The 70960-nt window shown below is 47.2% G+C and overlaps 1 protein-coding gene across 1 annotated transcript; it reads left to right on the top strand.

Annotated features, from left to right (window-relative positions):
* Positions 1-17514: 17514 nt before the first annotated feature.
* Positions 17515-61942, top strand: MAPKAPK2 (MAPK activated protein kinase 2). Its single transcript, XM_080918571.1, has 10 exons — positions 17515-18065; positions 56787-56926; positions 57121-57185; positions 57455-57534; positions 57882-58008; positions 58490-58565; positions 58937-59061; positions 59676-59761; positions 59878-59958; positions 60462-61942. Exons 1-10 carry the CDS (start codon positions 17829-17831, stop codon positions 60603-60605), a joined length of 1161 nt encoding a protein of 386 aa, XP_080774697.1. The 5' UTR covers positions 17515-17828; the 3' UTR covers positions 60606-61942.
* The last annotated feature ends 9018 nt before the right edge of the window (positions 61943-70960 follow it).

The raw sequence follows: 70960 nt of genomic DNA, 5'->3' as shown, positions 1-70960 counted from the left end.
TGGGCTGGGGGATTCTGGAAGCAAAATCCAGAACCAATAGGCAAGGGAGGTGAGAGTTCTGAGAGAGAAGGGTTGCTGTCAAGTGTGAGACCAGGCAGCTGCAAACCCACAAGGTGAACGGAGCTGAGGAGAGCAAGACAGGCAGAAGCATGGACCCAGGCGGGCCAGTGAGATGTAGGGGGAGCATGAATGGGTAGCTTAAAAAATATGTTTCTTTCACTAATAGCCTGGGGTTGGGAATCTAAAAGAAGGTTTCGCTGTCAGTTTTAATAGTAATGGGATGTGGTGGCACATACCTTTAATCCCAGGCCTGGGAGAAAAGAAAATCAGACGTTCATAGGCCAACCTGGGCTATCTGAGGTTCGTGGACTAACCTGGGCTATATGAGAACCTGTCTAACTTCTCACAAACAGATTCCCCCCCCCCCCATTTCACCCCAGCTTCCTTTCTTTCTTTACTGATCTAGGTCTCAAAAATACAAAGCTTGGAGCTGCTGGGGTCCCCTTAAAGATGAGACAATGACTGAGTGGACACGGAGATCAAGTCCATTGTGGATCTTAAGCTCTAGATTCCAGAAGGTTCTTGAGGACTTGGTTGGGCTGCTGCCAATCTGAGACTACTCTCCTTCAGTTTGTGTTTGCTTCTTAGCAGCATGCATCCTGAGGCAGGGAGGTCAGCAAAGCCTGGACCCAAAGTTGCTCAGGTTTCTTTTTTCTTTTGTTTGTTTCCTTTTCTTTCTTTCTTTCTTCCTTCCTTCCTTCCTTCCTTTCTTTCTTTCTTTCTTTTTCTTCTTCTTCTTCTTCTTTTTCTTCTTCTTCTTCTTCTTCTTCTTCTTCTTCTTCTTCTTCTTCTTCTTCTTCTTCTTCTTCTTCTTTTTTCTTTTTGTGGAGACACCATTTCTCTGTGTAGCCCTGGTATATATAGACCAGGCTGGCTTCGAACTTACAGAGATCCACCTGCCTCTATCTCCCCATGGGGATGCTGGGGTTAAAGGCCTGCACCACTGCTGCATGGCTTTACTCAGGTTATTTTTAAAGCAAGTTCAGGGTGCCAGTAACCTTTTCAGAACGCTGAAGCAAGTGCTATTGGGAAATTGTTTCTTCTCACTCCAGGCCTAATCAGTTGGCAACAGATTCTATCCCAGCCTCTGGTATCCTGTCCTCTTTTCTACCTGGTTGCCAATTCCTTCCTTTTCCTGCCTTTCAATTATTACATTAACTAGATAATTAGACTTCTTGCTTTTACACCCTCCCCCCACACACCCCATTTTCCAGTCTGATCATGAAACTCATTGTATTTGAGCTTTTCTTGGTTACATTACCTGTCTCTTCCCTCCTAAGTAACCATTTCTGCAGACCAGGTACTTCCTTAGCAGTCACCAGCAGTTACCTTCAGACACCCCCTGTGCCCCTGCTGGGGACTTATGCAATAGCTCCCTTGCAAATCCCTTTCCCATTAGTACTTCCGGAACTACAGCTTGCCAAATTCCAGAGGAAAGTATGTGTAAGTTCCAGGGGAAAGAATGTCATCTGGAGTCTTGTTCATGCTAATGTCAAAATAGGCAAACTGGAAATACCAGGGAGCAAAGCTAGTAGATCAGTAAGTGTGGTAACATTGCCAAAAAAACTGTTTGGAGAGTCAATGGGTGTTTCTTGGTTAGGAGGTTTGCTTTGCCTAAGAGAGAGAGAGAGAGAGAGAGAGACAGAGAGAGACAGAGAGACAGAGAGATGCAGAGAGAAAGAAGACTTCTCTAGTCTTTACCACCATTGAAAGTCACTAGTTTATTTAAATAGTCATAGTCATGATTAGTCTTTTGTTTATTTTTGCAATACTGGAGATTAAACCTAGAGCTTCACACGTCGGGCAAGCACTGCGCTTCGGAGACAGACCCCATCCCTTTTACTTGTCAGTTTAGGAAAGGGTATCACTAAGTTGTCTAGATTGGCCTTGAACTCTCTCTCTAGCTCAGGCAGGTCTTGAACTTCCAATACCCCCGTTTTAGTCAGACTAACTGGGACTAAAGGCCCTTACTACTAGGACCAGCTTTAAGATTATTTGAATGAGTGATGGTCATAGAATTCAAGGTTAGCCTAGAAACCTGAACTAAACAGCAGCACACACACAGACACACTCAGACACACAGACACACAGAGAGAGACAGACACTCACACACACACACACACACACACACACACACACACACACACACAGAGAGAGAGAGAGACACGCTCCAGTGGCCCTGACTACTTTTTCAGAAAACAACCACCATCAGGGTGCATTTTCATTTTGCAGTGGTAACTGCTTCTAAGCAAAAGGAGGGACTAAGGAACCCAGTCTTTGCACACACTCAGAGATGCTAAGACAATAAGGCATGAGCGTACAAAGGACCGGATCGGACCAACACTATCACTTTAGCATAGTCTATCTCAGTGCTGCCCAGTGAATTAATGCCCAGGAAGTACTTAAAACCGTATCTGGTGTGTAGTGAATACAACAAGAGAATTCAGTGTCACAGCCATGATTCCCTCCTTGCACTGATCCAACCCTGACAATACGAGGCCAAATTCATGGGTTATAGCAAACTTTTCTACTTTCAGATTTTCCACCAGCCACCCACCAACCAGCCTCAGGCTTTTGACTATCCTTTGAAGCAAAAAAAAAAAAAAAAAAAAAAAAAAAAAAAAAAACTAACAATAATAATTACACAATAAATAAATGTGTAATTATCACATCCTCCCCGCTTCCTTTGTGCAACTGGAGAACGCTTCAAAGTATCTGTGTGGTTGCATCTTTAAGTGTGAGGAATGTTTATTTGGCTTTTGTTTCTCAACTCAATTAGAAGCTCTCTTTGTTGGTTCTACTTTTTTTTTTTTTCTTAAAAAAAAAAAAAACATCTGTACACGCTTATTTTTATTCATTTCAAAGGACCCTTAAGCCACTTGGTTCCGTCCTTCCACATCGCCTCAGATCCCTCAGAGGTGGGCAGGAAGGGAAACCGTCTTTTGGTGGATAGCTCGTCACTAACGATCACATTTTTTTTCTTGACAGAAATAGATGTGGTTTTCCCTTACAACACTGTAAGTTCCCCCACAGAGCTGGAAACTCCCTTCTTGTTTGTAGCTCTCCTTTCTGAGCCGGTGTGCCACTTTGGGAAGTTAGCTGGAGCTTCTGCACCTTCAGTCACAAAAACCACCTTGGTCAGGGGCCAACAGGAGGATGAAAAGGTTTAGGGAAGGATTTCTTTTCAGAGGTGCTTAGGAGGGATTTACAAATGCCTCTGGTGGGAATAGTCATTCCGGGAGCTACCATCTCCTTTAGAGGATTGCTTTTGAAGAAGTGAGTTTAAGCATTTACATTGCTAAGCTGCTGCCTTCAGCTTGGATTAACTCCCTTCTTCTTCCATGGAGTATACTTCTGAAAGGCCTCAGGTAAACACAAGGCAGGGGTTATGATGACTATGCTTTCAGTTTGAGAAAACAGGAAATGAAACTGCCCACTGATAAATGCCTGCTCCTGTCTCCCCAACTGAACCTAAAGGCAAAAAAACCAGCCAAAGAAAATTGTAGTCCAACCATGGGCTGCAGCAACTTTCAGTGTTGGGGTGTGAGGTGTCATGGGATTATCTTTAATCACACAGTTTTCAGAACATTCTGTGTTCATCCACTATTATCCTAATACCCTTCCTTCCTCCTTCATGTGATAGCTTTGGGGCACTTTGCTACCTCCTGTCGCATTTCCTAGAGAGCTTCTTGTGGCTATCAAGAGAAGTCCATGATTAATCACATGACTGATTGGTATCCAGGCACATACCTTTCCTACCTAGGTCAGGACTGAACCACCTACTATTCTTGTATTCCCACAGCAGACCTATTCCTTAGGCCTACCTGGGCCTTTTTCCCTCTCCCTTCAGGGGGCTGTGCTTTCTCCGGGCCTGACACTCCATCTGCTTAAGTGATTGTTCTTATCTTTTATCTTTTTTAGGAATAGATTTCAGATAAATGATAGTCAGAAAATAGAACATCTGAGCCAGTGTAATCACCCAGCATCCGTGGTTTATAATCACAGTCTTGTGTCTATGACAGCAGCATTAATGATAGCCTAGGTGTTGCAACAACCAAAATGTACGTGATCTAATAAACAACATTTAAAGAAAGCGGTTTGTACATAGGATAGTGTCTTAGTTAGGATTTCGATTGCTTTGATAAAATACCATGACCAAAAGCAATTTGGGAAAGAAGTTTATTTAGCTTTAAACATTGATATCACAGACCATCATTGAGGGGAGCCAGGGAAGGCACTTAAGGCAGGAACCTGGAGGCAGGAACTGAAGCAGAGGCTGTGGATGAGTGCTGCTTGCTGACTTGCTCTCCATGGCTTGCTCAGCCTGCTTTCTTATAGTACCCAGGACCAAGGGGCCAGGAATGGCATCACCACACTGGGCAGGGCCCTCTCACATCAATCTTAGTCAAGAAAATGCTTCAGGAAGCCTGACTACAGGCTGATCCTATGGAGACATTTTCTCAGTTGAGATTCCTTCCTTTCTGATGACTGTAGCTTGACAAAAATAAACACACAAGACAGGGAAACTGGCCAGTACAGCTAAGGACTATACATCAGTTCTTTTCTTAAAAGGGGAATTTGCAACTCATACCAGCATAGGTAGAGCTTGAGGGCATCAAGTATAACAAAAAAAAAAAAAAAAACAAAAAACAAAAAAAACAAACAAAAAACAAACAAACAAACAAACAAAAAAACAAACCAAAAGACCAAAAACCAAAACAAAAAAGAAAAGAGGGGCTGAGGTGGGGCTGGGGGAAGATAAATTCTGCAGCTTTCACTTATGGGAGGTATCTGAGAGAGTCAAATTCCAAGGGCAAGAGATTTTGATGGTGATTTCCAGGGATTGATGGTGGGAGAAAAGAAAAAGAAGTTAGACCAGAGTGGGCATAAAGTTTCAGGAGACCAATATAAACACATTGTAGGGATCTTCTGTACAGTGGAGTCTGTAGTCAACAATTAGGTACTGTAGTAAACTTCAAAGTGTGTTAAGAGAGTAGATCTCATGTTAAGTGTTCTTACTACAATGACACGAGGAAGCATGGCAGGGCAAAACAATCCTAGAATGGAAGGTGACAGCCCACGTGGGGCAGGTGACTTGGTACAGTGGGACACCCGAGGAAAATGGCAGTCTTATTCTTTCTACTATATTTTTTTCTGAGCCTAGACCAGGAGTCCAGAGAAGCCATCTGTAGAGATTCACTGGGCCCACGTTTCTTCATCTGGGCCACTGGAAAGCTATAGGTGACACCTACTTTGTGACTGTTTCTGGGGCATTGGACTGAGTCAGTGCTCGGAAACACAGTCATGACAGATCACAGGAATTACTCACTAAACAGGATCTATTATCCTGACCTTCTAAATCTGTGTCTTTTTTTTTTTTTTTCTGTCTGCCATCAATCATCCTCCGAACCATCCATTCAGTAAAAGTACAAGAGCCCTATTTTGTGGCATGATACAAAGTTGCCATAGCACGAATCTCAGGTTGATTCTACTTCCCCAGGCTTCTGCTTGTGTCGGGAATGAGATCTAGGGCCTTGTTCTTTCTGCCTGATTATTCCACCAGTGGCCTGTGTTTTTTAATACCCAGTCATTTCTTGACAGAAAACAGAGCATAAGATAGGTAGTGTGTCATCCAATCCCCCCACCCCATCCCCAAATTCTGAGGATTTGGGCTTCAGGTATCTTGGTCTCAAGGAAGGCCAGGGAAACCTAAGATCTCCCCAGACTCTCCATCTTGGTGAAGGAGGCCTTGGCTGGGCTGGAGCTGAGGAGCTCACTGCGTGTAGTCAGCAGTTCTCCTGTGCAGGTTTCCCTTCCCAGGCCCCAGGCTCTCCCATAAGCTCCGGGAAGCTGGAGGAACGCTGTTGTGTTAAGTAAACAAGACGCAGATTCCTGAGCAGTGATGTGAGTGGGCACACTGGTCCAGGCGGCGGTGACCACACGGGGAAATGAAGAAACACCTCTGTGTACTCCCGACCTACCTCGGGAGGGCCCAAGGGAGAGGCTGCCCACGGGCCTGGTCCCCCTCCCCACGCTCTACCCCCACCCCCAGGTTTTCTTGGCTGAGTTAGAGGGCCTGTCTAGCAATAGGATCTTCAGATGCAAATGAACAGCCAGACTGATGGTCCTCTGTACCTCTTTGTTACTCCCAGTTCACGAGACCCCCCAAGAGACCACCAGGGACCCCCAAATCCAATGCAAGAGCATGAGAGTCTTTATTGAAGCTCGAGCTTGGGCCACCAACCTTCCTGATGGAAGAGGAAGGAGAGTGACCCCCAGCTCTAGATGAAAGGGGTTTATAAAGGAGAAAAACCCGCAAGCGGGGGTTTCTAAGCCTTGGCATTACATGAGAGGGTAAAAGAATGTTGGTCTCTTTTTCAGAGCCCAAGGGTGGGGCTGTATCACTTCAAGGACAGAAGATTTCTAGACCGTAGCTTTCTCCAAGGACAACAGCTTAAAATAGAGTTTGGAGGACAAGATGGAATCTGTCCTGTTTTTTTTTTTCCTTTTCTCTCTCTCTCTCTCTCTCTCTCTCTCTCTCTCTCTCTCTCTCTCTCTCTCTCTTTCTTTCTTTCTTTCTGTCTTATTGACTCTTCATTGGCCATGTCTCTCTAAGGGCAAGTTAACTTAGAATGGAGTCTTAAACAAAATGGAGTTTATTCTGCTACTTCAGTCCCTTAATTGCCTCTTCTAGAGTCTGCTTTCTTACCTTCCTCCCCGCTCACACATTCACTTCCTACCCTGGGTTGCTCCTTCTGTTCTTGTTCCTGCATGAGGGAGAATTCTGAGGAACACCTTTCTCGCTGAGACTGGGAGGGCTTCATGGTCCCAGGAGCTCACCCTGAGTCATGGTCCTGGAAGGACAACCTGCCCTTAGGCCCATAGGTAGCCAATGCTGGCTGATTCAAGAGGCTGGGTTTTCTTCTGAAATAGGTGACTTATAAGTATAGTTTCAGCTCCCCTGAGATTAAGGTAGATCCTTTTGGACTTTTGAACCATAAGAATCTATCAAAGAGTTGAGAGAGAGAGAGAGAGAGGGAAGAAGGAGGAGGAGGAGAAGGAGGAGGAAGAGGAGGAAGAGCAGGAGAGTTCTGTGGTTTCCTATACTTGAAGTTCTACTGTGAGACACCACACTAGAGAGATGACCAGTCTTTAGCTTTGGCAAGGACTGCTGAAGGCTGATTTGGTTTGAGAATTTCCCAGTGTCTGTAATCAGTACTGTAAAGAGGGGCATGCTGTGTGGAGCGGTCCAGGAAGGAGGAAGGTGAGCCCGTGGTCTTTGCAGCCTAGGAAGAGGCTATGACTTTGTCATGTAATGGCTAGAAGGGGCTTCTGTAGACCTTAAGGGTCACAGGAGCAGCTTATCTGTGCCTTCTGTTACCTTTATACTTGGAGTGCATAGGCCAGTGTCAGCACCTTGGAGACTCCGTGTCCTCTTTGTTACCACTGTGTTCCATGCATGTGGAGGGGTGAGAGGGAGCTACTGTTTAACAGGTATAAAACTTCAGTTCTGAAACAAAAGCAAAAACATAGGAACACATGGAGGGCAAGAATAGTGTCACAGCAGCGTGGGCACACTGAATGTCACAGCACTGTGCACTCTAAAACAGCTAAAACAGCAAATCTTAAAGGCTAGGGACATAGCTCAGCTGGCAAAGAACTTGCCACAAAACCATGAAGCCCCGAGTTCAGATCCCCAGTACCTGCCTTAGAAAAAAGATGAGTCAGTCAGCCTAAATACATTGGTAAGCTCTGGTTTCACTGAGAGGCCTTGTGTCCTGGTTGGTTTTTGTTGTGGTGGTTGTCAACTTGACGCAAGCTAGATGAATCAGATGACAGATTGCCCATCTGAGAGTGGCCTGCGGGTCATGTTTTGGGGAAATGCTTGACTGATGAGATGGGAGGGCCCAGCCCACTTTTCCCAGTCACCTCTGGGAAAGGGGTCCTGGGTTGTGTGGGAGAGTGGCTGAGCACAGCCAGAGACAGCAAGCCAGTCAGCAGCATTCTCTGATTCCTGCTTCCAGGTTCCTGCCTTGAGCTCCTGCCCTGACTTCCCTCTATGACAGACACTGTAACATGATTTGCATCGGAGCAACTGGCTAGAAAAGTCCTGGCTAGAATACTGGTCTCAAAAAGCAAGGTGGAGAACAACTGAGGTGATGACCTCAAAACATCAAAAACAACATTTGATGACCTTTGACCTCCACACACATGTACACATGTGCATGCACACCCGCACACACATGAACACTTACATACTAAACATATTAAACACACATTGAATTTTACATTGTGTTTTATTCTCCCTCTCCCTTCTGCTAGTGTGTGTGTGTGTGTATGTGTGTGTATGTATGTATGTGTATGTGTGTGTATGTGTGTATACGTGTGTGTATGTGTGTGTATGTGTGTATATGTGTGTGTATGTGTGTAAGTGCACACACTCATGCATGTGCACATACACACCCTCTTAGGGTATTGAGAGTCTTCTGGCTTCTCTATTTCATGACAAGTGCACAGGTCTTGGGTACTCTGGTGATCAGCACAACACTTGGTCCTAACTGGTGCTCAGTCAACATTGGTTGCTTTGAAAGGGATCATGGAGTCTAGGGGACAAAGATGTAACTATCAGGCTAAAACTATGTGCCCTTTCATGACCATCTGCTGTTCCTTGCATCTGTGACATATCCCAATGGCAGGAGGCTGCACGAATCACTGAATGTCTTTATAGGAATGCTGGACTTGTCTGTGACAAGAGCTACCACAAAGAAGAGTCCCTTCATGAAGCAATAAAGCAATAAAGCACCAGGTGGGCTGAGAACTTGGTTTGTTAAGTCATTCGCTTGTGTGGATGTGCAGATGTGGTCTTGGGATGAGGGGCTGGATCAGACCCTCAGATGTCGATTTCATTGGGGAATGTTTGTGGGAGAGGACCCTGGCTCTGTTTGTCACAGATGTCAAAACCAAAATAACACACAGTATAGATCCAATAGCCCTAATCTGGAAACCCAAGACTTTTTGAATATTCTGAGATTTTAGAGTTTGGAACATTTGGATCTTGGAATTAGGCATGCTCAACTAGTGAGCCCCAAGCATTTCAGATAAAGATATGTGATCTGTCTGTCTGTCTGTCTGTCTGTCTGTCTGTCTGTCTCATATGTGCCTCTTATAGTAGGTCCTTTCTAACAAGCTCAAAAACTCTTTAAGTTCATATTCATTATTGCTTCCTGACTCTCTTCTTTACCTTTAACACTGTCATAGATGGCCTCTGGGAACTGAGTTTCCAGCTCCAGACTGTGTTTCCCTTCCTTGAGTCACCAAGAGGTTTGCAGATGTTAAGGAGACTGCACCACCTTCTTGAGCATTTAGGATCATGGGTTCTGACACAGGCTGACACAGAGAGGATTGGGATTTTGGTCCTTGGTTGGTTGGTTGATGATTTTATGATGGTATATTAGTTACTGTCCCTCCACTGTAACAAAATACCCAAGATGGTGTAAAAAGGGGAAAAATTTACTTTGGCTCATAGTTTTGTGGTTTTAAGCCTTCGTAGTTGGGTCTGTTGCTTTGGGGTCTCTTGATAAGGCAGGAGCACATACACAGCAAAGGCCCATTCACTTCCAGAAGGAAAGAGGAAGGAAGACCAGCAGCTCACAATCCCTCTGAAAGCAACACCTCCAATGACCCAACTCTTCCCATTAGGCTCCGCCTCCTCAAGGCCCAACTCCTCCCACAATTCTCTAACACAGGAGGGACAGTTCAAGAGCCAAGCTGGTTGCCAGTTTATTGAGTGACAGTGTTTTCAGCAGTGAGTGTAACATAAATAGGTATTGTTTTAGAGTGTAGCTGAGAAGGTAGACTAAAATGTTTTTTTTTTTTTTTTCATTGTTGAGACAGGGTCTTACGTTGTAGCCAATGCTTTCCTGGAACTCATGTAGCCCAGGATAGCCTCAAATATGTAGCAATCTTCCTGCCATGTCCTCCTAAGGGCTAAAATTACAGGTGGTGTGTGTGTGTATGTGTGTGTGTGTGTGTGTGTGTGTGTGCATGTTCTGTCACTGAGCTACATCCCCAGCAGAATGAGAGGATTCTTACGAAAGTATCTGTCATATAACAGTTCAGACAGAAGCCAACCACTACATGCCAAGAACAGTTCAAGATGTCGCTCTTGTACTGAATCAAGGGGATAACATCTCTTCACCATACAAGGCAACATCGAGGTGTGACTGGAATCTGAGCTCCTGGATTTAACTCCTCCTCCATATTTGGCCGCTTCAAACTTATGTCCTTTAGTGTGGCTGTTCACCATTCTTTCCTTAAGGAACCCTTTCACACGCACCCTCACCTTCCCTTCATGCCTGTCTGCTTACCAGGCACCACCCAGTCACCAGGAAAGGACCCACCAACCCTTCTCATTGACTGCCCTAGTTCTATTCCTGGATGGCAAGTTCCTTCTTCTTTGCCCTCCCCCACTCCCCCCCCCCTGCATTCTTCACACTGTATAGTCACTGAGCAGCAAGCGGTATGCAGGCTACGAGATAAACAGGGGGCAGAACCCTTCATACGGGAACCTGGGCTGGGTCTTCTGGAATGTAAGTGGATATTCCCCTCTCTTCCTGACACTTGGCAGCCCAGTGGTGGGATTTGGACTTAAGGGCCATTAGGCTGGCCTGGTGTGTCTGTTGACTTGCAGAGGTGAGGTTTCTATTCCTCTTTGGCAGGTTCCTCTTTCTCTTTCCATTCCCACTCCTCACAGCTGCTCCAGCTGTTCCTCACTGCGGCTTCAAGAATGGGGTGCAGACAAGGGTTCCTGTGGGGGAGCACAGCATTTCCTTCCCTAGGAGGGTCTCTGGAAGTCGGAAGTCATTGCCAGCAGCACTTGTTTTAGGGAGTTTCTTTCTGTAAAATGGAAGGGAGGATGGGAACCACAGAAACTACTATTTTGAAGTCGCTTTCTGGGTCAGACGTTTCTGTTCCGAACGATTCTCATCTATGTCATTGATCTGCTTAGGACATTTTCTCAGTTTATCTATGAAATTTAGTCCTAGGGCCTGAAGACAGCTTGGTTCCTTTGGGCATCGAGTCATGGTCCTTTGCAAGCATGAGTCTCTGGAGCACTGATCTGTCAGCCATGACAGACACAGACACAGAGCCACTTCTTCATCTGTGTGCACCTGTCTTTCAGCCAGTCTTGCCCGGAGAAGCTCTCTCAAGATTCTGAGAAACGGACCTCCATAGCAGTCCACCGTGCATCATCCACCACACCACACCACGTCAGACAACTCGGGAAACGTTTGCTCCTTGGCGGTTTGAATTGAGGGTTAGGGACGTTTGGAGAAAAGATACCAGGCTGGCCTCGAACTCAGAGATTGAGTGTTGGGATTAAAGGTGTTTGCCACTGCTGCCTGGCTACATTGACCTATGCTATAAAAACATAACAGGCCAAGATGGGAAGAAGTCCATGAGATTTAAAGTGGATAAAGAATGAGGTGCTAGCCAATACTTCTTTAGAATATTCTTGCTTAGGAATGGGAGGACCTTAGACTTACAAACTGACAATTTGTGTAGGGACATGAGGGCCATCTGCCTATGACATCTTGGTATTTATCACCAGAGCTGAGTCTCTCTAAGGCTGTATTTTCTATCAAAAAGTGCACTGTGCCTCTCTAGGGGAAGGTGCTCTTTGGATAGTGATACACAGTAGTGCTTTCTTGCTGGAAGCTCCAAAAAGCTCTCAAGAGGGACATGTGGGAATATGTCTACTCAGGATTTCTATAGGAGTCATAAGCTTGGGCTGTGGGTCAGAAAGCCTTGGCTCTGCCCTTGGCTGGAAGAGCAACCCCAACAAAGTCATTTCCCTAGAGCTCACTTTTCTCATTTATGTAATAGATATTTGTGAATAACAACACATATTACATAGGGCTGGGTTATAGGGTAACGCTTGCTGTAACAGAAAACCTAGAACACTAGGTGCTCAAGAAGAAGAGCATTGTGCTCAACATCCTTAGCCATCAGGAAAATGCAAATCAAAACAACCCTGAGATTCCACCTCACACCAGTCAGATTGGCCAAAACTCAGATGACAGCAGATGCTGGCGAGGATGTGGAGAAAGAGGAACACTTCCCCACTGCTGGTGGGGTTGTAAACTGATACAACCACTCTGGAAATCAGTCTGGCAGTTCCTCAGAAAAATGCACATAGTACTACCTGAAGACCCAGTTATTCCACTTCTGGGCATTTACCCCAGAGACGCTCCAACATACAACAAAGATACATGCACCACAATGTTCATTGCAGCTCTATTTATAATAGCCAGAAGCTGGAAAGAACCCAGATGTCCTTCAGTAGATGAATGGATACAAAAATTGTGGTACATTTACACAATGGAGTACTACTCAGCCATCAGAAACAATGACTTAACGAAATTCTTAAGAAAATGGATGCATCTAGAGAATATCATCCTGAGTGAGATAACCCAGTCACAAAAGAACAGACATAATATGCAGTCACTGATAATGGGATACTAACCCCAGAAAGCTCTGAACACCCCAGAAACAACTCACAGACTGTGTGAAGTTCAACAACAACAAAAAAGAATATATTTTAATTAAAATAGAACTGTATCACATCCTCCTTTCCTCCCTACAGCCCCTCCTAGTCTCTCTCCTATCCCCTCAAATTAATAGCCTCTTTTCCTATATTATTGTTACATATATACATATGTGTATGTATATGTACCCACAAATACTTAATTACAACCTTAAAAAATGTATTTGAAAAAAAAAGAAATAAAAAAAAAGAAATAGCAACAAAATTAAAAAAAGAAGAGCATTTATTTGTTGTCTATATACAGATCTATGTAAGTATTTTAAAACTCAAATTATTGATCTATGTTCATTAGGACACAGAGTTCTTTGTCATTTTATCTGTCACCCTCAAACTAAGCCTTTATTTCCATGATCCAAGAGGGCTGCCCAACTTCTAGAGACTTTCATTTTAGTCAACAGGAAAAAGAGGAGTGGGGTTTCATGACACTGTTCTTGGGGCGACACACAAACCTCTGTTCACTGCGAACAGGGAACCAATGACAGACCAAAGTAAGGGTACCACCAAAGCACAAGTTGGATAATCAATGAGTTTCAGTGGTGTTACAGAAATATGGGCAAGGGATTACCTCAGGGACAGAAATGACTCAGAGAAAGCCGCATCACCAAAGATCATCCCAGAATGGGTGGTACCTCATGAAAACTGGAAACACAGAGTTCAGTTATTAACTTGCAAGTAGCCCAGTATACTGGAGAGCATCCTTTTCTGGCAGTTCAGCTGGGCCAGTCCCTTCCAGGCATCTGGGCTGGTCTCTGTTTCTTCCAAATAGCTTGGCTGTTCTGAGCCTGTTTTAGGCAACTTAGCTTCTCTGATAGTGTCTCTCTACAGTCTTTACACCTATGCATGTTTGGGGAAGGGGGGGATCTAGTGTATTGGAGTTTCAGGGACTTCTTGAAGCCTTTAACTTGTTTACTGCTGGTGTTAAAGAGCTTCTCTGTGACAGAATGTCTCACTTCCCCTTAAAACATCCTCTGGTTTCACGCTCATTTTAACATCCCACATCTTATGGAGTGCTCCTCCAAGATGGGATGTTCTAACCCCAGAGGAAACACATTTCCCTTTATATCACTTTCATTTGTAGGTCACAGTGTAGAACTTAAACCTTGCATAGCAACCGGCTGTAACAGACTCAGAGAAATTAGGAGGTCAAGTTTGTATTTAGACAGGTATATACTTAGCTAAATATGGCATCTCGGCCACTGTCAAAGAGTGGGAGACTAAAATGGTGTTGGCTGGCCAAAACAACGAGCCGTTTCAGCTACAGACATCTGTAAGACTCAAACAAGACAATCCAAGTTGTGAGAAACCTGAACAATGGCTGGGTATAGAGCTGTCACCCACCTGTCATTGCCTGCGCTGGTGTTGGCTCCATGAGATGGTGGCAGATCCCCTGTAACCACATCTTGCTGATAAAGTAATCCCAGCTGCTTCTCTTCCTTTAAAAGATCCTTGGAGCTTCATCCATTACATCATTTCTTTAAGATTTTAGTTTGTTTGAGACAGTCATGCCATGCAGCCCAGGCTTCCCTTAAACTCACCATGTAGCCTAGAGTGGCCTCGAGCTTGCATCATCCCCCAAAGCACAGAGATTACGGGTTCAAACCATTCTATCTGGCTTTACGTGTGCCTTCATAAACTAAAGCTGTAAAAAGGAAAGCACAGGAAAGGCGAACAGAGCTTGCAGGGATGGTTGTCTTGGGTAACACACAGGGACGGGCTGGAGGGTAGTCTGAGGATTCAGCTCTTGAGATCCGCGCTGTTGTCCATATCTGAGTTCATGTTTCGGGTAGTGGTTCCACAGGTGCCTATGGTATTACTAAAGAACTATAACCTAATAAAAACAGAAGTGCAGAGACCAACGCTCTAATAACCAACATGTGCCACGAATCTGGGATGGCAACTGATGCAATTCTCTATACTGTGGTTCTTGAATTGTCTTCATGTAGTCTATATTGATTTGCATGTCAATATAAATCCTAATTCTTTTGTAAATAAATCCCTTACGTCTTTGTAATGCTTTTCTGGGGCTCATACCCCAGCTTTGCACGTGATAAGTGTAAACTCTATTTCTGAGCTACAGCCCCAACTTTTGCACATCCTTAACAGCTTAAGTAGCTCTTACAGATGGCCGAGAGCTTGGTGTGAGACAAGCAGGACTCTGGGTTTTATTTTGTCCTTATAATATCTTTATAATGTGGGCAGAACAGATGTCATCTCTACTATTTTTTAGACTGGAAAGAAGGAAATGTGGGGGCCAAGGGACTTTTGTAAGGTCACATGGCTAGCCAGTGTTAAAATGGAAGGTTTTGGGTCTCTTGCAGTGTCTTCCTGTGGTTCATCTTACTGGCCAGCTATCCATTGGTTACTCATTTATACTGTTCCATGTCAGATGCCGTGTCCTTTGGAGCTGTGCTCACATGAGTGTTATTTTTTGGTGTGTGTGTGTGTGTGTGTGTGTGTGCGTGTGTGTGTGTATGTGTGTGTGTGTGTGCATGTGTGTGTGTGTGCGTGTGTGTGTGTGTGTGTGTGTGTGTGTGTATGTGTGTGTAATATGTGTTTTGGCTGTCCTGTGTGCTCTTTAGCTTCATCTGGCCTTTGTAACTGCAGGAGAAATGCTCCACTGGGTCTCTGTGATCCATTATTGCTAAAGACCGCAGATCTAGGCATCTTCCCAGAATTCCCCTTACATAGGAAGGCTGCTCAGTGTCAGGAACGGGTCGCTAGGCAATGGGAACAGAAGGAACAGAGAAGCAATGCTTGAGGAATGGTGGCATTTAATATTTCATGAGAACTGATGCTGTATGAAGAGTTCTCATGGATGCCATCACATTTAATTTTTCCTCAGTCATAAACTGAAATGTTAGGGTTTTTCTCACTTTCCCAGAGAGAACTGCTAAGAGTGGTTTGCTTAAGGCATGTGTCAGGGTCCAAGAATTGCGGAAGGAAGACCCCAGACTCAAATAGTATGCAAAGGCAAAGAGTGTTTAGTCTGCAGACATTACCAGCACGCAGGGGTCAACTATTCATCAAAACGGTGAGAACCTGAGGGTCTTGCAGGCCCCCTTTCATCGAGGGATAGGGGAATTTTCCAGAAGGATTATAGGATTGGGAAGTGCAAAGCAGTGGCGTTAGTATGCTTTTGATTGGCTGCTATGTTAGTCTCATTATATTAGGTGAGACCTTGAATTCCAGAGACCAGCTGAGCTTTGGCCCCATTGTCTTCTCTGGCTAGGATATCTCAGCTCTGGAGATATCCCTCCCTCCTTCAGGGTGCTCACTGACTAAAGGCCCCTTGTTAGCGGCTCCTCCTGGGGAGCCCAGTATGCTACCTGGGGAATTGGAAGATTTTATGTCTGGCACTGGTTTATATACCTTTCCCATCTTATTAGGACAACTGTTTTTTGTTCATTTCTATTTTGTGGTTTCCCACTGTGCCTTGCTGCCTCTGAATAATAACTCATTCTCTTTCCAGCTCCTGGAAAGAAACAGGTGATTGACACATGCCAAAGAGAAGTCCTGAAGATCCTCTGTGGGTACATGGGGCAACACTGAGCTGAGCCACTCAGTATGGGACCCCCTTCCACCTCCTCACCCCCATGTTCCTTTCTCTGTCCCTAAGGGTCCAGAGCCTCATGCAGGGCCTTTGAAACCGGGAACTGTCTAGCCCGTCTTCCATGTGGAAGGAATCTATCCAGCTGCAGAATGAAATGGGCTGATTTGCTTTCAATTCCCAGGTCTGTGTCTGCCACACTGCTGACCCTACTACTGCTTTTATCCTGCTAGTTTAGGATTATCACCATAGGGATGAGGGGGAGCATTGCGCATAGTAGGGGGCAGGGGGAGTGCTTCTTGAAAGGGGACCAGTTGTCTCCTTAGTCCATAGTGAGTTTTGCTGGATCTCAAGAGGGGGGACTATAGTCCTTTGCCTGTTCATCTCTGTCTTCCTTGGGACAAGTATCTTCTGGAAATCTAAACAGAGAATGGCAAATGAGCCTTATCCTGGGCTACGTGTCCAGTGTCCTTTTCTTAGGACGTTGTCTCATCTCCAGAATTTTGTTGGGACATTTTAAAAGACTATGTGAAGCAATGAATTCCGAACGCAAAGGCATAGGTGTACCTCCCAGAAAGACACGAAGTTTATGGGCATTTTCAGGCAGAGTCTGCCTTTGTTGCTCAGGCTGGTCCTCTGACATGTCAAGCTCCTGCCTCAGCCTACCGCAGACAGCCAGGATTACAGGCGGCCTTTCCTATCTTGGGTCATTTTGGGTTTACAGAAAAATATATTCAAATGCATAATAACTAAATTGTTCACGATAACACAGCAATATATTTCTCTCACAGAAAACCAGTAAGTCCATGAGAAAAAAAAATGTAAAACTCACAAGTATGTTCAGGAAATCCTTACTATTACACGACACCGGATCCTAGGAGGAATAGTTTCTGTAACGCCCCCCCTCCGCCCCCGGATCCCCGCACTGTCCGGGTATCCCCCCACCTCCAGGCTCCACGTTGGAAGATTCTTTTCAATTATTCGTTTCTTTCAAAATACACCTCCTCAAATTCTCCGATGACCTGTCTTCTCGATCCAAGCAGCTGGAGAAGTGTGGATTTTGTTTGAATTACCCAGCTGCTTTTCTTTTGCCCTCCTCGCCTTTCCCTCTGCCTGGCCCCGGTTAAGAACTGGGATTTCTCGGTGCTCTCTTTCTGACTGCTAACTAGCAGTCCCTGCGCTCTCCCGCCACTGGACTTCCTCCCCTTTAAGGCCCACCCCTCCCCCATGCCCACGCCTCCCCCTCCCCAGGCCCCACCCTCGATCCTCCCCTTTAAGGACTAGCCCAGGACGCCGAGCAGCCTGTGACGCGGCCGCCGCCCCCGGGCTGGTACTTCTCGGCGCGGCGATTCCCCGGGCCGGGCCCCGCCGTCCCGCGTTCCCCGGAGACGTGCGCTCCGGGGGGGAGGGAGCAGGGCTGGTGGGCGCCCGTGGCGCACAGCGGGACCCACGGGGCCCCGCGACCCGCCGAGCCTGGAGCCGGGCCGGGGCGGGGCAGCCGGCTCCAGCCCGGAGCAAACTTCGCCGCCGGGCGGGGCGTGGCGGGGACCTGGGCCCGAGCGGGAGGAGGGGGCGGCCGCGGCCCCTGCCTCTGCGCGCGAGTCGCCGGGCACCATGCTGTCGGGCTCTCCCGGCCAGACTCCGCCGGCGCCGTTCCCAAGCCCGCCGCCGCCCGCCCCGGCCCAGCCGCCGCCGCCGTTCCCCCAGTTCCACGTCAAGTCGGGCCTGCAGATCCGAAAGAACGCCATCACCGACGACTACAAGGTCACCAGCCAAGTGCTTGGCCTGGGCATCAACGGGAAGGTGCTGCGGATCTTCGACAAGAGAACCCAGCAGAAATTCGCCCTGAAGGTAAGTCTGGGCCGCCCGGGATCGCGCTGGGATCCGGTTCAGCTTCCGGTCACCCCGCGAGTGGCCGGCACTCGAGGGGACTAATGGGGACTGCCATGTTGGGGTGTGAGTGGGACCCAGCCCTGAGGCCACGCTTGGGTCCAGGACGGCCTCTGATCGCTTCACCCGGCGCCGAGGACACCGTGGTCTTATCCTCCCTCCCTCCTTCCTTTCTGTGGGCACAAAAGGCCCTTCACTCATTGAGCTGGTTGGTCGGTCGGTTTGGAGAAGTTCGCTCTCTGAGGTTTCCCTTAACCCTACTCCTTATTTGGGAGCCGGAATGTGACTTCGCTCTCCCCGGCCTCGCGAGGTCGGCGCGCCGCGCTGGGGCGCGTCGGCGCGGCGCTGGAGACTGGGGACCCCGCCTCCGTGCCCCGCGATTGTCTGGAACCGCCAGCGCCTGGCCTGCGCTACCCCTTAGGCTGCGCCGCTCTGTTTCCATTGCTTCCCTCCACCACTGGAAACCTTGTCTGTAAGCCAGGCTTGGCCCAGTGCTGGTAAACTGGTCCCTGGTTGTTGCGGACTCAAAGGCAGGAAACACTATTCCTGCATTTGTGAAACCCACTCTTATTTTCTCTAGGTCTGCCTGCCTCTGCTTCTGTCTGTGGTAGCGGAGAATGTGGATTTCAAAAGGTCCCAGTGAACCACGGGAGTCTGTCATTCCGGGTCACTGCAAAGTTTTCTTCTCTCAAGGGTTTCAGGTTACACCATATCTCTAAAGGTCACTTGTCAGGTTTCTTTCTCCTGGGGTGTCTCAATGATTGGAGGAGCAAACTACTTCCTGTGTTATATTTTTCTCTTCCCCTTCAGCCCACACAACTGGCTTTGTTCCAGCTATTCTGTAGTACGGATAGATGAGTTATGGGTGAGACTGTTGTCAAACATGGTCAATGGGACCAAAACCTGGTACTTTGTAAGGGGAAAGTAAGTTCAGTTTTTAGGATGTTTTTGCTGTTTTCATCCTCAACATGTGGTTTATAAAAACAAAACAAAACTAATATAAGCTCTTGGGGTTGTTGCTTGGTATGAATGCTGGGAAGGGGCTCTCTTTTAGCACTGCCTTGAATACTGAAGTGTTAGTACTTCTGCTTCCCTTTCCCCATTGGTAGCTAAGTGGGCAAGGGAGTTGATGGAGCTGAACCTCGGTTCTGACCTTGGGGACGGGAGGCGAGGGAACAGTTTGACCACAGTTAACTGTATTGTTGAGGAAGTGACAGATGTTCTTTCCCAGAAAGATTTCTCTCCCCTCTGCGATGCCATCTGCCTTTACCCATCAGCAGACTGGGGATACTAGCTGTTCATTCTCTTGCATGGTTGGAACCCAGTATAAAGACTTCACCCTTTCCTATTCTGTTTGAACACACACACCGTCCTCTGAAGTGCTCTAAGCTGTCAATTGAGATTTCTGGTATAGTTAACCGAAGTTCGTGTACTTTTCTCCTTTGACTAGTTTTGAAAGGAAGGAAGCTAGCAGCGTATTAAAAGCCTTCATGCTTATCCTTCTCAAGTCTGAAGTGGGTGAAGCCTGGAGTCGGTCTGTTTTGACAGGCAGCCTGCTCCTAGGTCTTCAAGGCTCACTCAGCTGACAAATTGCAGATTTCTGGTACATCTTTGTGTTGAGATTTAGTTAGGAGAGGAAGAAAGGAGAGCCAAGATGTTTGGAGAGTGGCAGCCGTGTCCACAGCATTTTCATACCCAAATATTGGCTAAGACATAATCACAGCCTCGAGGGAATCTGGTTGAAAGAAATCCTGTTTCAGGGACACACACCACCGAGATTCCTGTGAGATTCTGACACTTTAAAAACTTGAGGTGCTGAGGAGTGAGACGATTTCAAAACAAGGAGGCTGTTTATAGGGCAGCACAGGGCGAGGAACAGTAGCACAGGCTAGGTTCATGATCCCTTTGCATGCTGAGAAGAGACCTGTGCTCTGTAGAGTGTACCCAGTACATGCCTAGGGATATAGTGCCCAGAAGTTTGGCTCTCATGGGACTTTAGGAGGCTGTCAGTGATGAGGAATGAAGGCTGCTCATGGGTTTTGCTCTTTGTTCTATTGAGTGAAACCAGAGCTTAAAAAAAAAAAAAAAAACAAAAACAAAGCAAAACACAAAACCAATCCAAGGATGGCTCAGCAGTGAGGAGCATTTGCTGCTTTTGTAGAGGACTCGGGTGGGTAACACCTACCTGTGATTCCGGTGCACTTGGTACGCACACACACACACACACACACACACACAAAACACCCATGCACATAAAATAAGAATAAACAAATAAAGGAACCAGCCGGTCCCACTACTTTTTTCAAATCCTCTTCGGAAAGCCGATGTTTAGGTGCTTGGTGGACGCTTTCACCTTGCTTTCTCATCCCTGCTTGCTAGCCTTGAGGCACGCACACACTTCCAGTCAGTTATTCACCAGTTGAGAGGTCATCACCATCCAACACATTCATGTAGTTGATGGGAAAACCAAGGCCCAGAATGAAGACACAGCGGTAATTCTTGCCATTCACTTGACCGAGGTGCGAACTGAACTCAGTTCTTCTGTTTCCTATCAGTCCCCTCTTCACTTGTAACTGCAGTGGTACTGACAGGCAAGTATTTGGTTGCTGTTCCAGAGTTCCTGGTGTCTGTCTGACCCATTGGCTGTATTTGTTGGCCTAAGGACAGTGGTGGGTATATACCACCTTCCAGCTGTATTTACTAAAGTTGGGAAAGGCAGCTTCTAAGCCAGCAGCTCCTGGAATTTTGGGTATATAACAAGTCCTGATCTCCTCCATCCCCAATTAGGGAGTTTGTGATAGATATACTGTTTAATACTCTTTGGGGATTCTGTGATTTCTTTGGTAGGGACACCCAATCTCAATCCATCTGTGTATGAGCTGTCTGTCTTCCCCATGGGTTACATGGCTTCCTTCTGCCTCCCTGTGTCATGGTGACGCTTAGGTATTAGCTGAGTAAATTTAATTAAAGCTTGAATTATTGTCTCACTCTGCTGTTCAATGCTGATTAGGTGAAGCGTGTTATTGCTTTACAAAATACGGAATGTTGTCATAACTTATCTCTGTTTATCTTTCCATTGCGTAGACTAGGGGAAGCAAGGTCCTGTAATTTCTTCCCTTCCTCCAGCGTGCCTCCCTCAGCTGGTCAGTGACATAGCTGCTTTCTGTAACCTGATGGAGAGATTAGAGCCTCCCACCATTTGTCCTGGACTTTGTTGAAGGGCAACTCCAGTACTCTCTCACTGCTCCCCCTCCCCCTCTCCAGTAATGCCCTCATTTTGTATCCTCGCTGCAGAGATGACCCGATAGTGTGGCTGGCAGGGGGCAGTCTCAGTTTGACGTTTGCTGGATAGAAACGTGGGGTGAGGAAGTCCCATGATCATGCTATGATCATGCCATCCAGTTTGGGTCCAGGGAGCTGACAGTTGGTGGAGTATTTACCATATATTTATTAGGCCAGAGGATGGTGGCATTGCCCTATAAAATGTTGGGGGGGTCAAGGGAACGATTTGGAGAAGGCAAGATCAGTAAATGTAGTCTAGGCAGCATTGTCAAATATGGTGGTCATTCTTTGTATATAGCTGTTTATAGAAAAGTAGCCAACATGCAGGCATAGAACCAAATGAAAGATGCAGTTGCCGGCCATGATTTGAACACTCAGAAGACTGTTGGTCGTCTCAGGAAAGACTGCTGGACGTTGCTGGCTTGGGGGCTAAGTTGTGCCCTGGAATGGAGGGGTTCTGGAAGACGGACATCTGCTAGGGAGGATGACTGATGCCAAGGCAAGCCTTGGCAGTGGAACTTGTCGGGCCCCTGAGGAATGAATGGGCCTGCCAGAAGTCTTGAGACTGGCTGTGGCTGGAGCTGAGGGGAAGAGCGGGAGACCAAGTAGGTCAGGAGCAGTGGGGCTGGAAGCTCAGGGCGGGATTTACTTGTCAGTCAGCTTTAAAGTGTTTTTTTTTGTTGTTTTGTTTTTTGGGGGTCAGGGTGTGTGAATTTTCTAAAGAAAGGCTAAGTGGCATTGAAGTTGGGATTTGTAGACTTGGACAGAAAGGTCACATTTCTGCCTTCAGAGAATATTTCCCTTTTGGAAGATGACAGCAGGCATGTCATCCTGGCGTGGTCCTGACCTCCCTACTAAAGCAGGGCTCCGGGTCTCTCTTGATACAGGGTTAGAAGTGGGTTAGTTAATGTTCCAATGCCCTCCCCCCCTTTTTATTTGTGAATTTTGGACTTTCACTGACTCTGAAATCTCTCCAGTTAAAGTTAATGTTGGGTGGCTAAAAATGGGGGAGTAGTGAGAAAAGCCATCAAAGGGCCTCAGGGCCACACATTGGTGGGGGGGGGGGGTTTGGGAAACAAAGTGCTCTTTTTTAGGAAAGGATGAAAGGATGAAGGCATGGGTATCCATGGTTAGAAAGACAGGAATTGGGGTGTCCGTAGAGCAGGAGCCAAATCCTGGGGCTGGAGGCGGAGTCGCACTCCTGCTCTCTCTGGGAACTGGGGATGTGAGTGGGTCTGTACCAGAGGGCATGGCATCTAAGGTGGGCAGGTCTCAGCACCTTGGTCTGAGTTCTGAGGTACCAGAGCAAACCTGCTTTGCTTGGAACCATGCTCTCCCTGGTTGTTTTTGTGGTACAGCGGTGTTCACTGTCCTGCCTCCTGTTTCACACCCTCCCAAGGGTCAGGTTGAGGTCTCTGTGCCCCCCATATGCCAACTTTTGTGCGGTTCCATGCCTTGGATGGAAGTGAGTGGGCAGGGGAGAGTTATTTGTAGGGACCGCAACATCTCTTGATAGTTGAGTAATAATGGACACTCCTTGGTCATCTTTGTCACCTCCTCAATCCCCTTGAGGAAGGGGCTGGGCTGCTGCAGAAAGCCTCAGTAGTGTGTCCCAGCGTCTCGCTTGTGGGCAATGGAGCCATGTGCTGTGGAACCTGCTCTTGTGTGGGTTTCTTAGGCTGTTTGGTTGCCAGCAGGAAGACCCATCAGCCTCCAACTCAGCTCGCTGGTCTTCTCAAAAGCAGCTTTTCACATATTTCCCCTTCTAAGTGGGGGCATTGATAGGGGAAAGGGTCATTCCAGAACAGCTAGATAATGTTATACCAGTAAAACTGAAGTGTTTTTCTAATCACTGATACCCCTTAGGATCTTCAACACTAATATATTTTGAGGTATATGAGTTCATGCATAAGTTCAAATATAGAGACGGACCGGTTTTTAGGGGTTACTGTGCTAGATTAAAAAAAAAAAAAAGGAAAAAAATCAAACCTGAAAAGTAATGCAACCAAAACCAGCAGGAAACTATCAAATAGTCTAGGTTTTATGCCCTGCTAAATAGTTGTGTGTGGCTTTGCCTGAGAGTCAGCCCATAGCTGTCACCAGGCAAGTCCTGGCAGTGTGCAGTGGTAGAAGTGTCTACGCAGGGGTCCGGATGTCAGGGCAGGAGAGATACTTGCTGACTCGCTCTGTATTGCGTGGTCAGCTGTACCTGCGCCGGTGTGGATGCCCTCTGATAGGTGTAATCAGCCAGCTAATAATCTTTACTGCCCCGCTGATCTCTCTCACATGAAAGCTTAGAAAGTATCCCCCTTACTGCTCAGCAGAGGACAGGCTATGTCAGCTCTTGCCTTGAAATTGGAAGAATCTTAGTGAAGTACAAGGTGGAGATGGGGATCCCCTGTTTTCCTTCCCCAGACGTAGCCATTTGAAGTCACTGGGGGTGTTCGAAGGCTGCTGTGCCTCACTGTTAAGGCTGTGCCCTACCTTGGGGTACCTGACTTGGGTAAGTATGACTGAGTTGTAGCCATGTTATTACTGCTGGCTAATGTTTGTCTTGGCATTAGACATCATTCGTTCAAACGAATACCTTTTAATTCAGCCCCAGTCTCTGGATTGGGCCACGGGTTGTTCTGAGTCTGCAAATGGGCACCGATTCCCAGAGTTGATGAGGATGTTAGGGTTTCTGTGTTGGTCCACTGGCCTTCAGAGAGGGCTGGCCATCAAGGAAGCAAGGGGAGAGGACACATCTGGAGGAGACTTCCTTCTTCCTGTGGCGAGCAGTGTTCAGCATGTATGAGGGCTCCTGTGTGCTAGGCCATCCTGATTTGTTAGGAGGGGGAGGTAGAGAGGAGGACGGGTCATGAGGTTGGGCTTGGCCTTTGGCATTGTCATATTCTTGGAGACTTTATTCTGTGGTCCAGTAAACATCTCCGAATGCCAGCTGGGAGGTGGTGGAGCTTGGGACTTAGTTCAAGGTCAACCACTATTTGTATGGGATGTTCCCCTTTAAGATCAGAAAAGCTGCATGTTTATATCACTGGGAACTTGAGCTCTCCAGAAGGGTCACATGAAAGGGCATCTTATTCTTGAGGGAGGGCTTCAGGCATCTCCTTACTAGTGCCAATTTGGATTCCTCTCGGAGGTGAGGGCAGTGGCCGCAGGTAGCAGTTCTGGGCATCCCCGTAAGCTGCTTCTGCCTCGGCAGACAGGAGGAGCTCTGCTGTTGATGCCTTCCTTCAAGTTTAGCTCCAAAGTGAGTCTTCTTCTGAAGCAAAGGTAACCTATCTTTTATCCCGGGGAAGGCGAGGGAACCCAGGGACTCTTCCTAGCTTATGCCCCTGCTGACCCCTGCTTCTTTTCTTGGAGCTTCTTGCCCTCCATCTCCTTCAGGGCAGGCGATTGAGTTGGTCCCTTTGATGGCATTTTGACTATCCATGTTATTAGGAGCCTTCCTGACCACACTGGTCATTTACAGCCTGGCCTCCTGCCTCGGGCCCAGGGCTAATACGCAACCTCTGTTTCAGTGTCTAAAGATAGACTGGCCACAGCCGCACTTGTCTCTTCCCAGCCAGGCTCTGGTATCCGTCCCAGGTCTTCTTGCCTCACACTGAACTGTTTATCTCAGTTCTCACCTGTGCCCTCCTTCTGTGCCCTTTTTCCTTCCAGCCGGAGCCTGGTGGGTACTTGGGGTAAATCTCTGGCCTGAGGGCAAGGCAAGAGGTGTGCTTGTGGCCTCTGCAGGTGTCTTGATTCACTAGGACAAAGGCTCCAATGGCAGGAGCGGGCCAGACAGGGAAGGCAAGCACGGTTTTAGATGGTTAGGCCTTCTGCTCTGGTTGCCTGCTTCGTAGCTTTTTCTAGTGGGTATGAGTCTGCCCCCAGTGCCTATCCTGTCTGGCCTGGGACTGAGTTTGCTAGTCTTTGTCCTCTTGCCCTATTCCTGAGTTAACTCTCCACCCCACAGTGTGTGGCCTCATGTTACCACATCCTGAAGTATGAGCTCATTATATTGACTTCCAGGAGTAACGAGACCCTGGCTTTCTGAGTATCTCCTTGCTGAGTTTGGCCAGGGCCTTCTAGCTCAGCCACCTAAGAAGGACACCAAGGACAGAAGGCCTTTTACTTTCTCACTGCAGTGGCAGAGGGATCCATCTAGGTGTGTCCTCTTTGTCTAACTGCTGGGGCTCCTGTGGAGCAAGCCGGGGAAGCTGTGGGGTGGAGGGTCTTAGCTGGAGACAGTGGGTAGAGTATTCTCTTCACTTCTGTTTGAGCCATGGCTTAGATCCATGTTCCATGTCTGTTTCCTAGAATCAAGGTGTATTGGAGGGGCAAGGGTATGTGGGACGAGTGTTGGGAGCCAAGAGGTGAGACTTGGGAAGTCCTCTGCCTCGGTGGAGTTAACTTCTTGTCCACTCTGCTCTGTTGTCTCCAGAGCCTCATTTCTTCCACATCAGCCCCTTAGCCTCTAGATGGAAGGAGTTGGGTTTATTTGGTAAGAATTTTGTTTTTAACTGTGACAGAAGGGGCCCCTGTCCTCAGAATAAATAGCAGGCTTTCTCTCTTTCCCATGGTAGCCTTCATCCTTAGCCTTTACTTATTAGGAGAAAGCTAATAGACTTCTAAGGGGCAGGCTTTGCAGGAGCTGGAGTGGGAAGACAGGAAGGGAAGAGTCTGCAGATTGCTTGCTCTGCTTAGCTTCTGTAGAGTGAGGGAGTGGAAGGAACTCAGAGCATCCTAGGAATGCAGGTGGACTGGTGGGGACCACCCGTGCCCTGGAGTGGCATTGGAGAGGCTAAGCTAGTAAGGGGATACTTCATGCCTTTCCCACTGGCATCTAGGGCACAGTGAGAGAGCAGAGTGTACCATAATCTTTTGTTAACTTCCTATGGGGCACTCAGTATCCTCAGACTACTAGGCTCACAACCATGGTGCCTTCCCACAGAGCAGGCCAGGGATGCTCAGTAGCTTCATCTGCTCTCTGCTCTTTCCCTCCTCTGTGCAGTGAGACAGGAGTGACTGCAGCTCTGCCTGGCTCTCACACCCTGCCCATGTCCTGGACTTGGTCACCTTGGCTCAGATTCTTTGAAAGGAAATAAGATTGAGAGGAGGTGAAGTAGACAAGAAGCAATAGAGAGAAATGCCGAGGCCAATGCTGGGACCACTCGGCAGTGGAGTGGGGGTCTCTTCCAGTACGGTGTTTTACAGCTTCCCCGTTGGATTCCTTCTGCCTGCCTGTTATAATGACTTAGGCAGATGCTTCTCAGGTCTAATCAGTCCTTCACGTTTCAACATTTACTTGTCTTATTCCCTATTCCCATTCATTGCATCCATTTCTCTGTTTCTTCTTTGCCCTGCCCCCTCTCCCCCTTCTAACTAAATTGGCTTTTCTTGTCTCCTAGAAAGGCGAGCCTTTCATGAAGCCGTTCATACCTACGTAAGTCCTGAAGCCGAGGCATGGCTCAGTAGCAGAGCGTGTGCTTAGCATGTATGCAAAGGGCCCTGGGTTCCATTCCTAGAACACTTTACTGCTCCTTCTGCCCCACAGAAGGAAGCAGAAAAAACATGTAGCCCTTTTTGTCAAGTGGAGGAGACCCTCACCTGTTACTAAACATCTTAGGTGCATTTATTTTTTCATGAGCAAGATGTTTGGTTTAGTACTAAATTGGCTAGTTAATTCCTTGGAAACCCACATCTTTTTCTTATACCATCTTTTCCTTTTTAAATGTATAAAGCACTTGTTTATTTATTATATATTCATGCATATGTGTGCGCCTGTGGTATCTTTCCTTCCACCTTCTCAGTTCCTTGGCTGAGCTCGCGTCATCAGGTTTGTCAGCAGACACCTTGATCTACTGACCCCTCTCACCAACCATATCCTCTTATCTCAGCATAGTGACTTGAGGCTTTCATTAAAAACAAAATTTTAGGATTGGTCACTCAGTTGGGACAGTGCTGGCTGGGTGCTGAGATTAAGCTAGGGGCATAGTTAAGCCCTCTGCTGTCAGTATGAGGCCATCCATGCCTGTCTCCTGGCTCTGCCCCAGGGTCATCTTCTGGGTTTTTTCCCCTCCATTCACTCAGATCTTCTGATTCAAGGATGTACCTTGTGTTTCCATTGGTGGGATTTTTATTCTTAACACAAGAATGACAAGAGTTAATGCTTAGCCCTCCTCTCTTTTCAGTTCTGGGGACCCTCACTGTCTTCTCCGTGAAGACCCCCGTCACACCTGTGAAGTGTGCTAACTTCCCTACAGTTCTTGGCTAGCTCTAGACCCACAGCAGGGGCATAGATGCAGACCAGTCTTTTCCGTCTGCTGGCCTTGTGCCTGTGTGTCGCAAGACAGACCAGCCATGAGCGTCACACTGCTGGGTCTGAGGTCAGAGCTTTCAGTGTCATGGGGCCACTTATCTACTATGTCCTGAAGCTTGCATAGGAGATAGAAGCCAAGAGACCTGGATTTCAGCTCTACCATTGTGGCCCTGAGCAAGTCCTAGGCCATGTTTGGATTTCCCTCAGATTCTCTGTTGGTAAATAGGAAGATTCAGACTTAGCAAGGCTTGTGCACCGAATCCCTTTTCTTCATTGTTACTACAAACAGTTGCCATTGCTGGAAAAATGACTTGATGCTGGGAGAGAAGTGGTCACCTGGGTCTGAGAGGGAGAGGGAGAGAGAGGGCGCTCATACTCAGGGAGCCATTCTCAGCCAGTTTTGTTGTTATTGCAGTCCTGGGTTATTTTAATCCTCCTCTTGGTTACAGAGTCTTTAGTCACTCACCCAGTGTTTGTAAATGTTTGCTTTCCCCCAAGATGCCTCCTGTCTTCCCTGCTGACTGACCATCAGGGGGCCTGGGTGTCTGGATTAGCCCAGAATGGGAAAGTGATCTTTGTCGTCCCTGCTTACACCTCCTCTGCACTCCACTGTGAGATGAGGAGGTTGGAGGCTTCAGGGTATCTCTGTGTGTATGTTATTCTTGTTTTAGCAGTGTAGGACAAACCCTGTATTTCTAAGCAGGCTCTGCCTTAGGGTAATCTTGCATTCTCCCCATCCTCCAGATCCAGAATAACTGGATTAATTAGGTTTGATGAGATGGCTCACTGGGTATCCTGCTAAGCCTGACCTGAGTTTGATCATCAGGCCCCACATGTGTGCTGTGGCATGTGTGTTTCTTACCCCCCACCTCTATAATGTGTAAGAAAAAGAAAATTAGCAGTGCCAAGAACTACTTTTGTAGCCTCCCTTGGATACATGCTGGCTTTGATTCATGTCACCCTTCTGTCATCCAGACCTTTGCGGGAAGCTCAGCTGCTCTATGGGCTCTTGGATTGATAACAAGTTCTTTTTTTGTTCTTTATTCTAAACAGTAATATCATTTATTTCCCAAGTAAACAGCACAGTTTATTATGCAGAAAGAAATTAGCAAACCCAGAGTTTCCTTCAACAGTTTTCAAAGTATTGCTAGTGTATATATAAGTAAGAGAGATCCAATTTAATAACAAGTTCTTGTGGAGCAGGTGTGATGGAGAAGCCAGTGCAGCTGATGCTGTGTTCAGCCTTGTTAGTCCTTGCGGTGGTAATGCAAAGTAAGTCAGATTTTTTTACAGAAGAGGAAACATGGTTCAGAATAATTAACTAGCTAGCAGTTATTGAACACCAAATGCTAAGCATTATTTTAGGTTCTGGGGACATATCGGCTTATAAAACAGACAGAACCCAGTCTTACCTGCAGGGGACTTGTGTTCCTGTAGGGAAGATGGAATACACTAATTAAATGGTAGGGCTCGTCAGATATTAGCGGGTAGAGTGGAAAATAAAAAAGAGAAGAGGATCTGAAATGCCAGGAGTCAGTATTGGCCTGTCTGTCTGTCTGTCTCTTTGTAAGTGGGATTGTTTATAGTCATATTGTTTCATATCATAAATAATAAAAATTATGCATATGGACGTTTTGTCCACCTATATGACTATGTACAATGTACATGTGGTGCCCACAAAGACTGGAGCCCTTAGGACTGGAGGTGGTTGTGAGCCAGGTCCTTTGGAACAGCAGTCAGGGCTCTTCACCCCTGAGCCATCTCTCCAGCCTGGTGTTTTAGTTTTAATTGGCAGGTTAGGAAAGACTTCCTGGAGAAGATGAGTCACGGGTGAATCTCAGATGTACTTGGTAGAAGAGGGTATGTCAGACAGAAGGAATAGCCAAGGTTAGAAGCTATAGATGATGGAGATGCCTAACTCTAACCTTTCTCTCCCCCACCCCTTTCCTTTTGAAACAGGGTTTCACTATGTAACTTGAGCTGACCTCAAAGTTACCAGTCTTCCTGCTTTGACATCCTGGGTGCTGAGATAGCCAGTGAACTCCCTTGCTGGGCTCTGAGAGTGACTAACTAAACCCTGGTCCTTTTGTGGTTTACAGTTCTGCCTCTGAGTAGTTCTTCCATAGCCCCATTATAATTCAGAACATAGGTGACCTAGCAACTAACGTTCTGTTTTTAATATTTACAAATGCTTATTTGTACAAATTGCTATAATGATAAGACCTTGTGTTTGGAGTTTACAGCTTTATACAGAGTATATAAAATCAATGAGAAAGGTGTGGCCATTCCAGTCTGCCCTCCAGTGTAGATCCTCCTTTGCTCTGTGTCTTAGTTTTACTAAGGAATCAGTGGAGAGGTTCAGGGAGCTGGTGCTAGATATGTGGCAGAGAAAGGGTCACAGGTGGCCAGGAAAGGAAACAGAGACACATGGGTGGGTTCCCCGAGACAGGGTGGGTCGAGGTGGGATCACTTCATGGTGCAGCCCAGGACACTGCGTGGACACACTCCTGATCCAATCTGTGGCGGGTATGGGCAAACCTATAGCCAACAGCTGGTCTCTAGTGGGTGGGGCTGCAGGCTGCGCCCTTATGTTTGACCAAGGAGAGAATGTTTCTTTTAGTTGACTGTTCTAAGGAGCTGGGTAAGAGAGAGTGCTAACGAGTTCTGGGTTGGGCTGAAGCATCAGAAGTTTTCCTCCTTCCTTGGGCTTCAGAGTCCTCCAGGTCGCTGTGTCTAGGGGTTTATGTGGATGCCCAGCAGAGCCCAGCCCTGGCCATCTTACATGTGGAGAGCAGAGGGCAGGGCTGGGGAAAGAGGGCTGGTCCGTTAATACAGTTGAGAAAGTGAAGCAATGGGTTAGGCCTGGTTTTTTCCTAAGCCTGTGCTGTGACAAAGGAAGTTGCAACACTTTCTTTCTTTTTTCTTTTTATAGAGTATGAAGTAGGGAAAAAAACCCATCTTCCAGTAAACTTCAAAAAAAAAAAAAAAAAAGTGTGTAGCCTTGGCCGGTTTATTGTCCGTCGTCCGCCTCCACCTCCCTGTCTTTTTCTTCTGTAGTCTTTTGAGGACTTTCTTTCCTGTCTACACTTTCTGTCCTTCACTCCAAGAGCCTGTCTTTACAGCAGGCAGATGTGTTTCTAGAGAGGGAAAAGTCAGGAATGGCCTGAGTGAGGATCGTGAGAAGGCTCCTCTGCAGCCCTCCACATGCCTGTTCAGACACTTGGAAGGTTGTTGGCTCTCCTTGGAGGTCGAGGGCTGTTTGGATGGAACACGTGGACCCTGATGTCCACCTAGGCCCTTCCTGCCACCTGGGTCTGGGCTCCTGTGGTATTTAATAAGATCGAAGCAGCTATTGATTCTCAACTCCAATAACCACCTTGTTGGTAGATGTGGACTGTGTGTTTAGGCATAAGCAACATGTGTGACGTAGAGAGATCAAAGCTTGAACAATCAGTCATGTTAATGTGGAATTTGGTCTGATTTTGGCCTCAGGGCTGGAGCTGGGCAGGGGTCCAATGTATTTGGAAATGTAGAGATGATATATTTCTTGATGAAAACTGAGATTTGGAAAAGTTGAGAACTTGACCGATGTCCATTATTTCTTTGCTCAGATTAATTTCCTTTGTCTTAGCTTTCTGTACTTCAGCACAACCCAAACATTCCAGTGCAACCCAGCTGCGAGCTTTAGTCCTCTGAGGCTGTTCTGGGACATCCTTCAGAATGTGGGCTCCTGGCCAGTAGGATGTTGGACCACCTAGGGCAGGTGTTGAATTAGTAGTCTTCATGGGGGAAAAAGGTAAAAGCCCGTTTGTTGAGTCTTTGTTTAGGCTCTTTGTTTCTTGTACTTCAAACCCTGGGAACAAGATTTCTCCTCTCTTGCTGTTTTTGTTAGACTTAATCATCCTGGAGAGGAGTTGGAGGAGTGGGGTCAGAATTTTGACCCCCAAATTCCATAGTTGAGTGCATAAGAAACCTCTCTGGCCAGTAGGAGAGCAGCTCTCGTGTGCTTGGATGGAGTTACCTAAATTGAAATGACATAAGCCCTATCTGCATCTGCAGTGCCCAGGAGTCAGCCACTGGCTGCCGTGGTGTGCATCACAGGTAGAGGACATTGTGTCACCACAGAACATTTTCTGGATACAGTCATTCTGTCCAGACTCATCTACACTTGGAGGGAACTTGGGGAAGGGCAGCTAGAAACCAATCATCTACAAAAGGATCTTTTCAAAATACTTAATTCGTTTGTTTCAGGTAGCATCCCATCATAGAGATCCTCATGTAGTCTTAGTAGTATCTAGTGGCTCCATAATCCAAACTGACCGTCAGAGCCTTCGTGGGTAACATTTGAAGGTGTAGCTTTCCGGGTGATTCTCCTATGTTCTATGGAGTCCTAGACTGAACTCTGGTCCCCAGGCTTGCACAGAAAAGTGCCTTTGCATGCTAAGCCATCTTGCCAGACTCTATTACAGCATTTTCACACAGATATGCCATTATGTATTGTTCTGTATCATCTCCCTCCCTGACTAGGAATGTGTATTTTTAGATGATTCCCAAGTCAGAATTGCCCAAGGCTGGCAACCACCCATCTGTCTAGCTGGTTTTTAAATTCTTTAGTGACAGGAAATTTATCCTTTTTCAAGAAAACCGTACATATTAAAAAAATGATGCAATAACTGTTTATTGAGTAAAAATTTTGTTCTTCATCTTGTAAAAAATCCTTCAATGCTCTTAATCTTCTTCAGACCCATGGCAAAGCGCATCACCCCATGCTAGTGTTTAGTCTCAGCAGATGGGCCTGCACACTGCAGTGTGGACCCTGCAAGGATCATTTTCGGGAAGCCCCAGTAACCAGGGGTTCTAGGGAACTGTATTCCCAGGATCCTTTGGCTGTCAGGTCTGGCTGAGAGACTGAGGAGAGATCTGAATCCCTGGGAGGGTCCAGCTGGGATGGCCACAGGTACCTTTTGCCTCCCTGTGTCCTCTCCTGCATATGCCCAGTGCCCAACTACCTCCCGGTTTCTGTTTAGAGATCTTCGGTGTCACAGAGGGTTGGGTTCCATCTCTCTTTGCACCTTCAGTCTTCAGTCAGCCCCCCTCCCTGCTGACATGCAGATCCCCATCTTCTTTTGACACCTTCCACATGATTATCCTTCTGCCTTTGTCTTGCTGGGGCTTTGTTCATCTTCTGAGATGCATACAAGCTCTTACCTGCCCAAATTCTACTGTTCCAGGCAAACCCAGCTGTAGATGGACCAGTGGCAGTTGATCACGGTTGCACAGACTTGACTTACTGTCACCCTCACCTCCTCTCAGCTACTTGGCTCCAGTGTAACAAGCAGTGTGCTGGATGGTTGTGCCCAGAACTCCTCCAGGCGCAGTGACTTGGCAGGAGAGGACCCATATTCTTGCCTTTGTTCTTTTGGGAGTTTTGAAGAGGCTCTAAGTCGAGCTGGAATCTTTACCCCACACCGGCATCCTCACCCTCAGCATGCAGCAGCCCAGCAGCTCTAGTGAGAAATGGGGTGTCTAACAGCTGATAATCAGCCACCGGCATTGGAGGCTTGGCTGCTTCAGAGACAAAGCTGCTGTTTAAACAGTGAAGTGCTTTAGGTCAAGTCTAAGCAGTAGCTACTCTTTGCACAGCTCTACCCAGTTATGGTGACAGAAATATTAACATAGCCCTGCCTTGCCATGGTGACAGAGACATGAGCAGAGCCAAAGAATTTCCACAGCCTGAAGAAGACTGAGGGGGAGTCTGGGTGGGTGCTAGAAGGAGCTGGCAGGGACCTTGACTTTGTTCTCTGGGCTGAGACTGCCTGGGGAGTGGGGAGGAAAGGCTGTTTGCATTTCCGTCAAACCCAGTGTCTCCTATGTAGGACTAATGTTGTTGAGTGTTGTTAAGATTATTATGTGTTTGGGTATTGTGCCTGTGTGTATGGAAGTATGTGCCTTGTGCCTGTGGAGGCCAGAAAAGGGGGTTAAATTCCTTGGAATTGGCGTTACAGATGGTTTTGAGCCATCACGTAGGGATGCTGAGAATCCGATCCGGGTCCTCTGGAAGAGTGACCAGTGCTCTTGACCCCTGATCCATCTCTCCAGCACTGCAATTTTATTTTTCAATAGTGCTCCTTCAGTACTGCTTGGTGGTAGCCCATGAGGTTTTTTCTGATGCAACCAAGATGACGGAGGGAGGACTAACGTAGGGCTTCCTCCCTTCCAGGATGCACAAAGCTGGAGGAATTCCCCGGCCTCTTGATGGTACCCAGACACTAACCACAGCCAGCAGCTCTGTCAAAGGTGTTCTGAGAAACACATGTGCCAGAAATAGTCTGAACTTTCAGAGAACAGCAGCTAGCTTGTGAGACATCTCCTGTGTGTTGGGTAGTATTTGAGAGTGCTCTGCTTGTGCAACTGTGTGTGTGTGTGTGTGTGTGTGTGTGTGTGTGTATACTTCTAACTCAACCACACAGATCAGGAGATATCTTTCAAGGTCAGCTTCGTTGTGAGCAAAGTAGAAAGTTCATACCTCAAGAAAGCAAAGAGGTAGCCAGAGACTTACTTTCTGTAAGTTCACCCCAAGGTATAAGTGCTATGTTTTTTCCACGCAAAGCTGGGATCTGTTTAATATGTAGTTTCCCTTAGAGGAGTAAGGAATGCTGTTTTCAGCTTGAAAGAAAATTTGAGATGTGTAATTTGAATATGAAGGTTTTGAACAGTGGTGGGTGACCTGCCTGTGTCTGACTGTGTCCCTGTGTATGCCTGAGTGCGTGTCCTTGTCTGTGTACCATTATTTACCTGGCTCTTAGTAGGATGGTTGGGTGAGTGCCCAGGAATTGTTGCTGTCAGGTCTGTGGTCTTCCTCCTGCCTGAGCTCACCAGATCATGTGTGATGTTATGATTTGATGGCTTACGCCATACGTCTGTACGTGGAGTGCAGCCACCCAGGTGCTCTGACTGTATGAGGTGGCTGGTGAAGGTTGAGATAGGGAAGACCTCATAAGGGAGTAGTGAAAGAAAAAGGAGATATCCGGTTGTGAGGAAATCTAATCTCCTCACACAGGGCATCAGTGTTGTTAAAAGATGACGTCCCCGGTTTCGGCACCAATGTTAGGAAAAGGATGAAGAGAGTGGGGGCATATGGCCATGGAGGTGTGGCGAGGCCTGGGGGCAAGGGAAATGCCTCTGGAGACCCATGTTGGGAATCCCTTCCCCCTAATAGACCAGCCACATGGACGGTATAGTGCAGAATAGAGTTTATTTAGGTCATGGGGGAGTTAAGAGGGTGGTAGAGGCAGAGAGAGAGAGGAATAGAGAAGTAGAGGAGTGGAGGCTGGCCATGAGCATGTGGGGGGGGGGGAAGGGGAGAGCAGGGGTAAGAGTGGAAGAGCAAGAACAAGAGAGAGCAAGAGAGAGAAAGAGGAGGGGGCAAGCAGCCCCTTTTAGAGTGTCAGGTCACTGGGGTGGAGTCTACTTGGCTATTGCCAGGTAACTGAGGGGTGTGGTTTACCTGGTTGTTGCTAGGTAACTGAGGGGTGGGGTTTATAGAATCCCAACAAACAGAACTAGACTCAGGGCTGGGTAGATTGCTCAGCGGTTAGGATCACTTGTAGCTCTTCCAAAGGACCTGGGTTTGTTTCTTTGCAGCTCACAACTGTCTGAAACTCCAGTTCCAGGGGACCTGACACCTGGCCACCTCAAGTATTGAGCTCATGTCTTGCACTTGCAGACAAAACATGCAGACAAAACACTCATATACATAAAATAAAAATGAACTACTGTGATGTGGTATGAGTGATGTATAGATTCTGTCTATTTTCCTAGTTCTTAATAGTCCCTGCAGAAGTGCCGACACCACTGGGCCCAAATAGCAAAGGTGCTGAGTGTGTGTGTGTGTTGTGTGTGTTTGTATGTTTGTGCATGCACTTTCATTTATCTGCTTCTTTCCCTCTTGCTGAAGTCAGAGAAAAGGAAGTGTAAGCAAGGTGGTTCTTTGCTCACATTTGTGATTTGGACATAAAGGTCTTTGTCTCTCTGCCTTTCTCCCTATCTCTGTCTCTCTGCGTCTCTGTCTGTTTCTGTCCCCACCCCTCCTCCTATTGTTAGCATACTATGGCTTACAATTTGAGAAGTTCCAATAAATACCCCTTTTCTGAGAAAACTGCCTAGTGATTCAGGGAAAGTCGCCTGAACAGAGCTAACACCTGTTGCAGAGGTTTGAAAAGGCTCTGTTTGGTGTGTGTCTGTCTGTCTGTCTCTCTCTCTCTCTCTCTCTCTCTCTCTCTCTCTCTCTCTCTCTCTCTGTGTGTGTGTGTGTGTGTGTGTGTGTGTGTGTGCGCGCATGTGTATGTTTGTGTGCATGTGTGCTTCTGGGAGGGGGTTATGGTGGATGAGGGACCCGGCAGGTGGCTTCTGTTAAAGGTGGTTCTGCCTGAAGCCCTTTTGCTTTGTTTCTGGGAAGCTTTGTCCTGCCTTGGAAGCAGTGAATAGCAGCTACATCTGTCGAGCCTGGGAAGTGCAGTGTGCAGTGTGGGGTGAATGAGCAGTTGGCAGACACTCCTTCTGGAGGCTCCTGCTGCCCAGAGCTTCTTGGTATTGGGGAAAGGAGGGGCTGGGGTCCTTAGGCAGCTGCTTGCTAATCCTGGCCATGGGAGGAATGAGATTTAGCCTGCTTTTATCTCTTTGCATTCTTTTCTGACTACAATACCAGGCAGCTATACTTGACCCTTGGGGGAACAGCTAGGAAGAAGCAGGTGACTTGGAGGTTTTCTCCCTTCCTCACTGGCCAGAGGGTTCTGAACAGAAGATAAAGGCACTCACTTAACTCTTCATATACATAGTGAAATTCAGAATTGTGAAATAATACATTGAGATAAATTGACTAAGGATTGTGGAGGTTTAAAAATACTTTTTAATTAAAATAATCATTTTTCTATTTTATATGTATTATGTTTACCTGTGTTTTTGTCTGAGTACCACATGCATGCCTGGTGCTTTGGGGGCCAGAAGAGGGTGTCAGATCCCCAGGGACTGGAGTTAGCATCTGTGTGCTGGGAATCGAACCCAGGTCCTGTGGAAGAGCAGCCAGTGCTCTTAACCATGGAACCATGTCTTCAGCCCTTTAACCCTTTCTTATATGTTTTTCAGAGTCCTGATTGAAATTGTGGTTTAGAGCATTGTTGGTATTGGTTGAAGATGATGAATGATTTGTAGATAACAGGCCCCCTGAGAAATTTCTGGAAGAGCTAACTGGAAAATTCTTTACCTGGAACAAACCTAGGCCAAGGGGGTTTCTAGAGCCAGTTGAGGGCTTGAGTTTGCAGGGAATCTGGTTACTTACTTCTCCCTCTCCTTCTTTTTCCCTCTCTTTCTCCCCCCACCCCTGTTTTGTTTTTATCACAGTTTCTTTGTGTAACAGTCCTGGCTGTCCTGGAACATACTCTGTAGCTCTGTAGACCATGCTGGCCTCGAACTCACAGATCTACCTGCCTCCTAAATGCTGGGATTAAAGGTGTGTGTCACCTCTTTGGCATAGTGTGTTTTTTTTCTAAGGAAATCTATACTGAGGGACAAGTAGGAGTCAGTTGCTTCCTGGGGTAGTATGCTGGCACGGATGGGAGGCCTCATGTGATTTGGGTTAAGCTAGGTTTTCTAGCTCTGTTGTACTGGTTTAATTGCTTTAGTCTGTTTTTTCACAGAGGACTTAGTGGTTCCTCTGCAAGAACTAACTGGGGTGTCCTTCATCTTTCAGCTCTTTGGCATGTTCAATGGTCTTATAGGTAACAAGAGACCCAGGTACTGAAATGGGGGAGGGTCAAGCCCTGTGGAGAAAGGGCCCATTCTGGTCCTAACTACTTGTCCTGAGACCTGGGAGGCGGCCTTGATCTGAGCAGCAGCATTAGACACTACTGTAAACTCCTAGCCCTCCAGAGCATCTGGAAAGAACCACAGCTGTGACTCCCTTAATGTTGTCTGGTAGGAAAGGAACCTCCTCACTGAGGTAGGGGTGGGCTGAGGGATGAAGATCTGAACACAAGAGGAGTGTGGGATGACTCCCCCATCAGCTGGGTGCTCATCACTGCTAATGGGAAGACCTTTAGCTATCTTCCAGATGAACTGGTCATGATGGAAAGTCACCCACCCCCCTTGTGGCACTCTATACATCTAGAAATCTTCACTTTTTCCAGGTTGTGGCAGGGAGTGTTAGCTTTTTACCCAAGCCTCTGAAGGCTAGGACGCAGGGCGGTGGCTGGGCCTAATGCTGTGGCGACTGCCTGGCCACTATCTGGTCAGTGCTTCTAACTGTCAGTGAAGTGCTGGTGTTGGTGTCAGTGCCTTGCTTGTACTGTGGCCCATCTGGACCTAGATATCCTGCCATTTTATGTGATGAGGATCTCGGGCTTTTTTCCTTGGTGACTGGCACCGATATTCCAGGGTAGGAACAGGATGCACTGCCCCAGGCACTGCAGGAACTTCCTCCTGCTCTTCAGGCCCTTCTTTTGGGGTCTTGGCCTCTGGACTCATTACTTTGTTGCGATGATAAAGCACCATGACAAAACAAAGGCAATTTAAGGAGAGTTTATTCGGGCTTACAGTTGCAGAGGGGTGAGAGTCCACCATGGCAGACAGAGGCATGGTAGGCAGCAGCTGGTGTGGCTGCAGGAGCAGGAAGTGAAAGAATACTTCTTGAAGTGCAAAGGAGAAGCTGCAAGTGGGCTTTTAAACATCCCCAGTACAGTTTTCTACTCTAGCTAGGCCTCCATTTCTCCAAACAGCGCCACCATCTGGGGACCATTTGTTGAGTCTATAGTTTTTCATTTAAACTACTAGAACCTCCCAGCTGTCACTCATCCTTTACCTCAGACCCGTGGCCTAGCAGTTGTTTTGCTTTGTGAGACATTTTTTTTTTTAACTTGAAATGTATATTCTCTCCTTTAAGATCCCAAGTCCAGAAACTCCAGATGGTTCAGGGTCCCTAGAAACCAGAAGGTCGAGGGTGAGAGAGAGCTTGGCCAGTTGTAGGCATTGATAGCCAGGAGGGGAGACCCACAGGGCACAGGGTCTCCTCCGGACGTAGGGAAGAAAACAGTGAAAGTGACTTGTCGTAGTTTCTCGGTAAGCTAATTGTAGTGCTTAAGTTAGGACCAGCTTGCTCTTCTTTGATCTCTCAGCAAAGTCTATCACATGTTATCTATGGGGCCAGGTTTAGTTGATTTGTATCAGGGGTGGGGACAAAGAAGGTAATCTTAAATTATTGAAACTGGACTTTTGAAACTATGGGTTTTTTTTTTTTTTTATCCAGAAAATTTATTTCTTTAATTTTCTTTGGCTTCCACAATAGTGTTTGTGCCAGACACACAGACACACACGGGGGAGGGGGAAGAGGCATACAGACAGACAGACACTGGGGTTAAGGGAGGGGTCTTCTATTTGTTGATTCAGATGTTTGCTGTGGCTCACCTGCAGAGTGGAGCCTCCATGGTCGTGGGCTGCTTGGACTTCAGGCTGTTTCTTGAGGAGCCATTGGCGAAGCAGCAGGCTCCTTTTGACCAGTGTGCAACTACTGGAGATGAACAAAGCTCTGATTGACATTTGTGTATTTGGTTTCTAGAGATGTTATAAATATTATGCTGTCAAAGTGGACAGCACATGTGCTGTGACGCCTGCACTGGGCACTGGTCTCTTCAGCCAAGGCTAGAGTGGGCAGGACTTGTTTCTGACCGTCACATAATAACAGAGCTGGTCCCATAGGAGCAGGAATTGATGACATCTAAGATCTGAGCACCAACCTTACATTTGTTTTGTGCTGGCTAGAGTTGTGTGTGACTGGTTTAGGCTGGCTTTTCACAGTTCTTGCCTTGAGAGACCCTAGGGGGGCTGAAAGGAGCATTCTGTACACGTTCATCCCATGACCTCCAGTCACCTCTGGTCCCTTGCGCTGCTGGAGCCTGGCTGTTTTTCCTCTTTTCCGTAGCGTCTTAACCGTGGTGTGCCGCTGACACTGTCTGCCCAGCCATCTCGTTCTCCATACTGTTCTGTCACTCTCTCCACTCAGGTGACCTGTCCGTATAGTGCATTGTGTTTGCAGGGGACACTTCAGAGTTGGTTCAGACACTAGCACATTTCACCTTGTACTTTCAGTGTGCATTTGCATTAGAACCTAGTATTTGCTAATGTGTGTGTACGTGTGTGTGTGTGTGTGTGTGTGTGTGTGTGTGTGTGTGTGTATGCATGTGCAAACTGTGCTGTGAGGCTTATCCACATGGTTTTGTGTATGGCCGTCTGTTACTCCTTGTGCAGAGTCCTGTTCCATTGTGTGGGAATGATTATTTGCTTTTCTCTTATGGAAGGGGGTTTGGGTTGTTTCCAGTTTTGAGAAGAATAAGGCTCCAAGTGCTTCTTGCACAGGTCTTTTTCTTAGGAGCCTACTGTTTTCCTTTCTCCTGGGTAAGGAGCTGACATGTGATTGCTTGGGTACTGGAGGCTGCTTCTTGTTTCTGGCCAACTGCCCTGTCTTCTGACTGTCAGAGATTAGGGCGAGCCTACTCTTCAACTGAGTTACCCTCCCTAAGATGGTGGGCTCTCCTTGGAGCCTGCCCAGCTTTTTCAGGGACAGCAAAGTGGCAACTTTACAAGGCTTTCCCATTGTTGGTCTGCTGGCTGCCACTGAGAAAAGGAGACTTTAGACCTTTTTTGGTGGCACTGTGTGGGGTTTTAGGACTGTCACTGCTTTTGTCACTGCTTGGCTCCCTCTTGAGGGCTGTCTTCTTCAGGCCTGTTGCTCTAGTTTTCTGGATCATTTTTCTTGTGTTGTGGTCCTCAGATCTGCCACAGCTTGGTTATTCTCTTCTGAGAAAGAGCATAGTTTCCACAGTGTGGCCTAGAACTGAACAGTGGCCGTCTGGATGTGGTTCTTGTGTGTGCAGTGTAGAATGTGGGTGGCGCGGTGGCGCTGTGCCACGTCAGATGAGTTAATGCGCATCAAAGTGCAGCCCATCCAGCTCACGCTGCTGAGATACTCAGTGTGATGTCATGTTGTGCCTTTGATTCTAAAACATGAGCTTTGCCATACATTCTGTTTGCTGTTGTGTCATTTAATCCTTGCCTCTATCTGATGAAAAAGCTGCTGTCAGAATTAGCTTTATCAGGACTGTGGCTTAAATCAGCCTTTCTTAGCTGTGATGTTAATGATGCATGCTTGTGGGGCAGCTAAGGAGCGCGGGGTAGGTTAGGAGTTGATGTCCTATGTTTTGTAGGAATGAACAGCATTATGGCCTTTACTTAACAGATGCAGTAGCAGTGTGCTCTCCAAAGCAGTGATCATGAACATGTTTTACCAGATAACTGCCAAGGATGCCTTGGGGGCAAGCCTCAGTCTAGTTTGGCCATACCACATTCATTAAAGACGGAGCTGTGCAGAGAAGACTAGCACGACCCCTGGACAGGACAGGCACATTAATGAAACAATGCATAATTTAAAGTTCTGTTTCTCCTTCACTTTCCAGAGGATGGGTCTCTGTTAGGTTTGTGGGGCACTAGTCCCCTCGGAGATCAGCGTGCAGAGTAATTTATTCCTGCCTGTCAGGAAGTAGAATAAAGTGATCTTGATATGGGGGTGGGGGTCAACCTAGTTTGAAGACAGGTTCAAGCTATTGCTTTCTAAAGCTAATTACTATGGGGTTTTTAGTGTGCACACTCCCAAGTTCCGGGTTTTGTGTAGTCTTCATTTTCCAGTTTTCATGGAGTACAGATTAAATAGCCAGTCCTCGGCAGCACAGCCCAGATTTCAGCTGCCGTAGTGTATTAGCATTGAGAATTGTATGGAATACAAAGTTCGCTGTGTGCTCCTGAGTGCGTAGTACTGTGTATGTAGTAGTATTGTGGGCAGTGATGAATCCTTTTACAGTCAGTTGGTTATTGGTCAGCAGGCCATATGGGAAGGTTTGTGCTTCTGTTAATTTGTTGTCTCCTAATGAGAAACTCATGGCATCTTTTGATACATACTTGGTACACATATTTGGATACCATCATTGTCTGCATTAAATAACTGAGGGTAGTGTAGATTGAGAAAATAAAGCCATTGGTTAAGGGCAGGTAAGGTTGAAGTTGGTATTTGAATTAACTTCAGAGCTATACCTTTAGTCACAATTCTTTATACCCTTCATTTTTCTTCGAAGTAGCTTAAAAACAAAAACCATCAACAAGTAAGTGTATTGGAGCAGGCACGGTTGTAACAGAGCACAGTTTTACTAACACCCCCAAGAAGTAGACATGCTATTGTTCCATTCTGTGTCAGATGGGACTGGAGGCGTGATTATAGGAAATCCTTCAGGCCACTGCCCAGATGGTGGGAGACCGGCTGGGTCCACCCGAGGCAGGCAGAGCCTTTGCTCCCTGGTGTCTGGAGCTAACTCCTGTGACAACGTTCCTTCCTTCTCTGCTGTTGTAGTGACTCTGGAAATACTAACAGGACTTTGGGAGGCGATTTCTGCCTTGTGGTTTTTACTACGACATCTTAAAACAAGAACCAAGCACCCTGCTGCCTAGAACACTACTGATCTTCTCTGTCTGCTCCTTTAGCACTTGCAGGCTTGATTGGCTAGTTGTTGACGATGTCTTCAGTGATAAATATTAGACAAAGCCAAGGGTGGCATTTCTTTGTCTTGTCATGGGGTAGATTCTCTGAGTTAGTCAGCAAGCAGTTTTTATGGAATACCTCTCAAGTGCCATGTATTGGGGACTTAAGACTTGGAGAAGACACATATTGTGAGTAACACCAGTGTTTTTAGATTTTGCATTGTTATGATCAAACACCTGAGGAGGGGTTTATACTGGCTCAGGGTTCAGATAGTCTCCTGGCTTGGAGGAACGTGGTGAGAGAGAGCTGCTTGTGGGATTAGCAAAATGCGGATCCGGTGACAGAATCCATCCAAGGGCTTACCTTTAGTGACCTGCTTTCTCTATTCAGGCCTCAACCTCTTGAAGTGTCCAGAACCTCCCAAAATAGCACCACCAACGTGGACCTAAGCATAGTTTAGTAACTCTTTGAGAAAAGAAATTGGCTGTGGTTTCTCAGGGAGCCCAGGCTGGATGGTGAAGATCTAGCCAATGACCTACTAGATCTTTGCCAGAGATGGTGCCTGTAAAATAGGCCATCTGTTTGGTTTTTCCTGTACCCTCTTAGTTGGTACATTGTTAGCAATTTTGATTGTGTATTGCTTCCTTTCCCATGTTTAGCATGTCTGAAATCCATCCTTCATGCTAGAAAAGATGGGCAGAGTAGCAATGGACATGCTGCCATTTTCTGCCTCTGTTCTCAACAGGGAACCAAACCTCCCTGATCCTTTTTGACTTTGGTTGCAGCTACTAGTTCATAGGTAGAAGCTCGCTGCTCTAGTTTTCTGAGCCGGCACGTCCTCTGTTTTTATGTCTTGGGACCCATCTTTCAGTACCTCACTTTTCCTGTGATTAGAAATATGGGTGATACTAGATCTTGCATCCTACTCTGATAGGGGAAGTAATTTCTAAAAGTTTAAAGAAAAATCAAAATGGCAGATGTTTTAATTGTGGAAAGCAAGGTCATTTGAAAAGGGGTTGTAGACAAGGTGTTTCTAAAAATAATATTTTTCTTGGAGATAATCCAAAAAGAAGGCCTCAACCTTTTGGAATAGACAGAAGGTGTGGTAAAGGCCAGCACTGGACTAATGAATGCTAGTCAACAAAGTGTAGAGAAGGTAACCCCTTTGCCACTGGGAAATGCCCTAAGAGGCCTCCCAAAGGCCCAGATATCAAATTCGATTCAGTCATTCCCCATCATTGTTGGAGGAACTCATCTATAGAGCAATTAAAAGATTTAATGCCAATTTCAAAAAGCAGCACTGCTCTGGATAGAATCAAGATCAGAAGAGCTTCAGTAGATAAAACAAGAAATTCAGGAGAGACCAGAAAACAAGTATTTTGGCAAACTGATATAAATGATCAGAGACCAAAGCTAAAACTACAAATGAATGGCATTGAAATTGAAGGTTTAGTAGACCAGGAGCAGTTGTAACAATATTTTTACCAAAATTTTGGCATCCATATTGGCTTCCTAGGAGGTAAATATTCGGCTTCTAGGGTCTGGAACTTTATCTGAGGTAGAACCAAGTACAAGATGGGTCGAGTGTACAGGGCCAGGAGGACAAATAGGAAAATTAAAGCCATATGTGGCTAATAGAGCCATGAATTTATGGGGACATGATTTGTTGCAGCAGTGGAAAACACAGATTAACATTCCTCCAGCCTCAGAAACAAACCATAAAATAAGGAATGCTTCTGAGAAAAATATTAAAGGGTATTATTCATCAAGAACAGTCACAGATTGTTCAGGTTGTCTATTAGCGGGACACAAGAGCTGCAGAGAGACACTGGATAGTAGAAAAGTCTGAGTTAAATCACCCTGTATGTTTTAAAGATATGTGGACTTCAAATGGAAACCAGGATGTGTATTAAGTTGGGGAAGAGGCTTTGTCTTTGTTTCAACAGGAGAAGAAAAGCTGTAGATGCCATCAAACTTGAGAGACCTCCTGAATAAAGAGAGTTGATAGTTCATCAGTTGGTCATTCAGTTCACACTAACTTATAAAGACTAACAGATGCCTTTCATTTGATCAGGCATGAGCAAATATAAATAAAAACAATATTTTGGAGTGATGGTTTTGCAGAGGCACACTTACTTTACTGACTTGTAATGATGACTAGGTTCTCTAAAACCATGAGTCCTAACTCCATTGTAAAATGTCAGACTGTAGGTTGCCATGTGGCCTACACCATCTTGAACCTCAGCTTTTGAGTTTTCTTCTTAAATAAAAAGGATATTTTTGTTAGGTATTTTTTAAAACGCAAGTAAGAGATTTAAGGTGTTTTAAAGTAATTCAAAGGGTTACTACAGTTCAAATGTGTTTTCTAAATCTCTGTTAGGTGATTTGAAGCTAAAATCAAATATTTGAGCAGGGCAGTGGTAGTTCATACCTTTAACCCCAGCAGAAACAGGTGGATCTCTAGAAGTTGTTTTCTAAAGTCCAGAGTTAGGGTTAGGGTTAGGGTTAGTGAACAAGGTAGTGTTGCACACCTGTAATCTCACCAACTTGGGACAAAACTCAGATATAGCTCCTAATTAGTATGTTTGCACACTAGAGAAATCACAAGTCATGTTTAAGAAATTCATATCCAGGTGGTGGTGGTTCACACCTTTAATCCCAGCACTTGGGAGGCAGAGGCAGGCACATAAGAATTACAGTGATTTAAATTTAAAAGTCACTTGCAAAAGGCAGGCTTAAATTCAAAGTGAATGTCCTTTGTGATCTAAAAATAAATACACTTAAACCTTGACAAAAGTATATATGTAAAGAGAAAGATTATAGGTGTATTTATCCACTAAGATATATTTAGTTTAAAAAAATTCAAATGATTTTTTAAATTTTCAAGTAAAAGGTAATACCTTTTCTGTTGCCAAAAACCATTTTTCCCTAGGAAAGATATAACCTGCCAAAAAAGGAGCCCTGCAGAGTCAGAGCTGGGGCAGGGCATTGTTTTTATCTTTCCAGGAGAATAAAAGATATATTTTACATCTGGTGCTCAACTTGGTTGGAAGAAAAATCCAACTTGATTGGAGAAGAAGAAAACCACTAATGTTGCAGAAAGCAGAAGGCATCTGATGGAGCAGAGTAGAGGACAGGAGAACCTGACAGAAAGCCACGGAGGAGACATGAGCTGGGAACCGTCTCCAGAGGGAAGCGTCAGTTCTTCAGATTGGGCAGGACGCCCAGAGAGACTCGGGAAACTCTGAAGCAGAACAACACAGGAGAGTCAGCAAATCATGGGCAAATCACAGCCATCCCAAAAGACAATTTTAATTATACAGACAAACTCTTCCTGCATTAAAAAATGGAAAACTCCTTCCCAGGTCCCTTGAGCAATGGTAAGAGTAGAGGCGATAGAAATGTCACTTGAAAAAGTCATCACAGGGCCGGAGAGATGACTCTGTGGCTAAGAGCACTGCTCTTCCAGAGGTTCTGAATTTGAATCCCAGCAACCACAGGATGGCTCACAACCATCTGTAATGGGGTCAGATGCCCTCTTCTGGTATGTCTGAAGACAGCTACAGTGTACTTATATATAAGACAGCTACAGTGTACTTATAATAAATAAATAAATCTTTTAAAAAAGTCATCACAGTACTCATTGCAACTGTGATGACCAGGATACACCCCTCCCTACTTTCAGTTGCACTCTTTGGAAAAATAGCTCTACAGCATGGAAAGTTAGCTGTGGTAGTACAAAAGCTTGAGAGGCAAGATAGAAGAGAACAGAACTGCTTAATTGTGAACCTGTGGTACCTAAAGAAATGGAAGCTTGACATATGCAGCCCATATCTGCAGCCTGGCTCTTTGGTGTTGTGCTGGGCATGGAATGCAAGTGTCTAAATGTCTAGTTTATGTGTGGATTCACAAAGATCTAACTGCAGCTTGGTGAATAGAATGGGGAAATAAGATTAGCTAAAGACACTGGATTGTAGGAAGAAACTATTGAGCTAGATCAACTTGTATAAAGATGTTTTAACTTCAGAATGGAAGTCAGAGAGGGTGTTAAATTGGGGAAGAGGTTTTGCCTATAAAAGACTATTGGTTCTATCAAAACTGATAAAGATCTGATTGGAGTAATAGAAACTTCCACATGAAAGGTATGACTCAAGGAAGGAAGAGATGCAGAAAGACTGCAATGTGGGCAACACGGACAGCAGATCCTCTGCATGGGAACAGCTCAGCTCACCAGCTGAAGGACAGTTGTCCATCACACTGGCAGACCATGATCTGAAATGAACATTTACTGAAGACAGATGATCAGGACCGCAGTTAGGAAGGGTCAACAGATCCTCTTAAGGACATTCAGATTGTTAAGCTTGTGGAGTTGGTAATTGTGTCTGTTGTAAAAAGTTAAGCTGTGTACTATTTTTAGCTTAAACAAAAAGGGGGAAATGTTGCAGTATATTTGATCAGACTGTAAACCCTGAGTTTGTGTTGTGTTCTGGCTCATTGTTCTTACACACCTTTAATCCTTCTGGCGGGAACACACACACACACACACACAAACACACACACACACACCCTTAGCACACACCTTTAATCCTAAACAAAGAAGTACAGGTAGTTTGTAGAAGAAAGCACTAATATTTTTAAGTGATGTCTAATTGAGTGGCAGACAAATTGGCAACTCAAAGAAAGATTTGACAGAATAAGATCTGCCCAGTTCTGAGGAAAGAGGAAAGGTAGTCTACTTAAGAGAGAGTGCAGGAGACGAGAGAAGGCAGTTTTACCGGGGCAGTTGTATAGAGGTGGGGGGTGGTGGTGGCAATGTAGACACAGATAAACACAGAGAATGGGGAGCCAGTAGATAGAACATGTTGCCAAAGTTTATATGAGCAATTCAGGAGAGGCTGAGAGAATCCGTTTTTGAATCAGTCAGCTTGTAGAGGAGTTTGAGGCAGAACAGGTGAGTTGAACCAGCCAGAGTACAGAAAGAGCTAGAAAGGGTGAGCATATTCAGCAGCAAGTCTCAGAGGCTGAAAACATTCTAGGCCTAGATTAGATTGTACAGAGGCTAAAGCTTCCACAGTTGGGCCTAGGTTAGCAGACAGAATCAGTAAGCTTGGAAGATGAGTTAGGTAATAAAAGTTAAATGTGTACTGACCCTTGTGGCAGGGCCTTCTGCCTTCTCCTTCCTGGGTTATTGGGTTAGAAGTCATTTGTGTGAGACTTGGCTGTATTTTCAGGCAGATTCCCTTTGAGGTTTCTTCCCATTGCAGCTTCTCTCATCATCTGAATATTGGTCCAAATATTGGCCTTAATGCAGGTTTTCCCACCCCTTCTCCCCTCTCTGAATTTGAACAAGGTTGTGTCTCTCAGTGCGGTGTCCTTGTTCTTGCTTTTGCTAGGGGTACCTGTGTTTAAGTATCATATCTTCCCTGGGCAGTCAGTTTAGAGTGGCAGCACCTTTGCTTATGTCTTCAGCTGGGTGAGGGTTGGCGTCTTGAGTAACGTAAGACAAGACATTACCAAGTGCCCCATTCTTAGCACAGAAATTAACGACTCTGCCATGTGCCTTCTTGTGTTCAGGGACTTGGGCTCTGTCCTACATCTGGGCCATTTTTATAAGAGTGTGTGGAAGAGAAGCTCATGTCTGTCTCTCAGCCATTCTCCTGTGTGTTGTACAGACAACTTCCACCTTCCTGATTCTCTTTTTTTGACGCATTAGAGGTGCTGCTTTTGAATGCTCACAAAGCCCTAAGTGTTGACTTTCAGTTTGTAGGGGCTACTTTATCTTTTCCCCTCCCCTTCCCTACCCTCCCTTTCCCTCCCTACTCTTTCCCATCAGACCTGTTTCGGTTTGTGTGCCATGAACTTTGCTCAGCTAAAATGGAGTCCAAAAGATGCTTCTGCATTTCACCATTTGGACCAAAACCTGACCATGACTATGGCAGGGCAAATTGCCTGAGCTCTTGACCTTCTTCTTCTGTAATTAAAAAGATCTCTCTGCCAATTCTTACAAACCTCACCTACTAAATACTTAAAAAAAAATCTTCATTTTTTTTCTTCCTGTCCCTTGAACTTTAGCGGCTTTGTCTTGGTTTCTGGGAAGGATGCCTTGTGACTTACTGGAAGCTGTGGCGATGCAGTCTGTCCATTTAAGCAGTTAATTAATGTCTATTGCCACTTTTCTAGGTCAGGTTTTGCACTGGGCCTCAGAAATAGCAACTGTGTGTGTGCATGAGAGAGAGAGAGAGAGAGAGAGAGAGAGAGAGAGAGAGAGAGAGAGAGAGAGAGAGAGAGAGAGAGAATGAATATGAGGAACAGCAGGAACACTGCAGGGATGGTGTCTTAGGGTTTTTGTTGCTGTGATAAAACACCATGGGGGAGGGAAGGGTTAATTTCTTATGCTTCCACATCACCGTTCATCTTCAAAGGAAGTCAGGAAGTCAGGACAGGAACTCATATGGGCAGGAACCTAGAGGCAGAGGCCATGGAAGGATGCTACTTATTGACTTGCTCCCTATGGCTTGTTCAGTTTTGCTTTCTACAGAACCCAGTACTACCAGCCTAGGGATGGCCCCACCCACAATAGGCTGGACATTCCTTCACTAATCACTAATTAAGAAAATAACTTTCAGGCCCACCTACAACACAGTCTTATGGAAGCATTTTCTCAGTTTGGGTTCCCTCCTCTCAGATGACTCTAGCCTGTGTCAAGTTGACATAAGATTAACAAGCACAGTGGGAGATGACTAGGGTGGATGAGGGACATCAGGAGTAAATATTTGATGTTCAAACTCCTTCAAACTCATGGAAGAAAAACAAACCACTGCCATCAAACAGTGTTGAAGGTTGGAGTGTGACTCTTAGATTATCATATACTTCCTGATTGGCTTTGGGCAGGTGGCTTCATTGGGCCTCAGTTGCCATCTTTGTAAGTAGAGCCAGCAATAGATTGAATCCTGTGGGGCTCTAAGGTCTAAATGTAGCAACATTGTCTTGTCTTGTGTAACCACACAGGATAGTTTCAGTATGAATGAACATTCATGTTGTCTCTATGTCACAGTCATCTGTTGGAATAGAAAGAACACCTGTAATCCCCCAGTCATTCATCCTCCTAACTAGTCTAGATGACTATTTTTCTGCGATAAATACAATGATCAAAATCAACTTAAGAGTTTATTTTGGTTTATGATTCCAGACGGCTAGAGTCCGTAATGGTAGGATGCTGGCTGGTCACATTTCTGTGGCACAGAGGAAGTAGGAGAGGGGAGACTGGATGCTCCCGAAGCCCACCTTAAGTGATAAACTTCCTCTAGCAAGGCTGCACATCCTAAAGGTTCCTTCCAAACTCTGATTTCATTTTTTAAAAGCAGCACCTACTGGGGGCCATGTGTTTAAATACTCTGAGCCTCTGGGGCTCATTTCTCATTCCAGCCGCCATATGACCCGACTTCTGAGAAGTACTGTCCCCACTGTGTCAGGGCTCATGTCTACACAGCTCGGAAGCTGTGAGCAGTGGAGTTTGGATCTAGTTTATTTTGCCTGCTGTCATATGTTGGCTCCCTGCTCTAGAAAGTTTCCTTCTTATTCTCCTGTGTACTTGCGCCACAGGCTCTTCCTGCCTCGAATGCTGTCTCTGGTCTTTTCCTCTGGAAGGAAGGATGCCTGTGGAGGGCAGGTAACTGCCCCAGTGTCAGGTGAGGGTGCACATAAAAGGCCTACAATACTGTTCCTCTTAGAAAGAAAATCATGCAGACACTAAGGATTCAGACAAACATGTAAAGTAGAAAGAGAGTGTGGGGAAATCTGTGCTACTGACTGGTGATCAGCACTGCTATTTTTTGAGATTTTATTTTTATTTTATGTAAATGAATATTTTTCTGAATCAATGTCAGAGCCCAATGTCTGTGCAGTTCCTCTAGAGGCCAGAAGAAGGTGTTGAATCCCCATGACTGGAGCTACAGAAATCTGTGAGCCATCATGTAGGTGCTTGGAATTGAACCCAAGTCCTTTAGCCTTCAGGCGAGTGCACTCAGACCCTGAACCATCTCTCCAGCTCAGCACTGTTAACTAAAAATACTCCTCCAAGAAGAAAGAAGAGCTCGGTCATCCACGAAGTCATAATAGTCTCTCTGTCTCTGTGTCCGTGTTTCTCTATGTGTTTGTCTGTCTGTCTCTCTCCTCTCTTTCTCGCTTGCTCTCCCTCTCTCCCTCCCCCCCTCATTTACTTGTGGTTGTGGGAGTCTGTTCTCTCCGTCCACCATATGGGCCTGGGGATTGAACTCAGGTCATCAGGGTTGGCAGCGAGTGTGCGCTTTTACCCAGTGAGCCGTCCCCCGGCTTCTTAAGAAACAAAGCAATGGAAGCGCACAGGGGACTCGTTCATTCTGTTTAGTATCATTTTCCCCTTCGTCTTTCTTTACTTTTTTTTTTTTAAGAAATTTAAGAGATACACAAAAGACAAAAAATGTTGCCCGTAATACTTCTCATTTATAATGAACCTAAATTAATGTTCAGTGTGTTTCATCTTGTCTTGAGAACTGTGCTTGAGGAAGTTGCTTATGAAACATGAATGCAGTTTCATTTAAGATTAGGACATTAAACACAGCCAGGGTATCACCTGGATCCCGTGTGCTCTCTCCCTGGTAACACCATGTTCTTGTGGTAACGGCCAAGAAGCCGCCTCGTGCTCTCACTGAGAGCACCATGTTCTGTGGCCCACAGCTGTGCCTCACCATTTATCAGCTCCTTGCTAGTAGGTATTTATTTGGTGCTAGTAGGCTTCCTGCCATCGAAATACTGAAAGAAGAGTGTTTGTAGGACCATGGTTGGAGCTGAGATGTAAACACAGCTTTGATAGGAATGGCCAGCTCTCTCCCAATTAGAATTCTTTCAGCCAGGAGTGAGAATTTGTTTCCCAAATCTTTGCAAATCAAGCAGTTTGTTCGAATGTGAAAGTTTGGCCAGCCCGGTGCAGTCATTGGCCCTTTTCGTAAGTTCTCTCTGTATGAGTTCCAGCAGGCCTTTGCACTTGGTCACCACTTTGTCTGAACCACCTTCAGTCATTCTTGTGTTGGGCTGGCGATCCTTGCTAGCGTTCAGTCAGCCTCCTGTGTTGCAAGTCTTTGAAGATTTTGTCATTTACAGTGTGACCTTTTCTTTAACCTCAGCCCTTTGTACCTGCCTTTCTGGTGGTTCCTGAGCAAGGCAGGGCACAGCAGGGAGAGTCACCCTCAGTGGAGGTCACTTCTGGGCAGTGTGGGGAGGGTGCTTATGGCTTTTGGGACTAAGATTCCTCATTGTCAGTGTTACTGTGGGTAGAGACTTAGCCCCCATCATACTTAGAAAATTCAGTAAGAAGGAGAGAACTGACTTTTACATCCTGGTTGAGTGTATGGAAAACAAGTACCAGCACATAGGGCTGCTGCAGTCCTTTTGTGTGTGTGGTGTCGTCTGCCTTCTGCGGGGTGTAGGATCTGTGGCTGCTGTCATGTTGGTCAGTTTCTAGGGAGGCTCATTGGGCATCCTCAGTGAGCTTTGCAGTAGCAGAGGTGACGGCGTGCTCCTTTATCTCTTTCTGAGTAATTAAATGGACGTGCACCCGCTGTCATCTCTTGTGCTCTGGAGCAGGGATGGATGGGCACAGAGAGAAGGGTGGTCTGCCTTTGAGCCTGTTGGCATGTATCAGTGTTTTGGGCGTTGAGACTCCCTCCTCACCATGGCTGCCTCTGTAGCAGCATCTTGTGTGTGTGTGTGTGTGTGTGTGTGTGTGTGTGTGTGTGTGTGTGTGTGTATGTGTATGTGTCTATTCACGCATCTCTTTCCAGTTTAATTAATTCCCATGGCTGGGATCTGATGCTATATTTTTTAATGCTCTCCATTTTATCCTGACACTGAGCATTGTAGATTTTTCAGAGAGAAGGCATTCTGTGTGTTCTTCCCTGGGTCTCTCTCTGGCCTTGGGTCTATTGGTGTGGACTCTTAATGTGTTGAAAATAGCAAATGATGAAGAACAGTCTGTCTTGTGTTTAACAGTTATCTAACGAGAATTAAGCTAGCTTCTCTGTGTTGAGTGGAAGCTGTCCAGGCATCATGCTGGAAGGAGAGGCCCAGACATGAGGAGACAGGGCATCTCACTTCTCCCTGGGAGGAGCTGTGTGTGGAGCTAGGATAGGAATAAATAGAGTGGGTTAGGGAATGGGTGAGCACGTCAGTCTACTCTACGTCCGTGGGTGGGGGTGAATGACAACTGGGGACTTCAAGCCTGCACCCCTGCACCCCTGGGAGAGTCAGTGGGTTCTCTGCTGGAGATTGAGAGCTTAGGAGATAGTCTGCAGAGGTGGTGTCTGGGAGGAAGTGCTCACAGGGGCCACAGCTAACTGGAAAATCCTATGGAGGGATCACTCCATAAAGGATGACCTCATTTATACAATAGGAGTCTCCCTTCTAGACAGGCAAGAGCCAGATGAAATGATGCATCGCATTGGAAGTACTTCGACATTTTATTTGGAGAACCCCCACCCCCAAACTATGCCTGCTACTTGAATGTTCACAAAAGAGGTTGCTGAGACTTGCCTACAGTGGCTGCCTTTCCAGGTCCTCTTTTCCTTCTGCCCTACAAAACATCGTGGCAACCATGTGGTTACAAAAGAAGCATTTGTGGTCCAGAAAGACGATGGTTCTGGCCTAAGGGAGCGATGAGTTGGTGCCCAGCACAGGGCTTTCCTCCACCCCCAGTAGCCTCCTGGGAATGCAGAGGTCTTGTTTGACAACACACAGTACACTTGGTGCCTGAATTGGACTTCTGCATCACTCTTGGCACCAAGTTAGAATCAGCACATCCCTGCTCCAGCTGTCCCTTTTAAGTGGTGTGTGGAGGGGAAACTCGAGGCTGCACCTTATCCTGGGTCCCCACTGCCTGGCGTCCAGAGCTATGAATAACCCTTGAGGGAAGTGGGCGTGCCTGGGATCCCAGCTGCCCACCTCAGGGGAACTGATGTACAGGAATAGCAGCAGAGTAAGAATAGCACTGATGTGCTGCCTGCTGTGTGCCAAGCCATTCTTGGTAGTGTGCATTCTTTTCACTTGTTACTGGTGTTTGGTAGAGCGGCCTCTTATGGACCTGTTCAGCACCTGGGAAAATGGGAGGCACCAAGGGGTTAGGAGCCCCGCCAGAGCTCACAGAGCGTGTGGTCTTCTGAGGTGTAGAGTGTGTGTGTGGGGGGAAGCTTATTTGTTGCTCCTGTTGTCCCCGTGTCTGCTGTGAGTAGTGCCACAGGCCTAAGCTCCTCTCTTGCTTTCCTCTCCTGCCTTTGGGTTTACTTAGGCTATCTTTTCAGGAGACCTCAGGATGGAAGCTCTCCTGGAGGGAAGGTAAGGGGTCAAAGGTATGCAACCAGAGTCTAGGGCCCCTGCTTCTAATACCACGTGCAATTCCTACACCTCCCTCACCGACACTGTCCTAAACTCCATCTGTGTTATGGGCTCCATGACCTGATCCCTGCTGTACTTTCAGGTCTCCTCGGCCTGCGCACCTTAGTTTAGAACACACGTCTGACCTCTGTAAGAGAATTTCAGAGATACCATACAGGGCTGAGTCAAGGCACGGAACCGTTCCAGGCCTAGTTAGCATCCTGGATTTCAGCACACCTTTCTTGGAACCTGGTAGTTTTTGTTCTTTAGTAGAAAAGTTCATCCCCCAGACTAAGGGCCTGAGCCTTTTGTTCCCCGGTGTCCCTGCTGCTCTGTGGGAATGAGACCTTCCCCGTGTGACTCCAGGCTTCTGCTGCACCTGCTGCTCCAGCTCTCTCTGCTGGGTTCCTAACACTTTCCTGTCACCTCTCTGTCTGGAGGGCTCAGGCCCCTCTCTTGTCTGTCTTTACTTACATGCACTTGAGATTTGTGCATCTTGCTTTCTCTCTCCAGGTTTCTGTTTGCTAAACTTGTCTACAAGTGTCTCTGGCACTTCATGCCCCTGCCCTTTGACGTCACCAGGCAGCCTGCTATGACGGTCTGATTACATGTGACCGGAGCATACAGGAGGCCCTGTCTCAAATAGAAGTGAACACTTTCAGAGTTGTCCCTAATCTCCCCAACCTAACCAAGTTTCCAGAGAATAAAACCTAATTTTATCTCAGCTGCTTGTCTTCCTGGAGAATCTCTAGTCTTGCTCTGGTGACTTCACCTGGAGGAGAGAGGCATGCTTGCAGCAGCACGTGCGCCCCTCTCTGTGCGTGGGGAGACAGTTTAGATAGTAAGACAAAGTCCACTCCAAATTTTTTCCAAGGAGGAGAGAGCTTGAAAATACATTCACTAATAGGTGAAGGGAGAGGAGGGATTTGATTAAAGAAATCAAATTTATTTCACCCGTGGAGAGAAGGCATATGAAAGTGTTGATTTTGGATTAAGAGAGCCTTACACATAGCTTTTTGTTGCATTTGTAAGGTGGTCTCCCTGTGAGGCCCAGGCTGGCAGAGAACTCCTTCCCTGCACCGGTGCTGGGACGATGGGCGTGTGACACTGCTGGACACTTATTTGCTGGGAAAGATGACCCTGCTTCTGCGGCACTGTTGATTATGTTGGCTAACGCTGTCCCGCCCTGGGAGTGCCCACCTCCTGTATCTCCTGCTGCGCCAGCCTGAACATTTCAGATTCAGTCTACTTTGGTTTGGCGTTCAGTGCCATGTGAGGCCTGTAGTAGAAGTGCAGTCAGTACTTGATGAGTTGGATTACATGCACACGGACTCGGCCAGTGACTCTTTGTTCCTTCTACAGCATGGGAAAATAAAAATACACACCCTGTAACACTCCTCCCTCACCCCCCAAACTCCAGTACAGAACTTGTGCCGTGCTCTCAATTTGACCACAAGGTGGCAGTGTGACACAGTGGGGAGCTTGCGGCCTGCATAGTGACACATACTGCGCACTTGGGTGATAGCTGTCTAGTTGGTTCTTTGTGGGTTTCTGCTTGGGAAGTTTCCGCTTTGAAGCCACTTAGAGAAGTTTAAGGCTCTAACAGTTCCTTAGACTCTGGATAACAGGGTGGAAAGACTTGGAATTTGTCAGGTCTGATTCAGGCCATGGCTGTTGTCCTAGAAGCTTAGCCTTCCTTGTACAGGCCACTTCTCTGAAATGGTTCAGCGTGACCACATCCTAAGAGCACTAGTGTTGCTCATTGGGACTCTGAGCTTGTCTTTGGCGGTTTGACACCACTTCCCGGACCTTAGCTCTCTTCTCAGTCTCCCTGCGTGTTTGCTCAGCCACACCGGCCTTATTGTAGTCAGTGCCCAGCCTTCACCTTATCGGAGGCCTGCGTGCCTTCCTGCTGTCTGCCTGTCCGTCTGCTCTCTGGTCTGTTTTCCTGGCAGCTCGGACTGCAAGATGTCCAGAGCTGTTGGAGAGTGTGATGTATGGGTGATGTGTGCGGGTGTGTGTCTAGTCGCTTGAGCCCTGCATTGAGTAGACACTCTGACAAAACTGCTGACTGTTACCACTGAGCTCATCTGTGAGTCAAAGTGGCCATTCCGTTTACAGAGCAGAGGTGCTAGGATGCCTTTGGTTCTAACAGTGGGATTCTAAAAGAGTTTAAGCCATCAGGAAAACGTTCAGTTTGTTTGTTTTGCTTTGGAAACAGGGTCTCGTGTAGCCTAAACTTTCCCCGGTTTCATTGCAGAGCAAGACTGAGCCCTTGCTTTTTGTCTAGTGTCCCAGGTGTGCCTGGCAGGGATAGGATGCTTGGTGATGTCACGAGGATCCCTTGCTTCCTTTTCATACTACTCAGTGGTCTTGGGCCAGATCCTTTACTGGTACCATGGTGACAGCACGCTCCTCCCTGCCAGGTGCAGGAGAGAGTATTGGTTCTGTGATTTTTGTGTGGTTGTCGCTCAGTAAATTGCTTTCAAAGTTCTTGTGGGCCGTTTGGATGTTGGGCTTGTTCCTAGGCTAGTCAGTAGCAAAGGGCGGAAACCAGGAGCTGGTTTAGACTGATGAGAATCCAGCTTCCCTGCATGCTCCTGGACACCTGGTCTAGGGGAAAAGAAGGGACATGAATGCGGCTCCAGGCTGCAGCTGTGGTAAGCACAAGGTTTTCACCAGCATCCGCTGACTCCAGAGACCATCTGTCTGAATCTGCTATAGGTTTTTAAGTTCCTGTTCCTGCTGATTCCGAATTTCTCCTTGTCCTTGAAGTGTTTCTTTTTAGCCTGTCTCCATGGAACACTGTCCTCCAGTACTTGCGTGCTGCCTTCCCTCCCGTAGACTTCATGCTCTTAGCTGGTGGGATGAGAGTTGTCTCAGCCTTGCTGTTCAGGCTCTGGAGGCTCAAGCTGAAGTGTAGTGTTGAGTGGTTAAAGTCATCTGATGGTCCTAGAGCAGGAGAGACCAGGGAGGATGCTGAGGATGTGGCCTCAGGCCTTGAGAGAGCATTTGTAGTGTTGGTGGGAGAGCTGGCTCGTCCAATAATTCTGTGGCCGGGCACTACTGTCCCCCGTAGACTTGTGTCCCTCAGGAGATGTTGGCTTTGCAGATGCTCCAGGACTGTCCGAAAGCGCGCAGAGAGGTGGAGCTGCACTGGAGGGCCTCCCAGTGCCCGCACATTGTGCACATCGTGGATGTCTACGAGAACCTGTATGCTGGGAGGAAGTGCCTGCTGATTGTCATGGAGTGGTAAGCAGCCTGCTGGCTTCTGTCCATCCCATGCCCCTGCCATACTGAAGTGCCTCTGCCTCTGGGGACAGCCCTCCATGGATCTTACAGCTTGAAATATCAGCATTTGGCTTCCTTTGGGGGCAGTGGGAGGGTTTGGGGGTGGGGTGTCTTGTTGGTTGCCAGACCTTTCACTGTGCCTTTTTCTTTTCCAGTCTTGATGGTGGAGAGCTCTTTAGTCGAATCCAGGACCGAGGAGACCAGGCATTCACAGAACGAGGTAGAGAGGTCCTGCTGTGGGGATAGATAGCACTGGGTGGACAGAGCAGCAGGCTACTCTAGGGTCTTTGCAGGATCCACTCACAGGAGTGGTGGAGGGTTGCCTTCTAAGGCTCACTGCTAGGAATGTCTCTCTCCCTTAGCCGTGGCCAGCTCCTAGCTTCTTTGTGTCTCTGAGGAGTTGGGGGTGTGGGAGACCAAGGCTGCATTGTCAGGTTGGTGTGTAGAGCTTTCATACCTCTAGCTCATGCTTTTCTCTCTCGTCTGCAGAAGCGTCAGAGATCATGAAGAGCATCGGTGAGGCCATCCAGTACTTGCACTCTATCAACATTGCTCATCGGGATGTCAAGGTAACACCTGTCTGTATCCTGTGCTCTGTGCACCCTGACTGCCCGGTCATTCAGGGCAGGGTGCGTCTGTAGTCCAGCCTATGGCTTGTGGGGCTTGGGACAGGGGACCACAAACTTAGTATGGAAGTCCCTGTGGGCTGCTCATCAGTCCCACACATAGCCCACTGAGTCAGCAGTGTTCCCTAGAGCTCCATCGGTCTCTGGTTTCCTGGCCCTCTGTAGCAGGAGCGCATGTCCTCACGCTGCCCGATGCATGCTGGTTGAGCAGATGAATGGACAGCAACGTCATTCCACTTGGCTTCCTCAGCATTTCCACAGGTCTTATTCACTCCTGTCTCTCTCCACAGCCTGAGAACCTCTTATATACTTCCAAAAGGCCCAATGCCATTCTGAAACTCACTGATTTTGGCTTTGCCAAGGAAACCACCAGTCACAACTCTCTGACCACTCCGTGTTATACACCATACTATGTGGGTGAGTTCAGGGGATCATAGGCCTAGGCATGTTGGGTCTTTACATTTTTATGTACTGGATCTAACAGGGCTCCACTATGAGTGGGTTGACTGCCAGACTTAAGCTGTGATCCAGGGCTATGAAAATAGTCTGCTGGGCTTAGGACGTCATCGGTGTCTGTGTACTCTTCCTTAGAAGAGCCAAGGTTTTTCCGTGGAGTCTGGAATTCAGATTTTGCTGTAAAGTCCCAGCTGACTCACAGAAGAAGCCCCCAGATCATGGTTGGGAAGTTAAGTGGGTAACACTTGTTTGTAGGTTCGCAGTGGCTCAGCAGTGTTTGCACCCCAGGCTTGTAGCTGCAGAGTCCCTTCTGGGAGAGGGTCTTCTCCCCCAACCCCCATTGCTGCTGCTCTTCCTTTATGAAGGGATGAAGGACTCTGAGGCAGGGGAGGGCTCAGCATTCAAAGAACCAGGATAACCCACAGTGATCTTTGCTTTGCAGCTCCGGAAGTACTGGGCCCAGAGAAGTATGACAAGTCCTGTGACATGTGGTCCCTGGGTGTCATCATGTATATTTTGTAAGTGGGCTGGAGTGTGGGATGGCTGCTAGGCTGCAGTGCATTAGGGAGATGGGGAAGCTTGTACCTCTGCAGCACAAGGGGAAGAGGCAGGCATTAGCATTTCCTTTTGGATGGGAGACTCCCTGGGAATCCCCTGGTGTCCCCTTTCACCTGATGCTTATGGGTTTGGTTGCTAAGTGGTGGCAGAAACTAGCTGATGGCCTAGGCTGACTAGGTGACATCCTTGGCACATGAGACTCTTGGGTCCTGCTGTGTCTGTATCAGCGATTTTCTATTTCTCTGTGACTATTACAAGCAGAGTCTGTCTCTCACCTGATTCTCAGTGCAGGATTTCTAAATAGCCCCCACCTTGCCCTTCTCTTCCCTAGGCTGTGTGGGTATCCCCCCTTCTATTCCAATCATGGCCTTGCCATCTCTCCGGGCATGAAGACTCGTATTCGAATGGGCCAGTATGAATTTCCTAATCCAGAATGGTCAGAAGTGTCCGAAGAAGGTAGGAACCAGCCTTCCAGAACAGGGAGAAGAGTGTGTGTGAATGTATGCACATGTAAGTGTTGGTGTTTCTCACGTGCATGCTGGAACTGGGGACTTGCACCTGTTCCTATATCTTCTAGGTGTGTATTGTCTGTGTGTGAAGTGCCTGAGGCATGGTCAGAGCCATGGGTATGGGTAGGACTTGTCCAACATGCTGGTCCTTGGAGCCATTGCTCCTTGGGTAGCTGCCACTACTTTGTGTCATTTGAGCCTGATTCATGCAGGAAACTTTAGGAAAAGGTTTTTAGGAAAACCTGAGCTGTCTCTGTCCCTGTCTGCTGAGCTGTCTTATCCCCTGAGCTATCCCTGTCTTCTGAGCTCTCCTGTTTTCTGAGCTGTCCCTGTTTCCTGAGCTATCACTGTTCGCTGAGCTGTCCCATCTCCTGAGCTGTCTCTGTCTCCTGAGCTGTCTGTCCCTGACCTGTGAGCTGTCTGTTCCTGTCCGTTGAGATGTCCGTTCTATTCCCTGAATTGTCTCTTTGTCCTCTAAACTGTCCCATCCCCTGAGCTGTCTGTCCTGTATCCTTGAGCTGTCCCATCCCTTGACCTCTGTGTTCTCTGTCTCACCCATAGTGAAGATGCTTATTCGGAATCTGCTGAAAACAGAGCCCACCCAGAGAATGACCATCACAGAATTCATGAACCACCCCTGGATCATGGTAAGCTTTACAGGCTGGGGAGACTGGATGTAAGGGACTATTGCTCAGGATTGCTCAGCCTTTACCAGAGCTTTACTGCTCCAGACTGTCACTTGATCCCATTTCTCTCTCCTCAGCAATCTACGAAGGTCCCTCAGACTCCACTGCACACCAGTCGTGTCCTGAAGGAGGACAAGGAACGATGGGAGGATGTCAAGGTGAGGGACCGCTGAGGAAGAGAGCTGGGAAGGCAGTTTCCAGGAAGTCCCCAGCAGGAGTCTGGCCTGGCCAAGGACAGTTTGGCTCTGTGTTCTTCATTCCATTCATTCCAGTGTCTTCAGAGCAACAAAATGGTGACTGGGAGCCATCACCTTCACTGGGTTGTAGCAAAGGTTCTGGCCAGACTCTGCTGTCTGTTTGCCATGAGACTTTCTCTCCCTGGGGCTCTAGTGGGACCTGCAAGGGCATTAGGTACTATCTCCTCAGTTTTCAGATGGGGCACTAAAGCCCCAGACAGGAGCAGGCCCTACAGGATGGCTGGCCCAGGGCTCTTTCCCACTTTGTGGGCTTGTCAGAGGGTTCCTGGGAGATTAGCTACACAGTGGCCAGCTAGTGCTGAACCAGTGCTGGAGGATGTTGATGTCATTGTACCCTTTTCTTGCCTTGTCTCTCTGTCCCTCACTGCCTGTGTCTCTCTTATGTCCTCTCTCCCTGTTTCCAGGAGGAGATGACCAGTGCCTTGGCCACGATGCGTGTGGACTATGAGCAGATCAAGATAAAGAAGATAGAAGACGCATCCAATCCTCTGCTTCTCAAGAGGAGGAAGAAGGCTCGCGCTGTGGAGGACGCGGCCCTTGCCCACTGAGCCGCTCTGTCTCCCATCCCACTGGAGGACAAGCAATAACTCTACATGAATATATTTTTAGACAAAGAGACACAAGTTGCCCAATGCTGCCTCCTGTTCTCTTGGTCTGCGTGGCGCCCAGAAATGCCTCCGGCTTTATTCTGCCCTTGGCCCTGGCTTTCCCCGAGGTGGGGGCTGGAGGATGTGTGAGGGGGTGAGGTGCTCCTGAGCCCGTGCTCCTTTTGCATTTTATCTGTAATTTGACGTAGTTTTTATGGAACCTATCTTTTTGTCCTTTTCCTCACTCCCCGTGCTTCCCCAGGCCCTTCCCATCTGCAAAGGCTGAGGCTTACCCAGGGGTGCTGTGGAAGTTGTTATAGGGGATGTTCCTAGGTTACCCCATCTGTGCCCCTGGCCTCCCACTGTAACATGGGGTCCCCACTGGCTCTAGAATCTAGGAACTCCAGGGAGAAGGGAACGGAATAGCAGTGGGTGCCACTTGCCTCCCACTGAAGCCCTTAGATATCACCAGTGTGCACAACAGAGCAGCACATGCGTGTGCATGTGTGTGCATGCCTGGGATTTGGAGGGTCTATGGAAGGCAGGGATACAGGGACTCCTGCTTGAACTGAGCCTGCCTAAATGCCTAGGGAGCTTGTCTGGATCCAGAGCCAGGTAGTCATGGCCTCTGTGTTAACTGGGCAGGGGAGGCAGTGAGGTGTGTGGTGACTGGCAGCCATCAGGAGGACTGGGCTCCCTCAGGACCCCTTTCCTGAAGTAGTGTTGGTCCCAGGTCCCTGAGACACTGAGTAGCCTCTGCTTGCCCTTCTTGCCATGATTAACCCACCCTTGTTGAGTTCTCTGAAATTTTTAGCCATTTCTCAGTGGGCTGTCCATTCCCATGGTGAGCCTGGGAAGGCGGTTGCGTTTCATGAATCTCCCCTGAGCTCTGGGGTTCCTGCCAACCTCCCTTTGGCAAGGGCAGAACCACATGTGGTCTTCCTGGATTTCCACCATGTGGTCTGGTGGGTGGGACAGTCTTCGCACCAAAGATGTCTTGACTCTGTCCCTGCCTACGATCCACCTTACCCCCGAACTACTCAACCTGGGTGGGGGCTCCCCAGGATTGAGGAGGAGCAGGTGGGGAAGAGTCTTTGTGCCATGGTCCCCCATTCCCCTCCTGCTGGAGGAGGGGTGTCTCCCTCAGGGGTTGGTGGAGGAGGGGCTCCTGGGCATCTGTGGGCCTGGGGCAGGGCCCAGATGTCTGCAGCCCCTCCCATGTCTTTGATGGTGTGTTCAACTGTTGTAAACTGTTGTTTTGTATGAGCAAAATTGTCTTTACTAAACAAATTTAATAGTTGAAAGTTTCTCATTCTTTTTCTTCCTGTGGTTCGGGCCCTTGACTGCTTACTTCTGTTCTTCCAGCCTGAGGAGAGTGTCTTCTGTGAAGGGCGGCAAAGCCCTAGGCCCTGAGAGGGGAGAAGAAAGCCTCCTGGCTGCATCAGCATGGGAACAGCCCCTTTTAGATGAGGGCCTGTGTCAATGAGCTGCTCTCCTTTGGAGTTTGGGTTCCCAGAAAAACAGGGTGGTGTATTGTCTTAGAATTCCAGAAGGGGGCAGTACAGGCCAGGCAGAAACAAAAGTGCTTTGAGTCTCAGAAAGCCTGTGATAACAGAATATCCTTGGCAGAGCCTAGAGTAGGAGCTGATTTGCTGACCCCACCACTCAGTTCCCAGGCAGAGGAGAAGGGCTGGGCAGCATGGCTAGTTACCCGCCCAGAGCGTGAAGCACTGTGCCCGGGGCGTTCTCGGTCTTCTACCAGCCTTCTCTCTGGAAGATGCACTTGCCTGGCACCCTAGTCATCATCCTACCTGCAGGACCTCCTGCCTCTCCTGGAGCACTTAAAAAGGCTGGTAGAAAGTGAGACTAGCAGTGCGGTGACAGTGACTGGGTGGGTGAGGAGCCTGGTAGAGCCTCACTGTGCTTTCAGGATTTCTGCAGGGCCACATCCTGTTTTGCCAGCATCCATTGGCCTGGAGCCCCCTTCTCTGGCTTTGAGGCCCTCCATTTAGTATCTCCCTGTTCTTGTACTGTGACCTCTGAAGGATTTCCCCACAGACTGAGATTAGGCTAGCCCAGGCAGCCTGTTTGCTAAAGCCTTAGCCTTGCTCCTCTGCAAACTCCTTATACTGTGGACAGTAATATACATCCGCACTGGTCCTGGAGTAGAGTGCGTTCCTTTGGGAGCCAGTGTTCTGCCACAGCGGACTGACTGTCTTACAGCTTCCCCATCTCAGGGCCCCAGTATCAATCACCCCTTGTTTTGCTTCCTTCTCTCAGTCCGGCTTACAAGGTCCGATGCTGGCTTCCGAGGAAGGTGACTGAAAATGACTGGAGGTCTGGCCATGCCTCTGTCACCCCCCACTCTACCCCTATAGGTGTTTATCTCCAACTCAGGGGTGGTAATTTTTTTTTTTTTTTTTTTTTTTTGGTTGTTATTTCCACGTGACAGTGTTAGTATAGGCCATGTATATACAGATGTCCGTGGATGCTGGGTGTCAAATCCCTTGAAGCTGGAGTTGCAGAGGACTGAACCACTCTTGTGGGTCCCCTGGATTAGCAGGAAACAGTCAGTGAGGCCCCTGTGCCAGCTCAGTGGCCCTTTCTAACTCCTGATGAGCCTGGTTGAATGGCATTGGGGATGAGGTTGTGGGGGGGATGGTCTGGGACTTCTTGTCAAAGATATCAAGGGGAATTCTTGGCACCCCCTGGTGCTCATTGAGTGAATTGCTGGTGCTGGGTTGATCCCAATGTAAGTCCTCTGAGGCATCCAGCTGTGGTGCTTTTATCTGTAAAGAGACCCAGGCTCAGAGATGCACTTTGTCTAGGGTCACACAGCTGATTGGGTGACTGTGGGTTTGGTTTCCTACTTCTACTGTTTGGGCGCCCTCAGAATGCACAGGAAACCCTCTGGGTGTACAGGAAACAGACTGGATTCTGTCCCTGGGAGGACACACTAGCCCTGTGGGTGTTATGCGGGGGTTCAGGGGACCGCAGATTTAATCTCTTCTGTAGTACTTTGCCAGGGTGGCTTTGTATAAGCATAACTTCTCCTTCCAGGGACAGGGACTGCTCCACCAGGCAGGGCCAGGGTCTAGGGTAGGTCTGTGTCTTGCTCTTCTGGTCCCTGCTGAGGGTTAAGTCTACCATCAGGTTAGCTTGGTAAGCAGACAACTAGGGTTTTCTTTTGGCTGGGTTGGAGACAGGAAGACAGAGGGCTCTGAGTGACAAGAGAGCAGATGTGTGGGCCTGAATGGGTAAGTTGTAGGTGGAAACTTTGCAAAGTGTGAACAGTCAGTTATTTAAGGAAGAAGGTTAGGGAAAGTGGCCACACCACTGTGAGTGTAGACAAATCACTGGATCCTGTTATGTGTGGGGTTGAGTGTAGGCACAGAGGTCTGGGGAGCAGCCTCTGTCCCCAGCCTGGATGGCACAGTCCCTCCTGGATCTACTACCTCCAGGAGGGATTGTGCCAAGTCCTCATTACATACCTGGCTGTCTTGGGTGAGCCTGCCTGAGTTTGGGAATAGCTGCTCTTTAGAAGGATTCAGTTTCAGGGTCTGGTTGCTGACATTTCGCCCCCTCTCTGAGTCCGGCTGGCACAGGAAGTTTTCCCACCATACCATCCGGGCACTGCAGTGCCTCTGTGCTGAGGGAGAAGAGGAGTGTGAAGCCAGACTGCCCTGGGGGAGCTGCGCAGAGCCACGTGTGTGTACGGCTCTCACGTGCCTGCACCCCAGACGCTTGCAGTGAATGAGGGCTGTGCTATCCACTTCTGCATGTTTTTCTTCCCTCAACCCTTCCCGAGTCTTAGACATTTTGAGATGAGAGATGGATGACGCTGGCCCTCCACCCCCAGATAAAGCCTTCATAACCTTGCTTTTGTAAGAGCCCTTGAAGGCAGGGATCCATTATCTAGTTTCAAAGTTGAGTGTCATTCCTTTTAGGCCACATGCTTACCAGAGGTGTGGTGACGACTTTTCAGCCACCATTGAGCAAAGATGGCCACCTTGCTGCCCAGTGAGCTGGTGTAGATGAATTGGTAGTGGGTTCTGAGGAGTGAACAGGAGTCACCAAAGCAGAGGGAAGACCATGCTGCCTTCAGAGAAGAAGCTGTGGACAGCCCTGGGAGAGCCTCCTGTGGTCCTGGGGTTAGCCATCATAGGGTGCTGTGGTAGAAATGAGGGAACAGTACGGGTGAGTTCTCACTGGCCTGTCTCTGTTGAGCCAGGCCCTCCAGGTACAGTCCTCTTGTTTCTTTTTGTTTTCCACAGCTGCTGTTCACTCAGCAGTTTTGTTGATTGGTTGGCTCTGCCCACTGGCCTGCACTTTTTATTGGGGAACCTCCAGCATTCCTTTTGTACCCCTTTAGCCTCTACTCTTTACTCATAAAGTGTTTTCTCTCCCCAACCAAAAATTGGGAACATACACTAACAGGGATTTCCCCAGTAGTTTTTTCGGTTCATTAATGATAAATATAATTTAAAAAAATCTGAAGTGACACCTTTATCTGAGGTCACTTAGTTAAACACTTTATGAATCACTACAAAAAGCTGGCTTTGCATGAAACTGAGCCATTTTTAGAAGATTGGAGAGTGTGGTCCCTGACCTTGTAAAGGCCATGGCTCTTTGCCACATCCCCTAACGTGGGAATCCCCAGTAGTCAGTAGCTATGAAGCCTTTGGGAGTCAGTCAATGCATATAGCTTCCACCTTTTGTGTTTTTAAGACCAGCATCTCAAAGCTAAGCTTACCTTGGCATCTGCACAGGCTCTGAAGAGAGTTAATGCTAGGACCGTAAGTTACCACCCAAGGCTTTCGACCTGGAGATGTGTCAACATGTGTCAAGCCTGTAGGATTTCAGGAGGGGGCCCTGGGGTAGTAGAACCTGTATATGCTAAATTATCATTAGAGACTAGGGCTGCCATGCAAATGGATTCATTTGCCTAACTTTCATGATCTCAGGGGCAGCTAAGTTTCTTACTCTCAAGCTGTACCCCTGCTAGGATTTGCAAGTGAAATATTGGAACTTAGTTTCCCCCCTTTGCCACCCCTGAGGCCCTATGTCGTCACATAGGAACTGTTCTCAGCCTCACTAATCCTAAGGGAGTCGGGTTCCTGGGGCTTCAGAGTATCCACAAAGGTTGTAAGGGTGAGTTCCCCTCATGGCTACTCTAGTCCCTGGGAAATATAGCTTGTTTATGGCTCAGTCTTGGCAGCTGTGAGTCAGACCCTCGAAGTAGCCAGGCCTCAAGTTTCAGAGTGAGATGAGTCCTCCCAGCCTCATCCTTTGTGTTATAAACCTGTGGTTCTGAATTCACCAGTCAAAGGTTTATTTTTCAAAGAAACCATGACCTTTTCTGGGGTTGAGGCCTAGACCTTGGTTAGCCAGAGTCTGTGGTGCAGTGTTTGCTTTTGCCGTAATGTGGGGGGCGGGGGAGGCAGTTCTGGGTTTCTGGCACCTGGTTGCTTCCTTTTCTGGTCGTAAACTATTCTAAAGAGACATTCTTTATAGTGAGACAGGAATCCTTCCTCCTATTCTGCCTGCAGGAAAAACAGGATAGGTTGGGTTCTCAGCTAGCCTGCAAGGATGCAAGTGAGAAATGGGGTCTGACCTGCTTATTCAAGGTTCCAAACGGGAGGGGTGCTTGGATATCTGTTGGATGGGGTATATACCCATCTGAGAAAAACCTAGTTTAAGTGTGGTAGAGATGACACAGAATTGTTTGCCGTTCAGAGTGAAGTGACAACATCCCACAGTTTCTCTCCTTGTCGCTTGCAGTTTCTTCTCCAGAAAAGCCTTTGGGGCTGACTGTGGTGGTGTATGCCTTTCATCCCAGCACTCAGGAATTAAAGCCAGGCAGATGTCTGTGAGTTCGAGGCCAGTCTGGTCTACAGAGCAAGTTCCCAGGACAGCAAGGGCTACACAGAGAAGCCCTGTCTTGAATAAACAAGACCAACTAGAAACAAGCAAACCTTTCTTTTATACTTTGATTTCTATTCAAAGAGTTTATTATCCATAAGCTTATAAACACAGCTGGCAAACTGCTTTAGACATGTCATTAGGCATGTGAGTGTGCACTGTGCATGAACATGCAGAGGCCAGAATAGAGTGTCGGGTATTCTCTCACTTTCCTAGTCCTTTGAGGCATGATCTCTGTCTGAAGCTGGGGGTCCTGTTTTGTTCACTGTATTGGAATCCAGCAAGGCCTGGTGACTCTCCTGTCTGATCACACGAGGGGCTGGAGTTTCAGGTGTTTGCTGGATGTCCAGCTTGTTACAGTTGTGCTGGGATCTGAGTGCTGGTCCTCAGGATTCCATGACAAGTACTCTCAACCACTGTGCTGTCTTTTGTGCTTCCATCTTACACACACACACACACAGACACCACATACACTTACCACACACACATACATACACACACACCACATACACTTACCACACATACACACACTCTACACACACACATACACACACCACATACACTTACTACATACATATACACACACTTTCCACACACACACACACACTCTCTCTCTCTCTCCATACAAACACACACACACTCTACACACACACATACACACACACTTTCTACACACACACACACAGCAATACACTTACCACACATACATACTCTACACACACACACACTCTACACACACACACACACACACACTTTCTACACACACACACAGCACATACACTTACCACACATACACACACTCTACACACACACACACTCTACACACACATACACACACACAGCACATACACTTACCACACACATACACACTACACACACACACACACACACACACACACACACACACACACACACACACACACACACGGTTTTAGCTATGTAGTCCTGGCTAGTCAGGAACTCAGGCTGGCTTCCAAATCACAGAGATCCACTTGGCTCTGCCTTCAAAATGCCGAGACCAAAGGCCATGCCTCCTTCATCTTCGCCATTTTTAAGTGTGCCATTCAGTTGTTCATTTCTGGTGTTGTATAACTAACCTTCAGACTTTTCTTTTACTCATTGAATAATAGGCAACTTAGTTTTAAAACGACATCCACCCAAGTTTTAAGATACCTTGGTTTCTTAAAGTATCTTATGAATTTCTGTGACTAAACTCAGTTTTATCATAATTACTCTTCTTATTTATTTTTTAGTGCAAATGCTTTCCCACTAACTTGCACCCTAATCCTCATTTTTTGACATGTAAATATATAGTATGCATTGCATGTATGTATGCATGTTTACATATGTAAGCATTCAGCTGTGTGTGTGTGTGTGTGTGTGTGTGTGCGTGCATGCATATGTGTGTAGGCTGGAAGTTGATCTGAGTGTCCTTCCCATCCCTTTTTAATTATTGAGCAGGAATATTTGTTGTTGTTGTTGAACTTGGAGTTTTTGGATTCTGGATAGCCTAGCTAGTCAGGTTGCTGTGGTGAGCCCCCTGTCTCTGCTTCCTCAGTCCCTGCATTACAGGAGGCTGCCATGTATGCCTGGCTTTTAGGTAGGTTCTGGCATCTGAACTTCAGTCACTTATCCACTGAGCCATCTTCCTAGTCTTTCTTTTTTGAAATCTTAAACAAAATCAGTTTTAAGCTCATGGTATGGAATGCCGTTATTATTTAACTTATGTGTTAATGGGTATTTCTTCTCTGCCACCCTTCTTTAAACAATTTATTATTTCTTTACGTTTGAGCAAGCACGTGTGTCTCATGCACTCTGCATGTGTGGAGGTAAGAGAACAACCAGAGTGGGGGTCAGCCTTGGTGTTCTCAGAGACTGAGCCACCAACCAGAGAACATACACACACTGGACCTAGGGCTCCCACATATGTAACAGATGTGCAGCTGTATTCTTGTGGGTCCCAAACAACTGGAGTGGAGGTTACCCCAAAAGCTGTTGCTCGTACATGGGATATGCTTTTCTAGCTGGGCTGCCTTGCCTAGCTGCAGTGGGAGAGGAAGCACCTAGTCTCACTGAGACTTGAACTGACAGGGTGGAGGGATATCCAGGGGGTCTCCAACCTGCTCAGAGGAGAAGGGGAGGGGATAGGGGAAGGGTTGTGAGAAGGGGTGACCGGGAGAGGGCAGTGAGTGCGATGTTAAGTAAAGAGGGTCAGTTCTTTGCTTCCACCATGTGGGTGTCAGGGATTGACCTTAGGTCATCATACTTGGGAGCAAGAACCTTCACTTGCTGAGCCTTTGGACCATAACACCCCTCCCCCTTCAATAATCACGAATATTTTGAATGTCTTATGCAGCGTTTTTGAGTACACCTGTAAGAATTCAGTAGGATTATTCTTAGAAGCGGAGCCATTTGATCTGAGGCTGTGTACACTTTAGCTTTGATAGGCACCACGGAAAAGACAGTTTGGGTTGCTCAGTGATGAGCATGCTTTGCATGTTATGTTATGAATGAGAGGTCTGTGAGAAGGCTTTCTCTCAGCAGCAGGGCAATCTGGGCATTGAATAAGTCAGCTGAGAATAAGAGGACATTTGAAGCACTTCCCCAAACTCAGGGAGGCATGCCCTTGGCTGAGCTGTGGGCGACTGGAAAAATCAGGGCAAGGGGATTCCTTAAGCCTCTCCCTTCAATGGAGGCGTGGCTTGGCCAATGGTGGCTATTTGCATATGCTTGGGGCGAGCAAGCAGAGTGTGCAGACTAAAGTGTGGGCCTTGTCTCAAACTGGGCTGCTTGGTGTGCTTCTCAGACCATCCGTAGTGCATGCAGAAGGTAGCAAGTGTGCAGAACATAGGCTGCCAGTGGTGGGGATTCTAAAGGACACCCAGAGTGCTGTGGGAGACAATGGAGCCGGCTAAGGATGTTCAGGAAAAGGCATGTGGTAGAGGAAATGGCTCTTGCTCAGACCTTTTAGGAGACTCAGAACACATACAAGCATTCTGTTCTGTGTAGGAGCTCAGCCACACGGCCTCTGAGAAACCTTGACCGGATATTCATTCATCAAGCCTCCAGTCCTCTGGGACTGTTGTAGAATGAGGCTTGTGATGCAGTAAATAGCTCAGACACCCATAGGAGAAAGCTTAGGGCTACCAGTAGATGATTTGACCTATGGGAGCCTCTGTCAGCTGAAGAAGAGGAGATAATCTGGCAACCATGAGACTTATACAGGGCTAAGCTGCTGGGCTCTGAAGTCACAGAGCAAGGTACACTTTGCTAGAAGAACCATGACTCCATTGTTGGCTGGCTTAAGCTGAAGCTTGTGGAGGCCCCTAGACTGTGCATGAGTCAGGACACTTACTTCAATGTGGCTGGCGACTTATCTAATCTCACTTCACATTCCCGATTCTCTTAGATAAAGACATTTACCCCGAAAACCTTACATAATTTGGCATTTATTTCTTTCTTGGCAAGTACAGGCTGATGTTTCTTACTTCCTAGGCTCTGATGGTTTGCCAAAGGCCCAGAAACAAGTTAAACCATTGGAATGGCATTTAGATGCCTCAGCCTGGCACATAACACAGTCATACACCACAGTAAGCAGTCTTTATTATTTAAAAACGTTCTTCACTGGGAATCCCAAACAGGCATATGGTAAGATATATCTAAGCCCTCCCCCAACTATCCAACATGTCCCTCTCCCGACTTGGTCTAGGTAGCACTGCCTACATGTGCGTGCTATTGGCCACACTGGAGCATGTGAATCATGGAGTCCTATTAGTGAGTGGTCACATCCTCCAAAAGCAGTGATTCTCCCCCAACAACAGTCAACTTCTAGTAATTCCTCAGTAAGGGGCGGGGCCTGGAGATCATCAACCCCGCTTATGCCAGGATTTTGTCTGGCTTTGTCCTGGTGGGTGTTGCAGCAGCCAACCTCATACCCCTTTGCAGCCAATCTGCCTTTGCAAGTCTGTCTTCACTCCGTGTGTGTGTGTGTGTGTGTGTGTGTGTGTGTGTGTGTGTGTGCTGTAGACAAAAGGCCTGCAGACTCTGGCTGAGGCCCACAGAAGACAGTGTGTCCTTAAGAGTAAGGTCAAATGCACATGGATAATTACCTGGGTGTATGCATGAAGCTGAGGGTTAGATTGTCTGGCCTAATTTAGACACAGCAGTAGTATTATCTTGTGGCTGCTGTTCCCCTCCCCCTTTGTTACATATTTGTTTTTAATATTGTATTCCACTTTTTCCCACATGAATGCTAACAGACTCGTTTTCAGTATGTTACAAATGCAGAACATGAAAATCAAGGAAATAAGAAAATGCAAATGAGTCTGTAAGGAGGCCCATGTGTGTTGGAAGCTCTTCCCCAGTGGAGTCTTTTGGAACAGAAACCAAAGCCT

The sequence above is a fragment of the Micromys minutus genome (genome assembly GCF_963924665.1).
Source record: "Micromys minutus genome assembly, chromosome: 6".
Lineage (NCBI taxonomy): Eukaryota > Metazoa > Chordata > Mammalia > Rodentia > Muridae > Micromys > Micromys minutus.
The sequence above is the reverse complement of the archived record's forward strand: the minus strand, read 5'-3'. Positions and strand labels throughout refer to the sequence as shown.

Excerpts from the sequence above, each read along its gene's own strand:
- MAPKAPK2 (XM_080918571.1), top strand. The coding sequence starts at position 17,829 with ATGCTGTCGGGCTCTCCCGGCCAGACTCCGCCGGCGCCGTTCCCAAGC. Across the intron at positions 18,066-56,786 it reads AGCAGAAATTCGCCCTGAAG|ATGCTCCAGGACTGTCCGAA; the intron begins GTAAGTCTGGGC and ends TTGGCTTTGCAG. Across the intron at positions 57,186-57,454 it reads CCAGGCATTCACAGAACGAG|AAGCGTCAGAGATCATGAAG; the intron begins GTAGAGAGGTCC and ends TCTCGTCTGCAG.